This window comes from Rutilus rutilus, assembly GCF_951802725.1.
Source record: "Rutilus rutilus genome assembly, chromosome: 13".
In the NCBI taxonomy this organism is placed as follows: Eukaryota; Metazoa; Chordata; class Actinopteri; order Cypriniformes; family Leuciscidae; genus Rutilus; species Rutilus rutilus.
Genome location: NC_140218.1, coordinates 16686462 through 16747409, shown reverse-complemented (window position 1 = coordinate 16747409; position 60948 = coordinate 16686462). Strand labels below are relative to the sequence as shown.

Genomic DNA, 60948 nt, shown 5'->3' with positions numbered 1-60948 from the left:
ATTTTTTTCTTTTTTTAACTATGTTGTAAGTGTGTCCCATCAGGTCATCAAAAGTTCTAAACACACTTGCGGCCTTCATGCCCACTTGAACACTTGGGCCAAATACAGGAAATACGTCATGTAAGTAGACAAGTGGTCAAGTGCAAAGACCATGGGTGCTTCTCAAACGGAAAGCTGCATCCTAATGAGGCTGTGTACTTTTTAATCCTTTCGATGCTTTTAGGCTAGATTGCTCCTCAACATTAAATGCTAGAATAAGACGGTCTAGTAAGTGCTCATTGCTAAGTCATACATGTTCCCGTCCACACGGTCACGGCATGAAAATATTATTAAAACCTATTTTTGGAAAATGTATATTATATCTTTATGACTTTCTATTAATACAATACAGTAAATGACAACCGTCTGTGGTCTCCCATCCCAGTGGCTTATTGGCAGTTTAGTGTTAAGTGATTTATTTACACCAAAACAAAAGATGGCATAATACATTACATTTACATTTACAGTTTTTCTCAGTCGCTTTGGTGCATTTCTCACATCACTATTTACATTTGCACAACAGTTAATTCAGTTCTCAAAACAATTAGTACAAACTGCAAAACCTAGTTGATAACCTGCAAAAGCGTGTCTCTTGCTCAAAATGGAGAGCTCATTCCTCAAAAGCAAGTATTCATGTCAATGAAAGTGTCAGTGTCATCAAAATGAAAAGTCCTGACACCATTGTTTATGAACAAGATAGTCAAATGGCTTTGTCATGTTTTCATTATGACAGTTTACTCTGTAAATGTTTTCCAATGCAAAAAAGTCAGATCTTGGTGACACTACCTGAACATGCTCAAGACAGCACTATATACTATTTGCACAGCCATTTGAAAAATACAGTAAAGTTACACATTACTGTATTTAGGGAGGTAACTGAGTACAAGACACCGAATATGTATGTTTCACATTTTTACTGCATATGCTCTTTGCAATTCTAATTTGTTCACCGCATTGTGCAAAAGAAAAAACACACCCTTATTTACAACAAACATAAACTCCCTTTGGGTAGAGCTGTGCACAACTGTACACAATACTGCAGTACATATTGGAACTGAACATACAACATACATAGTACTGTAATCATTCATGCACATCCAGACGTTCCTCATCAGTGAAAGCTGAGATTCACCTGAGAGAAATTGTTCAATTTAGGAGACATTTTCAGAAAAAAAAAAAGATAATTTTTTTTTTTTTAATTTGCTTGACAGATTTTGACAACTAGTTCAACATTTTTGTATGTAATGACTCAAGCAATGAAATGAGGACTATTAGTTTTATATGGAATGACTATTCAGCATTCACAAGTATAGTTAATTTTGACTGACATGACATAAGCAAATGATAATGTTATAAAACAGCAGAGAGTTGTATGAAAGCAATTGATGCATGTCCAAAAGCATTTGCAATTGGTTGGAAGGAATGAGAAACTGCTACTATGATGTGCACAAATGATTAAATGTTGCGGAGGTTGAACTAACTGTTGTGCAAATGTAAATAGTGATGTGAGAAATGCACCAAAGCGACTGAGAAAAACTGTAATAATTAACTCAGACAAGCCGATTCATTTTCTCTCAGTTCTTTATCGTGAATTGGAATGTGTGCAAACAATTGTGGACACGAAGGATACACTTAACGGTAGGATAGGCAATTTGTTTTATAAACACTTTTGTTATACTGATTGAAACTCTCTTCACATCCTGATAGCAATCAATTATAGAAGTGGTCTAAATATTAAAACATGTACATCTTCTTTGGAAGTCACAGGACCAAAACATTTTCGTCCATTCGATCCGAATGCAATGATTCGATGTTCTACCTGCCTGTCAACATACTACATTGGGACAGGCCCAAAGTAGTCACCCCAGCCTTTTGTCCAGTGTTCCTCCCATCCTGAGGGTGGCACCAAAGTCCTTCATGCGCTCCGACTCTACACACCAAAGATCAGCGTAGTTTGATCTGGCGCTGGGGCGGGGATGAAAGGTGGTAAATATGGCGGCGGCCTTGGAAGAAGATGAAATCGACAATGATGACTATTATTCTTTGTTAAACGTCCGCAGAGAGGTATGACACACTCTTGTTAAATGAGAAGTTTAAGATAAGAGAGCCGCAAGTGAGTAGTAAAAGCAGGCGTTTCACATATCGCGCTCTTAAACAGGATCCGACAGCATGCCGTTAAGCTATGGCTCAGTCAGCAGCACTCCGTGACCCTTGTTTATCATTGGAATTTGACTGCATGGTTTCTAATAGATCTGACACATATCATACGTAAATGCCTTCTGTTCTTTTTAGACTTCAACGAGAAGCACGGGGTATAAGCGATTCTTGTTGACACTTCACAACTGTAAAAGTGAAACTGTTACCAAAGTATTGACTTCAATCACGAAAACTCAACAAATGACATTTAAACATTCATTGAACCGTTTTCTGAGATAATTTTTTCTTTGCCAACTGTTCAGGTCATTTTAATGAATAGTTGACCCAAAAGTGAAAAGTCCATCATCATTTACTCAACCTCAAGTTGTATAACTTTCCTCTGTGGATATGTTATGCAGAATCCTAGTGACTGACATTCATCTTTTGCCATACAATCAAATCAAATGGTGACTTTGACTTTTTCATTTTGTCAAACCTCAGTGGAACAGAACAGAAGTACAAAGGTTTTGAGATAATGGTCACTAGCGTGCACACAAAAGTCTCGTAAGGTTCTTGATTACCACTTCTGAACTAGTTTTTAGAGTTGATTTTTGCACCTTTTTATTGTATATTCTCCTCCAAAGAGCAACGCTGAAGTTTAGGTGTATGATGATGGATCTGAAGAATGAACGGTTTCTTTTTAATTGTATATTCAGGCCACACAGGACGAGCTCAAGGCTTCATATCGCCGCCTTTGCATGCTCTACCACCCAGACAAGCACAGAGATCCAGAGCTTAAGAGGCAGGCAGAGCAGCTTTTTAACTTGGTGCACAAAGCTCATGAAGGTACAATGTTTTTGCACACTCAGCCATTTGATGCCCCTGACAAAGCAAGACACTTTTGTTGTATTATGTGCCTGTTTTTATTATCAAAGAAGTGTTTTGTAATGTTTTAGCAGACAGCTTTTCTTTACTGTAAACATACATTTTTAATACCAACTCATGAATATTTGATGATTGTGATTTATTTGCTTCTGTAGTACTAAGCGACCCACAATCTAGAGCAATCTATGACGTATATGGCAAGAGAGGGCTGGATGTGGAAGGATGGGAGGTAAGTTGAAGACTAATAAATGCTTTAGGATTCGTTCCATAGTTCTATTACATTTCAAGCAAATCATTTTCCCATTGGACTTATGTGTCATCTTTTTTTGTGCTCACTACTACACAATAAAATGATTTCTAGGTTGTAGAGAGGAAAAGAACGCCAGCAGAGATCCGTGAAGAGTATGAGCGACTTCAAAGAGAAAGAGAGGAGAGAAGACTACAGCAAAGGACCAACCCCAAGGTTTGACCTAATGCCTTCAAAGCAGTATCCGCTGTCAACATTAATACAGGTCTCGTTGATTGTTCGCTGTCTCACTCAGGGGACAATAAGCGTGGGTATTGATGCGACAGACCTCTTTGATCACTATGAGGAGGATTATGAAGAGATCTCTGCTGGTGGCAGCGGCGGTTTACCGCACATTGAGATCAACAGGATGCACATATCTCAGTCCATAGAGGTACAGTCCTTACATGATGTTTCTTCTGATGCAAACCTTCATAGATGCATTACTGTTTAAAGGTTTGGGTCGGTACTTTTTTTAAGAATTGAGGAGTTAGATTTGATCCGAGTTTTTCCTTTGACTCACACGTGCAATATACTGTTAAGAATTAATTTTTTCATCTCAGAAATATTGCTAGACTTCACCCTATGCTATCTTCTCCTGTGACTGAAAGGCTTATCGATACTTTTGTTTTATTCTGCATTGACTACTGCAATGCACTTCTTGCTGGGGTTCCTAAAACCACACTCAACAAATTGCAATGTGTGCAAAATTCTGATGCTAGGATCTTGACTGGATACAGGAGAAATTAACACATCACTCCAATACTGGATTGGCTCCCGGTCAGGTTCCACGTTGATTTTAAAATCCTTATGCTCACATGTAAGACACTGCATGGTCTGGCCCCTCAGTATCTGTCTGCGCTTTTAACTTTACATACTCCTAATTGTCATTTGCGCTCCTCTCAAGCTGGTTTACTATTTTTTTCCTTTTTTTTTAGATCAGCTTTTTATTGATGGTTTTAACTACCGTAATTGTATTACATTCTGTTCCCTTTTTTTCCCCGTACTCTTTGTATTTTTATCTGTCTGTTTTATTGTGTAAAGTGCCTTGAGAAGGCACTTTAAAGGCGCTATAAAAAATAGTTTATTATTATATTAAATAAATAAAAATGTAAATGATCAAAAGTAACAGTAAAGATGTTTGTAATTGATCAAAAGTGACCGTAAAGACAATTATGTTACAAATGTTATATGTTATAATGTTATTTATATTTCGATCAAATCCATGCTGATCTTTTGAACTTTCTATTCATCCTGAAAAAAAGTGAAAACGGTTTCCACAGAAATGTTAAAGGGATAGTTCACCTGAAAATGGAAATTTTATCATCACTTACTCACCCTCAAGTTCGTTCTTTCTTCTGTTGAACACAAGAAATATATTTTGAAGAATGTTGTTAACCTGTTAATGGTAGCCATTGACTTCCATAATATGATTTTTTTTTTAAATACTATGGAATTTCTATGCATTTGGGTGAACTATCCCTTTCAGCAACATTTAAACACTGATAATAAAAATAAATGTTTCTTGAGCACCAAATATTAGAATGATTTCTGAAGAATCATTTGACACTAATCTTTGATGATGAAAATTCAGCTTTGCCATCACAGAAATAAAATACATTTTAAAAAGAAAACAGCTATTTAAATTGTAATGTTTCACAATATTACTGTTTTTACTGCATTTTGCAGCGAGAGTAAACACTTTTTTTTTTGTGGAAAAATCTTACCTACCCCAAACATTTGAACGGTAGAGTAGGCCATCTGTTATTACATTTTGATTAGACTGTGCAATTATTTACATGTAAATATGCTTCCAGAATAAGGATTAATGGCGTGACACTCATTTTTTTCCTGTTGAATTTGTACAAAAAATTATTATATTTATATATTCAATAGATTTAAACTTTTGATATATAAATACAAAGAGCACATTTCTTAGAGACGTGTTTTAAACAAGATTTTTCCTTCCTTTTACAAGATTTTTCCCTTTTCTTTATCATGGAAACATATATAAATATATATATGTCGTTGACCCTGATCTTGATACAGTCATAAGTTTGATATGCTGTCTATCCTTGCTTTCATAGGCCCCTCTGACCACCTCAGACACAGCCATTCTTTCTGGCTCTCTCTCCACACACAATGGCAATGGGGGAGGAAACATAAACTTAGCCTTGCGAAGAGTTACCTCGGCTAAGGGCTGGGGAGAGGTGAGGACATTCAGTTCATGTTTTACATACTAATGGACTGGATTATAATGTTTGCTGAGCATGAAACTAAACATGATTTATATCTTATAACATATTTATATGTTTAATACAGGTTGAGTTTGGGGCAGGAGACACTCATGGCCCTCTCTTCGGCCTGAAGATTTTCCGTAACTTGACTTCACGCTGGTGAGCCCATTGCATATCAGTGGTGTTTGAGCGATATGTTTAAGCGTAGAAAATTGTATGCTGTTTTTTTGTTATATGTTGCATACTATTTTGTGTATTGTGTACTGAGATATATTTGTGTTTTTTAGCTTCACAACGGCTCATTGTGGCATGCAGTTTTCATCCCGTGGTATACGGCCAGGTCTCACTACTATGCTTGCACGCCACCTAGACAAAAACACTATGGGTTATTTACAGTGGCGCTGGGGAACTCAGTCTTCCATGAACACCAGCATCGTCAGGGACACCAAAAGCAGTCATTTCACCTTTGCTGTGCAGGTCAGTTACTGTTTTGCACACACATTCCCTGATCTTTATGCCAAAGTTTTCTTTTTCCAACCACTGTTCTTAGGACTCACCACTTTTTTTTATCACCATAGCTGGGAATTCCACATACGTTTATTATGATGAGCTACCAGTACAAATTCCAGGATGATGATCAGACCAAGATCAAGGGCTCTATCAAGTATGTGTCTGTGGATTGCTGCCTTTGTCTTTTTGTGGTGTACTGTTTTTTTGTTTTGGTTTTTTTTGGCTTCATTTACACTTTTAACCAAAAATCTGGCACTTAAAGTTTAAACTGTGTAGTGGTAAAAATTTGTCTACCAAATTTTTTTTTTTTTTTTTTTTTTTTTATCATTATGCACAGTATTTTTTAATTATAATTTATTTTAATTGTGATTTTTATTATTTTATGATGAAATTAAGATTCTCCCAATATTATATTTTGGACATTATTTTAAATCAAAATTACTTTTCATAATTTTTGCTGTATTTAAAGTGTTTTATTTTTTTAAAGAATATTGTCTATACTGTGATTTTGTTATACTATTTTATTTTTTTAAGAATATTGTGCTATTATATTATAAAGTTGTTGACCATCCCTATATACGTATTTTATCTTTTTGCATCCAATTTGGATAAAGTCCTATATGTATCTTGTCTGACCTCTAAATGCTTGTATATCTGATTCTCATAATCTCTGTAATTTTTACAGAACTGATTATGATAGGCTCAAGTGAGGTAACTAAATGCATTGAATTCCCTAAATGTGAATCATAGTTGCATGCACAAATAAAAATAGCTATAAGAGGTATTTTAATTTTGTTATTTTAGAAATAATAAAATGTATCTATGTAAAATTCGCCTTTCTTTATTCGTGCAGTCTGTTTTTTTTTATTGTTTTTTTTTTTAATGTAATTATAAGATTTGGTTCAAGCTTTAGTTGAAGTTAAGTTAACATTGTATTTTTATTTGATGCTTATTATACATTTTTGATCAAATATGGCGAACACAGCAGTATTGTTGTGGACCCCCTTGGGGGTCGAAGACTGCTAGTCTTACATTAATATATAAACAAACAGGATCCGTGTATTTGGCCTTGCTGTGTAAATGCAGCCTCTGTGACTGATATCCTAGATTCTGTGTTCACTTGACCTGCAGATTATTTGTGGTTAGTCACAACTAATCAATCGTCCTCTCAAATGTCTTGATGATTCACATTTTCTGTTTCTATCCTGTTAATATAAACAGCACTTGTGTTGCAGGTCAGGGTTTTTCGGTACGGTGGTGGAATACGGCGCAGAGACTAAGATCAGTAGGCACAGTGTCCTGGGTGCTACTGTCAGTGTTGGAGTACCTCAGGGCGTCTCTCTCAAGATCAAGTAAAAGGCTTTTGATCATTTTGAAGCTGTTTCCCATTAGCAGTTTTTCAGTAGCTCTGAAATTGGTGTTTTTGTCTGTCTCAGGTTGAACCGAGCGAGTCAGACGTACTTCTTCCCAATTCACTTAACAGACCAGCTTCTACCCAGCGCCGTGTTTTATGCCACTGTCGGACCCCTTGTGTTCTACTTGGCCATCCAGCGGCTGGTTATCAGACCTTATGTTCGTGCTCAGCAGGAACAGTAAGCCTTTTTAGCTGATTACATCTTCAGAGTCGCAGTCACATTCCCCACCTATTTCATTTTGTTGTCTTTTATTGGCCAATTGACTTCCAAACACTCTTCTCTAACGTTTATCCCCTGTGAGTCTGGAAAATAATATACTGAAATCCTTTTAATGGCCATGAAACAGAGTAAAAGAGCAAATGGTGAATTAACATTGAACCTTTTGTTTAGGGAGCTTGAGAAGCAGCGGGAGAGCTCGGCATCAGACGTCGCCAAGAAGAAGCAAGAGGCAGAAGCAGCTGTGAGTTTATAATGTCTAAATACGCTGCAAATAATTTATAATGCATGGCCGTTTAAAGTGGTCATAACTTTCACGGCAGGCGCTTTGTGCTTGGAGAAACAATGAGTTAGCGTCAGGCTACCGTTCCTATCTGCACATCAGTCGCTGTGTCAGGGTGATAAATGTGTGCCTTCACTATGTGCATATACAAGCAGTCTTACTTGAAATCACTCTTTTCTCTAGGTTCTGCTGATGCAAGAGTCTGTGCGTAGAATTATCGAAGCGGAGGAGTCCAAAATGGGTATGACCGCATAACTCCCAATAACATTGGGTGTGATCAAACTATGATTTAAACTCTGTGCCAAATGAGGATTGGTGACTCAGTAGTGTTGTATTCCAGGTCTGATCATCCTCAATGCCTGGTATGGCAAGTTTGTGACAGACAACAGCCGTAAGCACGAAAGGGCAAGGGTCATTGATGTCACTGTGCCTCTACAGTGCCTGGTGAAGGACTCGAAGCTCATTCTCACAGAAGCTTCTAAGGTAAATCACAGTTATACTTGCTTTGTCGTTTGTTTTCTTCCAAAAAACGAATAATTGATGAGAGTAGCGAGTTATTAGAACAGCAATGAATTCACAATAAGGTTTCTCTAGTTTAATCAATTTTTTAGGCTTCCTGTCGCGTGATTTTGCTTTTGAAATATCAATTGGTTATACGGTACTTTTTTTTGTAGTGCTGTACTGAAAGAGGGGGGAAATAAACTGCAAGTTAATGTAAAATTATAAATAAATAAAAAAGATGCAAATGTACACGATCAAAAGTTTTAAGTCAGTAATTTGTTTTAAAGAAATATTTTTCATTCAGCAAAGCAACTGATCAAAAGTGACAGTAAAGACATTTATAATGTTACAAAAGGTTTCTATTTCAAATAAATGTTGTTATTTTGAACTTTTCATTCATCAAACAATCTTGAAAGAAAATGTAACACATGTGCACAAAACTGGACTAATGATGCTGAAAATTCTGATTTATCATCACAGGAATAAATTATATATTAAAATTATGGCTTTTAACACATACAACTAATTCAAAATTTTACACAAATAAATTGCTCAAGGACGTGAATTTGCGTCGTTAACGTAAATTACATTTTGTTTTTTTATCTCCATGTGGTCCTGTTCAGTATCACAACTTGACTTGTCTAAAATGTAAACAAGCTCTTTGCTGTTGCACTGTACACATACTATACACTGTGAATTCTGAAGTTTTTTTGTTTTCATTGGTGCTTTGGTGTGCATAAATTTAAGAATTATATGTACTCCTTATATCATTTGGTTATTAAAGTGTACTTTTTTGGAAAGACAGTTAAATTTACATTTAAAAAAGCTTGCAGAAAAATACAGTTTTTTGATAATAACCTTCCAATCTGATGGTTTAGTTGTCTGGATAAAGCAAATGGCGACAAAATGATCTTGTTAAGCATAGATAAATGGTGTATGCTTAATTTCACAATAAGTGTGCAATTAATCACACAAATATGTGCGATTTAATCACGATTAAAAAAATAATTCTATTAACAGCCCTGATTAAAATAGTAAACATTTATTTTAAATTGTAATATTTCACTTTTTTTTTAAATCTTACCTACCATAAACCTTTGAAAGGTAGTATGTTTCCTTAATATTCCATTTAATGTTGACATTTTAAAGTGTAGCTTAATGCATGTAAAATATGTTCTTTGAAAAAAATAATGGTAACACTTTACAATAAGGTTTCATTAGTTAACATTAGTTAACTACATCAGTTAGCATGAACTAAGAATGAAAAATACTTCTATAGTATTTATTCATCTTAATGTTGATTTCAACATTTACTAATACATTATTAAAATTAAAAGTTAAACATTTCTTAACATTGGTTAATGCACTGTGAACTAACAATGAACGACTTTTTATTCACTAACATTAACAAAGATTAATAAATACTGTAACAAATGTGTTGCTCATTGTTAGTTCATGTTAGTTAATGCATTAAGTAATGTTAACAAATGAAACCTTATTGTAAAGTGTTACCTAAATAATGTCAGTCTCAACATATTGGCCTCAAATGCACTTCTAATAGTGTTGTACAAAATGTTTAACAAAAAATTATACAAAAAAACAAACCTTGAGAAAGTGGAACTGCTGCACCCCTAATGTTAAGCACTGTTGCGGGTATTAATTGGTTGTTTTTGCATGAATGTCCTCAGGCTGGTTTACCAGGCTTCTACGACCCCTGTGTAGGTGAGGAAAAGAGTCTGAAGATGTTGTATCAGTTCAGAGGTGTGATGCACCAAGTTCTATGTGGTGACACAGAAGCACTCAGGATACCTAAACAATGTGAGTACGCAAAGCAAACACAACTATCTGCAATTGGTTTTAGAGCATTTCTTTTAATCCATGTAATCTTGACTTCATGATTACAAATTTTAATTGTGTTTACCAGCAGTGAAGATGAATGCTATTCCCAATTGTATTTTAAAAGCCCATGTTCTTTTCTTCCCTCTCTCTTGTAGCCCACAGGATTGATAATGAATGACAGTTAGGAACATATATCTCTTGAGCTAAAAGGGACAGCTTGGACTGGTATAGACTGATGAGAGACAGATGTTCTGGAGTAGTGCCCTGGAAACACTCTGTGCCCATTAAAGTCTTCATATACCTATTTATCCTTTATTTTGTTCTGTTTTAAATGATATTCTACATGATGTCTGTTTGCAATTTAGAACATTTAATTGGAACATTTCATTTACTGGATTTCCACTAATAAAATGATGGCCTTTCCAGAAAAAGCAAGACAAAAGATATATTTTTGTGTTGGTAGGCCTCATAACCATTTTTAAACAAAGCCCCTCTTCTTTAAATATGGATCCACAACAGTGCCTGTAATCAGCACTCACCAGAGAGAGCTATTTTACCCTCATTACATCACAGAGAAACCATTGCTGCTTGATCCGACTCACTAAATCCCACAGGAGCTGGTGTGTACCCCAGCTGTCAGCCTTCTTTCTGTGTCTGACTTTTTGTACCACTGGCTTCTAAATGAATGATCTTGCAAGTGTTTAGGAGGCAAAGCATGTTCTTAGTGAAACCCTGACTGCTTAATCATCTGCATTATTTTTCTCTTTTATCCCATTCCCTTGAGTCTAATATTTGGAGGCCCACCTCTCGCACTCCACGTCTGCCAGCAGTGTCATAGGAATTAAAGGGGCCAATACACACAGTATGCCGGTACTGTCAATGTGTGCTGGAAACAGAATGTGAATTAAATCTCAAGTAGGGCTAGTCTCCCACCTTGTGTCCAAAGACTTGAATAGCAGTGGATAAAGGAATAATAGTGGAACATCCTCTGGTTGGTTTTTAGGCTCAATCTCCCTTAATCCCTGCATTTTAGTGCCATACTTCATACAGGAAAGATCTACACCCTTATAGCAGTCTTTGGTTGATTTAAACCTTTTGTTGCCTTTTTGGTATTTGGGGTCTTTATGAAAGCAAATTAATTTCTGTCTTGATCTTTTATTTGAAAGACTGGCTGTACAACACCTCTTTGTTTCCTTTTTGAGTTCTATAATTTATATGAAATGTCCATTCTGCACACTTGCCATTTGAATGATGTTAAAAAAGACGATCTATAATTTTTTGCTGGAGTATTGGTTTTGTTCAAAGGTGTTTATTGTTATAATTTACCTAATTGCCTACCATTTGCAGCAAGTATAGACTGTCATTTTTAAAATAAATCATCAAGGAACAACAGAAAGGTGTATTGTGTTTAAATGGTGTACACAAGAATCAGATTTTTTATTTTTATTTTTTAAACTTAAATGTTTCCTCAATTTATTAGCGGGGTGATATTTGATAGAATTGAATAACTTTACAATAAGGTTATATTTAACTACATTACTTGACATGAACTAAAAATGAAAAAATACTTCTAAAGCATGTATTAATTTGTTAATTTCAACATTTACTAATACATTGTTAAAATCAGAGGCTGTATCTGTTAATATAATGGACCAGAGCTAATATGAACATGGAACAGTTAGTTAACAATATTAACTAACATTAACCCAGATTTATGAATACTGTAACAAATGTATTGCTCATTGTTTATAATTAATGGGACTTTATTGTAAAGGTTTTTTTTTTTTTTTTTGGTGTTTCACATAAGACCTATCAAAACCAAAGCACAGTAAAGTTCAGATTTAATTGGACTTGTCTGTCTAATTACTAGAAGAAGAAAAAACATCACTTTTACCCCTTTTGAAGAAACATATTTGTTGCACACAATGACCCCTTCCCATGACCAAAAGTTCGGACTTCTTCATAGTTCAAAGATGTTTGTGCAACCCGAGGACTTTATTACTGCTTGACTAGGTCTTGGAACCACTGCCACACTGTACTGGGTGCTGTGAGCGTCTTTGGAAATGTGTGTGTCTATAGCTGAGCTGTTGACGCAAAGTCATAAGTTCTCTTTGAGCGTCTTGCAGTTTAAGTTTCATTCTTTTTATCACTCTGCGTTTAGTCTGCAGCCTTCTCTGTAGCCATCTGTTGGCATCTAAAATGTCAAACAGACGGGTTTTGGTCGTGCCTGGGTCCAAAAGGGCATAGGTGTGGTCTGCGGCAGCTAAATCCTGTTTAAAAAAAAAAAAAAAAAAGAGCATTTAATGTATAACTATTGTATATACACAGAAATATAGGTGTAGGTTTTAAGATGAAAGACTCACCTTTGTGGTTTGACAGGAAACCTCTACATTATTGTGAAAGTGTTGAGCATCCTCATGCATCTCTTCAGTTTGGGCATCCTCAATGAAAGGATGGGTCCTATCAGGTGAAATGCCATCACATTTATCAGCAGCATATTTTAAAGCCCTCTTCAGCCTCTTCCTAGAATTATTTTGCTGACGGTAGACAGATGACAATGAGACAGATGAAAAGCACATTGTGTATTAGTTGTATTTAAGATAATGAGGCTGTGATCTGATTTACCTTTGCATCCTGATGTGGGACAGCAAAGAGAGTTGGCACTGCGTTCCACAACAGATTTTTACGGTTGCCCAAACCACTGAAACAGTCCGGGGTGAAATGAAGTGAACAGATAACCATGTGCTTCCTTGGCTGAAAGTCGTCACGTCCAATGTTATCTAACCATTGTCTCAGAACCGATGGTTTGCTGAAAGGGAACCTGACAAGGGATGATGGTAAAAGTCTTGCAAATTAAATTTCGGATACCTTTTTAAATGTAATGCCCTCAAATCATCTTGACAGTGAGCTATCTATCATTACCTACCTGTGGAACGTGATCTCGGAATTTTTGTTATTGTACCTATTTGTGCAATTATATGCAGAACAACTTTTCGGCATCTTTGCCCCGAACAAAGATGGCGGCTATCAAAAGCCCCGCAGTGTCTCAAAGGCTATAACACGAACATGTCCTTTGCTGTATTATTTGATATATACACTATATTACAATCAATAAAAAAGACCACTCTGAGCCAACATTTCCTTATTCACTAAAACAATCCTTGAAACGAACTGAATTATATGTATTTCAGTATATTTTCCGGTGATTCGTTTTTCAAAATAAAAGTCCAAGGGACGCAAATGCACTTTAGTAACTAATTTAACTCTTCCTTGACACATTTAATGCGTCTGGTAACATTTATGATTAAAAAAATAATAATAATTACAATCAATTATAAAGGGAAGAGTAGATTTCAAATGAAAATTTTTATATGAATGGTGTAAGACACATAATCAGAGCTGTTTAATTAAAGTTCCCCCTTTGAAAGATAATTATGTCATAGAGAAAATTATGTCATTAAAAGGAAGCATGTAAAACATGTTGTAATACAGTTTTCGCATTTAAAACATATAATTATTATTTAATTATAACGCTCGTTCAATCCACAGGACCTTGACATTTACTTTTTCTTTGCTGTATTTTACTTTAAATAACGCTTTGATACGTTTGACATCGTGTTATGTAACTTAGTAGACATCCATAGAGAAACTTTGAAGCACAAAAAAAAAAAAAAACTAATTCTAGTGTTTTCATATCTGTGTCGTGCTGCCTAATATGAATCACGTCTGATCTCGCCGCACATAACAATGGGAGTGGCCTCATCCCGTCAGATGCGTCAGATGAGCCGCGGCTGTAGGAGCGACTGAAGAAGAGGGGGATGGGGAGAATTGTTTTTGTGTTGCATTCCTGCAGTGTGTTTGACCTTTGACCTCATTGTTGTGTTCTCCTCGTCTTGCATTCCAAAGTGAGGATTTCCTGCAGTATGCCAAAAGCTACTGGGGCTCGCCTGTTCTGCGCCCTGTCTGTGTTTACCACTATTTAACCAGTGAGACGTTACCAAAAAAAAAACTCCCTGGACCTCCGCTGCTGCAACAACCTATCGCTTTACTGGCAAACCGTTTTACGGAAAGGCGTGCGAGTTTAAACGGAGCGACTACGCAAGTCCTAGGGGTGAAAAGGAATCAAAGACCCGTTTGGTGTTACAGCTAGCCTAGCACGCTAACGGGCTTGCCGTGTATCACGCACACGTTTCATATCCGCTGCAGAAATCCGCACCCGCGCGACAACATGAAGGACAAACAGAAGAGAAAGAAGGAGCGCACGTGGGCAGAGGCAGCTCGTATGGTAATATATTAATCATTTTTAAGAAAATTATAGCGGTTTTATTCCTGTGTGTAGGGTTAGGGGTGTCGTACGAGAGCCGCGAACAAAGCTGTCTCGCGCTGGGCTGGACACATTCAGGCGCCGCCGCCGCTGCTGCTATTTGTGTATCTATAGACAGTGTGTGATGTTTCATAACCCGGCTTTTACCTTTACGCTGACACGGCTCTTGACACAAGGTGCCTGTATTTACCTTGACAACATAAGCATTACATTTCTAGTGATTGTGTCTCATTTGAATGAAAGAGCCCTTGCTGGTAGCCTAGCGTATTAGCAGCTCTGCCCGTTTGACCCTTTGTTTGCAGGGCTTCTTTTAGCGAGCTGAATAAAATGCTGAAAATACTCAGTGTGAGATCTTTGTCTGTTATTAAAGACCAGTTTTAACAAATGTGTCTTAAATACTCATTTGAGCTGCTTGTTTGTTTTAAGCAGCAGCTGAGATAGTAGGCCTTATTTCTGTTTTTATACAGTTCGTAATCAATTGATATTTTTTGTTAGATTATTGGGATCTATTTTTTTAAAATTATTAGGAGCATTGGGTATTTTAATGGTTTATGTCTGTATCAGTATACATCTGTTTGCAGTTGAAAAACGATTTGTGTCTCTTATCATGTTAAGACAAAACAGCCATGCATCTGCTATTATGATAAGAGGGTTTCTCCCTTTATTCTCCACAGTGGTGGTACATGGGTGCATAAAATTAATCTGTAGTGCATATAGCCTATTATTGCATGTTAAATGTAAATTATACATAATTCAGTTCATACTTCTGGGAAGATGCTTGTATTAGCCTATATGATCTGCATCTTCATAGTTTCTTTATTGCATTTGGTGCAAATTAAATGGTAAATGTGTCTAATCTTGTTGCAAAGACTGGCATTTAAGTAAGATATATGTCGGACATCTAGACTTTCAGCTTAGTTTTTGTTATAAAGAGCTTTAGTAGAAACATAACTGTATAAGGTGAGACTGTATCAAATAATCAGTTCTCCCTTATCAGACATTATGTTAGAAAGAGTGTCACAGACCAAATACACCTGTGCAGCTGAGTTCATTAGCGTTTTTGCTTTCTTTTGATACATTTTGTGTGGTTAAAATCATTATGTCTGGCAGGTCTTTGTCTGCTTTTCTAGGTGGTCCTAACAGCTTTCACTCTTGAATTTGATCCACCCAAACAGACCAGACCGTCTTTGAATTTGGTAATATCTGCTGTTTGGCTTATGGCTAGTTTGAGATAAAGCATGAGAAAGGTTGAATGAAGCTACAGACATGATATCTGGCAAGAGTAGATCTCGAAACACAAGTGTTGTTTTTGGGTGGGGATCCCATGTGCTAGAGAACCACTGCTTGTATCAACTATTGCAATTATGTATGTCACAGTTTAGAACCTGTAATTAAATGTGAACCAATTAGGTGTGATGCCAAATCTGAATAAAAACGCATAATATCAGATGTATGTTTTACTTCCAAGGATATTGTCAACTTATACCAACAAAACAAATTTCAGGACTGATCTTTTGCAGGTATCACATGCATGGGTTGAGCTTTGGGAAGCAGGTATGGGCATGCCTGTATACCAGGTAGAGTAGTCACCTACCAGCTCGTTGTCTGTAGTAATGGGACGGGCTCTCGGGGAGATGAGGGCACAAGGGCACACTCAAAACCAAATAGACTGAATACTTTAAATCCAAGTGCTGCTTACTACCTGCATTGCAACATCATATTTTCAGTTCCATTAATTATTGGATGATCAGGTCTTTTAAATGATTCCGATGTATGAGTGATTAAAGAGCTTCAAAGAGTTTTGCCGCATTATATAATGACTTGGAAACAAAGCAGCAATGAGAAATGGCAGCTTTGGGAGACAGATGCAACCAGATACTTAGGCTCAAGGCCAATGTATATCAGATCATCTTGGTGATACACTTGTTTGCAATAGGAAATGTGAAGCAGGCCACCTATGTTAGTGTTTCTGGTTATTCGCAATGGTCTCTTCCTTAAGGGGACTGCAATGGTCTATAGTCATCTTTGGTGTGTTGAAAAGAAAATTTGGTTTTCATTAGTCTTGATGCTGGATGTGGGTGATGCTGTGGTTTGGTTTTTGTGTTTATTTTAATATGGCATCCTCTGCAAATGGATGTTTGTGGGAACAAGAGTCAAGTCACTTCAGAGCATTTTCGTGCAGCAAGATTTTTTTTTTTAACTTTAACCCCTTGTCTAGTCTGGTGTGCATTTATTCCCAGAGATCCATATGGATTGTTCGATATAAGACCTTTTTAAAAGACAACTTTCAGGTTTTTAGTCTTCGCTAGTTCTCATGACAGCATAATTTTCAATTAAAATGTCATAATTTGATGTTCCTTTGAAACGGCAGACGACTTCAGTGATTTTTATCCGCCCCTTTCTTACAATCGACTGCAAGATTGCATTCAGATGTGGCTCCATCCAATCAACAACCGATGGATAGAAGTCCTTTCCCTACATTTTTCTTTTTTTATATACTCTTCTTCACTTGGCTGTGCATCAGTACTGAAGAAGAGATCTGTCACTACTTCCATTTCATCATGACTTCAAGAATACTAAGCCACTAATTTTTAAGTGCATACATGTTAGGAATTGAGTCCGCTCTATGAATTATGGTAGTGTATAATATTACTCCATTTTTCATTCCCTATGGTACCATGAAATAGCTGGGGTGAGAGGAGTAGAAACCATGCTGGCACAGCTCAACAGAAGCAATGCATAAATGTACCGCGCCTTTCAATTGCTTTACGTACACACAAGCATTGGTGCCTTGTCAGGACTATGTTATAAATAACTAGGAAGTTTGTCTTGACATTGGCCTAGTAGTTTGAAGTTCTCACAGTTTGACGTTTTTCGTGCCTGCTTCCTTGCAGGAAGTGCACCCGGCTGGTATTTTATCATTTAATTTAGTGTGTATTTATTTTATAGCATGTGCTCTTCCATTTCCTGTTTCAATGTCCTTGGTTTTAGACTCAGCTGAACACAGTGGAAGTGGATGTAGTGCTTACCATTTTAACCACCAAGTAATCAGAAGGTTACATGCTCTTGTGGCCAGAACGGGGTGAAAATGATTTGCTCCGTATCAATGGGAAGAGGAATGTTAAAAATATGGTGTATTATGATTAATACACTCTTCCCCCATTTCACATTTTCTGTGAATAATGTTCTTCCTGAGGTTTTACACATGCCACATGATATCAGCTGTGTTCGTCTTTTTTTTTCTACTTTCATATAGGCTAAAAGCCTGTCATATACAGGAATTGTGGAAGTCTGGAATTGTGCAGAACCTGTCTAATATGGACCTAAAATAAGAAAGCTGAGTGCTTCTGTTAAAACTGGCATGGTGGTCTTAAAATAAGTATGAATTGCAATGGTACTGTAATTGGCAAGCTGAGAGTGCTGTGCTTAAACTGTTAAGCGGTTTTCACAGTAAACCCCTCACTGAAAGATTGTCTTTTTTTTTTTTTTTTTTATCCTCTTTAAATTGCTGCTACATGCCTACATCCATATATATGTACAGGTTGACGTCTTTGGCAGTCACAGTTCAACTGTTTTTGAGTCTCTCGTACCAAGTTGTGTTTTTAAAATTATTAATTGTAAAAAGTTAAAAACAATTTTAAAAACCTCTCTGGATCATTCTGTTGCACAATGCCTGGCTGTTTTTGAACATAACATTTTAAACATCCCCAAATAAATGCATTTGATTGGGGTTTGATGAACCCAAAACCCAAGCCCCATTTAATAAACTAATCATAAATTTAAAAATGTGAATTTTTCACAAGTGTAAAAAAAAATCATACTAAATTTGATAATTGTTGATTTTGATGTGCTTTTTCACCTCTTGCAGGTTCTGGAGAACTTTTCTGATGCCCCAATGACTCCCAAACAGATTCTGCATGTCATCCAAACAAAGGGGCTGAAAGAAATGAGGTCTGGTATAAAGCATTCATAAACATAAATGTACTGCGTTTCTGTTTTGAGCAGTGATATTCATGCTTGAGATTTGTTTCCATGTTAGACTGGCTTTATTGGTGTATATTTATAATTGGCTTTTTTTGTGTTTCTCTTTTTCTCTAATTATTTTCACCCCAAAATAGAAGGTAAGATTAATTTAAAGATCTATTTGTTGCATCTTCCATTTAAAACAGTTTAATCTTTCTTACTTGAGTGACACTTTAACGTTTCTACCCCTCTTTCATCCTTCCTCAGCGGCACAGCTCCACTGGCCTGCCTGGTCACCATGCTTCACTCTCAGGTCAGAGGAGACCGAGTGAAGAACAGTATTTTCTTCAAGCTGCCTGGAAGGATGAGTCTGTTTACCCTAAAGGTAGAGAATCCGTAAAACCTTGCAGCATTCTTTCTATGCTTCAAACTCTTTCACTCTGTTTTTCAGGGTTCCTATGCTTTTTGCAAAAGTATGGAATTTGAATTGAGTCATTTCCAGGTCTTGATAAGTTTGGAAAAAAGAAAACTGAGCATGGCAAAATATTTGTGTTTCCAGACAATTTCACCTATTCAGTTTTTTTAATATACAAAATTACTAATTTAATAAATAAATAAATGTATTATACAAGCAAAGTGTTTTCACGACTAAAGTTTAGCGATCCTTTAGTGACTGTCAAACACGAGTGAGTTCAAGGCACACAATTTCGTTATGCAAAACTGTTGTTCTTTACCAGAAGCGAGTCTCTTTTGAACTTCACTAAAATAATGTTTTTTTCAAATGCCACTCAAAACGGCAACAAATAAAGGAGCAAACTATTGTCTTAATCAGGCTGTACTTTGCTGTTTGGTGATCATGCAACATAAATCCACATTTATAAGCGTTTAAGGTTTCTTTTCATGTAAGTGCATGTTATCATTTCAAGAAAACCAATGAAAATAAAAATATATATATTTACAGATGACTCCACTATATACCAAATATAATGCTGTATGAACCATTTATGTTAAATATGGACCAAAAAAAACAGGTTTGGACATTTGATTATGGGAAAGTATGCAATTTTGAAATGGAAAATGTGTAGGAACTCTTGGTTTAGCAACTGGATTATGATTCTAATACCCACATAGAAAGAGCTACATGTCCTGTGTCTGTATCTACCCACTGATGCCTACAGAAAAACGCACTTCAGTGGACAAAGAGCCCGACAGCCAACGAGTCTGGAGATGGGACTGGTACTTCAACAGGATCCACCACAGCAACAGTTGAAGGAGCAGAGCAGGAAAGCTGTGACTCCACAGAGGCGGCTGCTGCTAGTGGGGAAAATGATGGTGTGTGGACTATTCATTCTTTTCTTTCACCCCCCCCCCCACCCAGAATTGATTAATTCACCCTGTTTTCCAGTAAGTGGAACAGGCTTATAAATTAAAGAAGCGTATAAAAGAGCTGAAAAGTAGAGGCCCCATCTTTTCATTTTTAAGAAAAGCTTTGATTCCAAACGGTGATGAGCATTAAATACCCTGAGCTTAAGAAGCATGTAGTGCCTGAGAGACATTGATTTCTTTTTTTGCTTTGGATGTGTGTGTTGCCATGGATACTGCGGCACATGACGCATCCAGCAGTGACCTAGATGAGAGTGGTTTAGAACATGTATTTGTGTGTGGCGTGAAAGAATACATGTGATTATTATTCCTGTAAATTACAATGCATTTCATATTTGCTCTGTTTTACATGTTTATGTGAAAAAAAAAAAAAACTTTTCATCCTTGGCAGGTGTGCTTTGATGTTTCGAAGCATGATGATTCTAGAAAACAGCTTTATTTCTTATTCTTATTCCATTTTTTAAAATGCATTTCCCATAAATTTAAATAATGCTTATGGCATCTATTCTTCTTCTGCGTAAGGCAATTACCATAAGTGTATCTTTTTCCTTTTTTTTTTTTTTTTTTTTTCAGAATATAATATTTGCATACCTATTGCAAAGTATTTGCTGAATACTACCTATCATTAATAATTATAAATGGTATGTGAAAGTTAAATATGGTTGTGTAGTACTGTATTATATTTTGCTCAGTCAGGCTCAGGGAGTAGCTACCATTTTATTAGGGTTCTTAATGTTGTTTTAAATTCACGAAAAGTCTTAAATATCTTAAATGGTATAACACAAGTCTTAATTATCATTTTAAGATGTGTTAAATTTGGGAAAAGAAATACCGAAATCACTATACAGCCTGATTATTACCCTGATTATTTTTTTTATCTGATGAGTTTCGCTTGTTTCAAAGTAAAAACTTCTTTGTGACTGGGTTTCAAATGCTCTTCCTTACAATCGCGTGCAAATGTATACCTTTTGGTACATTTTATTGTGATATAAATGCATACGAGGACTAATGTAAATGCATAATACAGCCAAATATGTTATAATACAGTCAGCTTTTGCACTACTCGCCCCCTTCCCAATGCCAAACAATCATCCAAAAACGGAAGTGTTCACCAATGCCCATGTGTTAGTGAATAACCAATAAGAAATGACAGTGAATTACTGCTCCTGCACTTGTAATCTACTGTTGATGAAAAATTAGTGCCATGTTTTTTTCTCTCTCTCTCTCTCTCTCTCTCTCTCTCTCTCTCTCTCTCTCTCTCTCTCTCTCTCTCTCTCTCTCTCTCTCTCTCTCTCTCTCTCTCTCTCTCTCTCTCTCACACATCATTAACACATGAACAAAATTAAAGTACAAATTGAGGTAAAATTATTGATGGATGTTCTGCTCGTTTCCTCCTCTTTGTTCCAGCTTCTGTGGATGAGACTTCCTCCAGTGCCTCTTGCTCCACAGAACCACAGACAAGACTCAGTCGCTCCTCGCAGGTACCTGCAGTGCCTATCTTCATCTTTACAATGAACCATCACCTTCATAACTAATTTTTACATGCAGGACCCTCCAAGCATGGATTTTCATCTATGCATCATCCTTATTGCACAGCACTCAACTCCTCCTCAGATCACTAGTTATGCCAGGAAGGCAGCTGAATACATAACGTCAGTATGTGAAAATGAGTCATTAGTGAAGTTCAGAAAGGTGACATGAGTCAGATCAAGAAAACCCCACAGATAACACTGACACTGACAACAAAGACTTTGATCCTAATCAGATCATTTGCCTGGTTGATCATTTTTAGTAAATGCCGTAAAATTGTTTGTGATTTTAAGCACTGACTCCACAGGAACTCCAGTGCTAATCAGCAGATTTTGAAACTTATGACTGCCTTCATGCTTTTTTTCCCTCTCATTTGCATAAAGTTGAACATTTTCTGCATAAAGCTGAAGTTTGATGCTCTTACCACTTGTCAATCCCACAATCCCCTGCTCAGGCCAGTCACTCAGCTCCCATAGAGAATGAACTGAAAATGCCCACTCATCTCCAGGACAGTTACACCCTGTTTTTTCCTTTTGTATTCTTTGTACCTGCATTAATTCTTTTGTTGTTTTTGTTCAAATCCTTACATTCTGACATGTTATCAGATATTACATTCCCATTTAAATTCTCCTCTGAGCATGCTGTTATTTTCCATTTCTGTGGAGGAGCTGTGTGTGTATGTGCTCATGATTATTTCTCCAATCCCTCTTACAGTCAGGGAGACAGAGGAAGAAAGCTGTGATGATGCCCCGTGTAGTGCTCACTCCTCTCAAGGTCAACGGTGAACACGTCCCATCAGGTTATAATAGCTCTTTTTCTTGTTCACTTTTTTCACCCCCCTTCTTTCTGTATCCCTCCCCCCCACACTCTGCAGTGGTTTGTATACCTGCTTCCTCTGACTGTGGATGCTCTTTATCTGAGTGGCCTGACAGTGTTTGTAATTTTACACATTGACACTCTAATCATTTATAGTGCAGTCTCCTCAAGGGCTGTTTTCCCACAGTTCCTTCCTGTTGACAGCCGCCGCCTCTTTTTCTTGGTTAACTTTGCACTAAAAACAGCATCTTTTCTTGAAGCCACTGACATTTTTGTCACTTGAACGTCAATACCCCTCAGTGTGAAAGCAGTGTTTCTGGTTTGTCCTGTCAGCCCTGCTCTGTTCCCCTTGGATATCTGCTTTGCATTTGCGCCTTAGAGATATCCATTCACCCCTCTTCCTCTTTGTCTCTGTGCCTCGGGATATCCGTCCCTTTGACTTTTTGTGTTTCACGCACATGCCTGTCACTTTGGCCTCTTTAGTGCCACTAGCCTTCATGCCTCAGCTGCCCTACCCACACTCACTCGTTCTCAGAGAGTCTCACCAGCCTCCATCCTCCCCCCACCTTTACCCTCAGGAGCAGCGGGGAGGCGCAGGGAAGGCTCTAGGGGGGGTCCAGGCCCTACTCTCCGTGCCCGCTCCGAGCTGGGCTGGAAACGCACCCAGCACTTCAAGAGCATACGTGGTCTTCGTTCAGGTACAGAGGATGAAAACCAAGGACCCCCATGTATTAATTACTTCCCCTAAGCCCCTTGCTCACAAATGTCCCCCACAACATCAATAATTAACTTCTTCCCAGGTATTACATTGAGTGAGTGAATAGCTAACAAGTTTGTGTCAATCTAATGACAATGTTCCAGTCTTTATTTCAGTCACTTTATTCCCAGTCAGTTATTTCTAACCAGCAATTAAGGCATCTGGAGGAAATAGTGAAATAAACAAATAGCCATTTTCATTTATTTTTATCATTTTCTATTTGCAGTGGATGGGTGCAAAAAAAAAAGTATTGTGTAGAATATTTTGTCCTGATGCTATTGAATGAAGAACATGCTATGTGAATCTTTTGTCATGCTGGTTTCTCAAAGTGCATAATTGTTTTGACTTCTAATAAAATTGACTTAACTGATTAAACTTTTAAAATTAAAGGTAACGATATCTGCATATATAAGTTTGGAATCCAATGTTTATTCCTTTGCTTCAGCTCATTTTATTCCTTTTACCTGAGCGTAAATGGGACAAACTCATAGAAACCTGACTAATTTCAAACCTTGTTAGTCTATATCTGAGTTCAAACTATGGTTTGTCTTTTGCAGTTTTGCCAGTGTACTTTGTTTTATTCTGTAGACTCTCAATAAGCTGGTCTTAGATCTTAGCCAAAATATGTTTGAATTTCATTGTAGACTTGTTTTGTAGTGTGCTTATGTATAGGCATAATGATTTCGGTTATTAATTGCAGCATTAGCTAATGTAATGTTCACCTGATAATAATGTAAAAGCTGTGTGGATTGATCAATGGCTCAGGTAAACTTAAAATAAGACTATTGTTATTGCTTTACTAGAGTTCTGCTATAACACCCTCTGATTATACAGATTTACTTGCACTTGATATTCATGTATCATACACTAAATATATGGGAATATAGACCAGAGTCTGCTATTAAGATATTACATAAATATGGCCCTCAATACTCAATGTAAGACTGTATTTTGCAGGTCCCATGAAAAGGAATCGAGGAGGAGTGGAGGTGGATTTTGAGACTCCAGGCTCCATCCTGGTCAACACCAACATTCGTGCTCTCATCAACACACGCACCTTTGCTGCTTTTCCCCCTCACTCCCAGCAGCAACTGCTCCAGCTTTTACCAGAGGTGGACAGACAGGTATAATTCTTAAAGAATTGTAGAATTCTTAATTTTCAATTGTTACAATTGTATAAATGTTCTTTTTTTTATTCTTCTTTTTTTACCTACATTTCATTCTTTTAATGTGTAGGTTGGCCCCGATGGCCTTGCTCGGCTAAGCAGCTCGGCCCTTAATAATGAATTTTTCACTCATGCCTCCCAGAGCTGGAAAGAGCGTCTAGCTGAGGGTGAATCTCTTACTTTTGTCCTGTAATATATGAAAAGAAATGACAGAAACCGACCAAGACAAGTCGCTCTAGGCAATTTACTATATTGGTGGATAAAGTGAAAATATTTTTACATTCTTGAAGGTGAGTTCACTCATGAGATGCAGGTCCGCTTCAGGCAAGAGATGGAAAAGGAGAAGAAAGTAGAAGCATGGAAAGAGAAGTTCTTTGAGGAGTACCATGGCCAAAGGTTCAAAAGCCTTTTTTTCCTCCTATTTTTTTATCTTAGAATTATTTTGTTAATCTGATTATTAATGTTGAATTAAAATAACTTATTCTGTTTTTTGCCTTTTTTTTTTTTTTTTTTAAGGTCTGGCTTGACAAGAGAAGAGGCGTTAAAGCTCACAATGAGCGATGCTGGAGATGTTGCCGGTGCAGTTTTAGACTCTGATTCTGCTACAGTAGCTACACCCAAGAGGCGAAGTGTTGGAAGACGACGGAGGGATGGCCGTATCAGACGGCGTTCACGGGCTGACCTCAGACGTAGAGCTCGGCGCTCACTTTGCAAAAATACAACGGCAACTTTACCTTCAGAAGAAACAACAGAGAGCACTGCAACTCCAGATGTTATACCATCAGTTGCATCACCAGTCCCAGAAGCAACAGCAGTTCAGGGAGAGGTGGTCCTCCAAACAGACATTGGACTGGAAGCTCCAGAAGAAGACCTCTCTGCAGAGGCTGTCCCCTCCCCTGTTCCTGTACCCACGCCTCCTCCAGAATCCACAAGTTCAACCTGCGATGAACCAGAAGCCTCCACAGGCCTGTTGCCTGAAGTACCTGAACCAGCTGTTGCATCTACCTCCTCTCCTTCCTCTTCCTCCTCTTCAACGTCGTCGTCATCGTCGCCTTCTTCCTCTCCCTCCTCTGCCTCAGACAGACAGACTTTTGCCGCAAGCTCAGACTCCTCTTCTTCCTCTTCCTCCTCCACTGCTGCTGTTGCCACCGATCCGCTGGATGATGGGGCTTCAGTCATTACCACTGGCACAGCAGGCACTGGCGCAAGCAGCAGGGAGAGCAGCCCCGCAGCAAGTCCTGCCACATCAAGTCCTGCAATTCAGCTCAAGGAGCAGAAGAGAAGGCCAGACGAGTCCCAGGCCTTCACTAGCTTTCCCGAGAAAAGGGCGCGGCTGGATGAGCGTCAGTCCTTTCGTAACACAGTTGACTGTGTGCACTCAGAAAAGCCACAACCTACAACAGAGGAGCCCAAGGTCCCGCCAATCCGGGTATGTTGGACATGTTATTTTTTCTTATTAGTCCATTGTAAACCTCTGTGTAGTTAAACTATATCCTGTATAAAACTGTAAACCTTATCTCGTATGCGTGTTTCTCTTCTACCCACTCCACTAGATACAGCTCTCCCGGATCAAACCGCCCTGGGTCAAGGGGCCGCCAACGTACCAAATCTGTCCCCGCATCGTGCCTCCCAACGAAGGGTCGCGGCGCTCTGGGACAGGGGCGCGCACCCTGGCGGACATCAAGGCCCGTGCACAGCAAGCCCGTGCCCAGCGAGAAGCCGCTGCTGCTGTTGCAGCCTCTGGGGATGGGGGAGGGCCTGGGGGGAGCGGCCCGGGGGGTGGTACTGGGATACCGGATCGCTCCAGCGGGAGGCGTTCGAGAGAGCACCCAGGTCCCGTTGAACCAGGAGGAGGAGGAGGAGGAAGACGAGGAGGAAGAGTTGATTTGGAGGACCAGGAATCGCCTGCGAGCTCTCATTCGTCTGGAACACAACTACAGCTGTCCAGTGTAGATTCAGCTGACAGGCCTCAAACCTCTACCCCACTGACTGAACCATCTCCCTCACTGACTGAACCATCTCCCTCCTCTGTGTCTTCAAACCCATCTTTACCACCATCAGAGTCTCCGAAAACACTCACGCTATCGCCACCTGCAACCGACAGCCCTGCTTCCCAGGACCAGGTGGAGGAGATTTGTGGAGAGGAAGAGATGACTGCCTGCCCAAGTGATAAAGCCTCGGAGCAGACCTTAGACACCCCAGTGCCTACGCCAAGTGATCCAGAGTCTTTTTGTAGTCACCAAGACCCCAGAGGTGAGGAGGCAGAGTCCAGTGAGAGTAGAACGACTACTCCTGTTTGCACCTCATCATCAAATGATGCCATTTCTTTAGTGCCCACCTCTATACCAGACTCGCTGCCAAGATTTGGTGCCCAGGGTGTGGATGTCATCAGGACCTTGGCAGCTTCTCAACCCTGGGAAGGTGAAAAGAATGGTGGTGAGCTTCACCCAGGGACAACTGGAGTTATCCAGCATGGCTCAGACTTGAAAATACCCAAAGAGACACTTGTTACAGCCCGAAATGGATGGGTAGAAAGTAGTGAAGAGCATTCCATGAGAGAGGGGATGCTACAAGAACATAGGAATGGAGAGAGTGATGCTGATGGCAAATATGAATCGGGCTCTCTACCATGTCTACCAAGTAATGCTGGCGAGGAAGACACTGGAGCACACAGTGATTCAACAGAGACAGCATCTGACTTTGAAAATGAAACTCAGGAGGATGAAACCGTGGATTGGCATGGAACCCAGATGGATATTAACGGCATGCATGCTCAGAATACAAAGTCACAGAATCATCCTGTCATTCAGACCTCAAGTCGACTCACTTCATCAATGTTGAATCCTCCTCAGCACCAGCAACCAGTCATACAGGCCCATATATCTAACCCCAACCATACCCAAACTGTCATTCAGGCTCGCTTCCCTAATGGTGTGCCAAACCAGCCAGTCATTCATTCCAACAAGCAGCATACAATTCATACCCATGCTATAAACCGTGCTCAGGAACAGATTATCACTGCGCCCTCTCAAGCCCAAGTGCAAGCTTACCTGACACAGGCAGAGAGGGACCAAAGCAGACATCTACGGCTGAATGATAATGGCAATGGTGTGAAGCTGTTTGTTTCAACAGAGGATGACACCAAACCTCTGAGCAGAGGTCCTGGAGAAGATTTTGTTTTAAATTCTGCTGGTCCTCCAGTTGGCAGAAGATTCCAAGGTTCATCTCGACCAGTTTCCTCTGTAGAGGCCAACAACCCTCTTGTCACCCAACTTCTTCAAGGCAGCCTACCCTTAGAGAAGGTCTTACCCCAGCCTCACTCAGTCAGCAAGCTGGAAATTAATCGACTTCCAGGTTCCCCTGCAGGTAACTCAGCCAGTCGTCAACCTCCAAGAAATCTGGGACCACGTTTTAGAGGCCCGTCTGAGTCAGGAGGACCTATAGAAACTGGTGTCTCTGACTTCCAACAAAAAGCCGCATCCATTCGAGTATCCCCTGGACCTGGTCGAAACTTCGGTTCTTCGCCGCCGGGTTCTGCTCCATCTCGAATGGCATGTTTGTTTGAGGAAGCCAGCCCAAGAACCACACATGTTCAGTTCAGTTCTCAACAACCAGGAGGTGCAGTGCCCTCAGGAGCAGTACCTGTCATAACATCCCTTCCATCAAACTCCTCTGCTAGAACTTCAGTGGATATGAACTCTCAGAATGCTCCAGTTTATGAATCAGCTGTCATTAAAGAGCACCCTGGACCTCTTCCTCCACGAGGTGAAAATCTGGAGAGGCCAGCTGGCTTTCAACAGCATCCTAACAATCTCTCCCAGTCTGTGTGCAGAACTGCACCTGATGCTCCCTCACCTCCACATGGTGACCTTTGTCCGTCAGAGGTTGTACCTACTGTTAAGATTAACTGGCGCCCAAGCAAACTCCAACCATCCCAGTATCAGCAACAGCTTTCTCCTATAGCTACAGTAAAGAATGAAGTCTCCTCGCGCCCTTCGTGCCAACAAGCTCTGACCAAAAACTCACCTGCTCCTATCATTGGCAATACTTCAGTTGTAATAACCAAAAAGGAGCCTCTGGACAGTTTTCATGGAGGTGGTGGAGCTATGGAAGGACTGCTAAATATGGAAATGTCTCTTGTCAGAATGGCTAAAAAGGAACAAGGCAGAAATCCATATGCCCGTCAAGCAGACACTTCTGCTTCCCCTGTCTCCTCCTCTCCTTCCTCATCTGCCTCCAGTCTCCCTTACCAGTTATATAGCAAGCTACCAAAACTGCAGCAGAGTGGGGGCAACGGAGGGTCCTCATCCAGCTTCAGTTACACAGCTAATGTGTCTGTGGTGGATGGTAGCGGCTTCTCCCGCAGTTTAGCCGATGGTGTGCTGCAGATAAGGCCACGTGTGAGCGTCAGCAGCGGTGGAGGCCAGAGCGCCACGCTTAGCATTCAGGCATTTGCGGACAGTGCTGCAGAAGAAGTGGCTCTCAAGTGTTCCTGCCGACTTAAGGCTATGATCATGTGCCAGGGCTGTGGCGCTTTCTGCCATGACGATTGCATTGGCCCCTCAAAACTGTGTGTGTCATGTCTGGTTGTCAGATAGTTTGCTGCAGCTCCTCAAAACTGAGTCGACTGGTCAGAGCAAATACTTTGATCACTCCAGACAATTCTAGCCCCTTGCCAGTGGTTGAATACCACTGGAAATCTTGGACTCTTGTGAGCAAAGAATGAGGACACTGCAGTATTTAAACGGGCCAGATTTTTTGTTGCTGGGCCAGGCAATACAGTAGGGCTGGAAGATTACTTGTAAGATAAAATTCAGTCTGTATTTTTGTTGCATATTTTTTCTATTGCTGTTATGATGGTGTTATTATTACAATAATAATGATATTGTTATTATTATTGGTATTATTACGTGAATTTACATGGCACGGTCGATTGTAAATTGTGCCTTTTTTTTCTCCAACAAAACATTTACCTCATCTACTTGACACCAGTCATCAGTTCAGTGTGAAAATGGTGGCGTTCCTTTTTGTTTTCTTCTCTTGATGCCTCTCTGTGAAGAGAGCTTTGAGAATTTTGTGTAATGTCTTGCAAAGAAATATTTTTTTAATCATTAAACAAGAAAATACATTTTTGTTATTTTGTAAGTGCTTTCACTCTTCTTTTTGTTTCCATTTTTATTTTCTTATCCAAAGTGAAGTCCAGTCTGTACTTGGCGGTTAAGCACAGTATTCAAATCTAATAAAGCTGAAAGTGAAGGTATTTTCTCTATTTGAACTTCTTTAACTGAGGGTAAGGTGGGCCAAAGTTGTGTTGGTGGTGTCAAAGAATATAATGGTATGCGTTTCCACAGCTTGTGCAGATATTTATTTTAATGTTACCCATTTAGGAAATATTTGTCTCCTGTCCTCATATAATAATGCAAAAAAAAAGGATCCACACTTTTAGAAATCTAAATGATGCATTTATTCATTTAATCTGTCTTGCATGTGAGCCCAGTGTTAAGAAGTTTAGACTTTAATTTTACATTAAATGGTTGCAGAGACTACTAGATATAGTTTATGTATCAGAATACAAACATAATGCTTTGGTTTTTGTGTTATCCAAACTAGTTTGAAAACTGATTCATACGTCAAAAGAACTTGGACCCTCTAGTCTTTGCTACATTTCGTTTACATGATGATGGATTCAAGTTCACATTCCATACTATATATATATATATTTTTTTTTTTTTTTTTTTACAAATCTGATATTTCTAAGGTGAAATGTTTTGGGTCATGATAGAGACAATATAAAAGGTAACATTAAAAATGGTGAGTGATTCAATTAGTCCATTCTACATCGCTTGACATCAGAGCATTTTATAATTAAATTTAAATATATATTTTATAACTGATTACACAACTATAGACTATACCTTTTATACTTTTAAAAAGCAAAAATGCAAACACAAGCCCTGAAAACAGTACAAACCCAGGAAAGTTTTAAATTGGCAAAACACCTTAGAAAATCAAAGTCTTGTATCTTGAAATTTCCAAAAACTTTACTACAGAGATTGTTGGACAATCACATTTTTTAAACGTGCCTTTGTATCTTCACACAATTAGACATTTGTTACAAATCCATACACCAGAATATTTAGATTTTCACTTTTCATAGTAAATCTAAGAACTGAGACTAGATGGTATACAACACACACAAAACAAGTGAGACTGCACTGGATTTTATGATTTAGTAAATTGTTAGCCAATGGTCTTGTCTTCATTTGAAAAAGTCACTCCACAAATAACATGAAATTTAGATTAATCAATTAGTTTTCACTCCGTTTCTTGTTTCCGTGTTGATGGTTAGCATCGTAGACCATGAATCCAGACTTTTAACTTTGGTGGAACCAAATGAGACTTCATTTCCCCTCACAGATAGTGAAAATTAACTTGAGAGAAAAAAAGAGTGGTGTAATTCTATGAGAAAGATCACCAGGATAATGTGAAAGTGAGTAACTAAAGAGCCATGGACTCTTAAAGTACAGTGATAGGTAGCTGTGAGTAGTCTATTACAGACTATGCGCTGAAAGCAGAGGTCTACTTCTCTCTGTAATAAAGAAGATACATCTTGAGAGGCTCTGGCAAAGGCAGGCTGAGGATCCTCTCCCTTAGGAGGTTTACTGGAGTCTCTATCACCAAAACACTGCCCTCCTTCCTCCTCCCATTCTCTTCTTTATCCTCTAGTTGCTCACAAACCCTACTGCAGTCTTCATCTTCATCCTCATTGTCTGTGGATGACTGGTTGTTGTTGTTGTCCATGGGTCCTGGAATTAAGCGACTCATGAACAAATAACTATTGGTCAGAAGAGGGGTGTCACGGTGCTCACGTTTCTGTTTAAAGTGATTTCTTCGCTTCAATCCAGTTCTCTGGGGTAGTGGCAAGGATCCAGACCCAGATCTCTTTAGAATGTGACGGATGGTGATGCGGGCCAAATCCTGAAGACTTCGCACCTCGAACATGGCAGCTGCGTTTTATTTTATTTATTTTTTTTACTGAATTTATACACATACACAATTCTTACTCTAAATACACTAACGTTCAAAATATTAGGCAACATTTTTGTTTTTAAAAGAAGTCTCTCATGCTCACCAAGGCTGCATTATTTGATTAAAAATACAGTGAAAACATTAATATTGTGAAATATTATAACAATTTAAAATAACTATTCTATGTTAATATATTTTAAAATGTAATTTATTGCTGTGGTGACAGCTAAATTACTCCAGTCATTCTTCAGTGTCACATGATCCTTCAAAAATCATGTTGAAAACAGTTTGATATTTGTGTGGAAATTGTGAAAAAAAATTCAGTATACTTTGATGAGCATTTACATTAAATATATATATTTTTTGCTGTCACTTTTGATCAATTTAATGCATCCTTGCTGAATTAAAGTATTTCTAATTGTGTACAAAAAAAATCGAATATTGTTTAAATCAGAACAATTTAAGTGTACACAAAATACAGCAGGTTACTTACGTAGGGACACTGCTCTTGGTTTGCCATTTTCCCTGTGTTTAGGGAGCACAAGTGGTGCGAAGGACACAGCAATTATCTTTCTTGTTTCCCATGTGTTATATCCTGTCCGAGTTATTTTAGTGAGCTACAACAAATGAGAAATGCATATACATGTCACACATGTATCTCCTGGATCACCTGAGACCAGATGCATCATAAGATTACATTATTCACCTTTTCTTCCAGTGGCAGTACTAAGATTCCCCCAACCTTCAACAACTTCTTCATGTAGTCTTCATGTTCCCTTTGGACCCCTGCACCACAATAAACTCTGTCATACTGCCTAGTTTCTGGAGCAATCTCCAGACAGTTGCCCACTACAAAGGAGGGCTCACAGAACTCAAACCTAGACCAAAAGATTAGACATGTCAGTCACCAATCCATCATTTTGCACGCTAGACTTTCAACAAGGGAATAAAGTTTATTTTTAATACAAAAGTGAAAAGCCAAAAGTTACAACACCTGTCAAAACTATCATTCATCTTGATGAAGAAGTCCAGCTTCTGATAAGCATATTCTATTACATCTTCATGCAATTCAACACCATGATTCACACCAAATGGCCCTAAATATATGACACAGAATGTCAGTGATCACATAACAGGTATTATATTTAGCAGAAAATGTACTTTTTGGTGGATAATCCACCCAAAAATGAAAATTTGCCATCATTTACTCACCCTCATGTTGTTTCAAACCTGTATGACTTTATTTCTTTTCTGGAACACAAAAAAAAATATTTTGAAGAATGTTAGAAACCAAACCTTTTTGCTTACCATTGACTGTTGTATGAACAAAAAATGCAATGAAAGTCAATGGGAAGCAAAACTATCTTCTTTCGTGCTACCCAGAAGAAAGAAAGTCATACAGATTTGGAACGACACGAGGATGAGTAGCCTAAATGATGACAGTATTTTCATTTTTTGGGTGGACTATCCCTTTGAATCAGCTAAAATAAGCAGAACAAAATCAAATCAATCAAATTCTCTATTAACTCACCCAGTATAAGTCCCACCATGGTGCTGAGGTAGCCTGTGCCACTGCCTAGGTTGAGAAAAGACAGGCCAGGCTGCAGGTCTAAAGCCTCCATCACCTCAGAGTAGATACAGGGTGCAGAAAGGTGGATGTTGCCGCGTCTCCAGGCCAAATCCTTGTAGGCGCTGTCGCGGAATTCTTCCAGATAGTAGTCAGCGCGATCAATGGCTCTGAAGGCATGTTCGACCAGATCAGAGCGAATGTATTGGGCTTCTTTCAGGTTGTCAATCAACTCGTCATTGTCCTCCCCAGCACTGACCGCGCCTCCCATTTCCGCTTTTTGTTTGGGGCTAAACAGACAAGAAGAAAATTAAAGACATGTAAGCATAACCGAAGAAGGAACACAAGAAACATACTTCCTGTTGATAAAAAAAAATAATGAATTGATCAACAACCACTTTCCACTGTTTCTTGCATAAGTCTATAATAGTGATTCACAACTGGTTTTGCTTGAGGACAGTGGTGACCCAGCATAGAACCACAAATGATTAACACACGAAAGTAAACAAAAATGTCCTGAAAAACAAACACTGAAATATATTAGGTAACACTATTTTGCAGTGTCCTATTCCACTTTACATGTAGTTACTGTTGTAATAACTATAAATTAATCATAATTACATGCAACTAACCCCAAACCAAACCCTTATCCTAACCCTATAGTAAGTACATGTAGTCAATTACTATTACTCAGTACTTAAATGTATAGTTACACTGTAACACGGACACCTTAGAATAAAGTGTAACCATATATTAATATTATATCAACAGAACCAGTAATATGCGAAATAATTAACATTATTCCACTACCGTTTAAAAATAAAAAATGAGTGTTTTCGAAAAAAAATTATCTTATGCTCACCAAGGCTGCATTTATTTGATCACAAAATACAGCAGCCATTACTCCAGTCTTCAGTGTTTCATTCATTCTTTAGAAATCATTCTAATATGCTGATTTGGTGCTCAAGGAACATTTCTTATTATTATCAATGTTGAAAACAGCTGTGCTGGTTATTTTAGAGACAGAAATTTCAAAAGAACAGCATTTATTTGAAATGGGAATCTTTTGTAACATTATAAATGACTTCACTGTCGCTTGTGAACAATTTAATGCACCTTAACTGAATAAAAATCTTTATTAAAAATCCCAATGACCCTAGTGTAATTTGAGTTAAATATCTCTTGAATTTTGATGTTACCATTCTGTAGCCAATAATTGACCGCATAGAACAAATTATGGTTGACCCAATGTGGTTATAGCCTATTATGGTTACGGTTAGTTAGTTATATTATTAGTTGCATTTTGCATTGTTTTTATCCCAGCTGTCAGCAAATAGAAAAGACAACAATTTGGATTGTGAATCACTGTTTTACAAGATGAAAGACTTGGCAATGGCTTTCACTATTGTTCGACAAACAAAAAACTTCCCAAATACATTTGGTAATCATTCTGAACTCTATGTTCACAAGTTTAAAAATTCTGAAACCGTTTGCTTAAGAACTGTGTTTGTGTTGCATTTCTTCAAAATAAATGAATGACATGTAATCTAATGCCACTCATATTACGTTAGGTGTCCAAATCATTTTTGAAGCCACTGTACATGGTTCGGACCCAACAAAACAGCATTTTTGTCCATTTAACGGATGAGGGCGCTGGGCAACACTGCCGGAAAGTTAAAGCTTCCCCAGAGACGCTGTGTAGAAACTGCAGATGTGAGGAACGTTGAGAGGCGGTATTAACATTAAGTGACATGGCATCTGACGCACAGAAGCCAATGGCACATGTCACTATGCGCATTGGCACATCCGGTGGCACATCCGGTCTTCATTGGCATGTGCCAGTGGATAGTGGCATGTGTCACTGACATTATTGGCATGTGCCACTGACATCGCGACACACGGACACTGACATGACACCTCACTGACACCGAGTCGCGGAACATGTCACCGTGTTGCGACACCTCCAGTAGTGACTGACAGATTAATCGAACACCTATAGCCAACTGACGTAATTGTGCCACAAAATCCTAAATAAATAGCCTAATTTTGTGATATTTAATATCAATTAAACGAATTAAAGTGCTTTAATATTTTAATAAAAACGTGTTATTTGTGTCACGTCTGTATTTGATTGGTATGTGTCACTGAATGTTTTGTGTAATTAAATCTATCATGGGTCACTAAGAATAACGCATTAACAGTCGCGTTACTGTAAACCTTTATTTTTGCGTGATGCTGCACAGACGCACGCCAGTGTCAGTATAAGTGAGTGTAACACTGGCCAGCGCAAGATTCTCATCTGTGGCTTAAATATTTCAAGTCCTTCCAAAAAGTGTAAAAAAAATGAATTATTAAAAATCATATGTTTGTTAGGCTATGTATCAAACTAAGTGCAAAAAAAGTGCTCAGTGCAACAAACGTTCGGTCGCGCAGGACCTTCCTCAGTAACCTACCTTTAATATTTAAAAAATAATTGTATGGAATTATTCAATAAATAAAATACATTTTTGTTCTACAAATTAACGATGTGCATATGGTACACAATCTACATTATACTCCGGCAGACAGCTGCAGGTGTCACTACTGGAGGTGCCACAACATAAAGAGACATGTCAGTTTTAGTGACACAGGCCAACTGGCATGTGCCAGTGGATATTGGCATGTGTCACTAAAACGTGAGATGTGCCAATGGATTGTGTTATATGCCACTTGCATAACAATTTGCTTTATGCTGTCAAAAAATATGATTTATAACATCGCTAAGTTAATGTGTAGCCTACAACATACATAATTCGATACAATTATTTTGAAATATTAAAGCCACAGATGAGAATCTTGCGCTGGCCAGTGTTACACTCACTCTACTGACACCTACTGGCGTGTCGCGTGTGTCTGTGCAGCATCACGCAAAAATAAAGGTTTACAGTAACGGACGCGACTGTTAATACGTTGTAGTGACCCATGATTGATTTATTTCGTGTCTTTCCTAGAATGGGCAGTTTGTGACTTTCCGAGATAAACAACATAAAGTAGCACTCCTATTACAAAACATTCAGTGACACATACCAATCAAATACAGACGTGACACAAATAACACGTTTATTAAAATATTAATGCACTTTAATTCGTTTAATTGATATTTTAAATATCACAAAATTAGGCTATTGCTATAGGTGTTCGATTAATCTGTCAGTCACTACTGGAGGTGTCGCAACACGGTGACATGTTCCGCGACTCGGTGTCAGTGAGGTGTCATGCAGAGCTCGAATTGAGTCAAGTCTTATGGGGGGTCCCCAAGTTTTTTTGGGCGGGGGGTTGGTTAGTCTCGCAATATACACTTTATACAAAATATACAGTATATTTGATCATAATATGCGTATATATACTATTTATTAAAAACGCTTGATAAAGAATTGTGTGTGTATATATATATATATATATATATATATATATATATATATATATATATATATATATATATATATATAATTCTTCTTTTAAATTACTTACTAAAGTAATATGGATTTAGAGGGTGAAAATTTCTAACCTCCCTAACTCAAAATTTTCTAGTGACTGATAACATCTAAATTTTTCAATTGGCCCAAGTGAAATTCTGTAAATTTAATTTTATAATTTACAGATTTTCACTTGGGCCAATTGAAAAATTTAGATGTTATCAGTCACTAGAAAATTTTGAGTTAGGGAGGTTAGAATTTTTTTACAGTGTACTTAGTATATATATATATAAACTCAGTCTCTTTTACCACAACTGAAATGGAGAACTGAACATAACTATATATAATGTGTTACATAGAAACGTAGAAAACACGTTTCGGCCCAGATCCGGCCCACATCTGGCACTTGTGGAATGCGGATCTGACCCACATGCAGCGTGGAATTATGGCACTTGGGCGGCTCACTCCTGTTTCCCAGATCTGGGCCACAAGCAGGCCATAGCAATGCCACATGTCAGCCAAGAGTAAAGAAATAAACCAGAACTGGACCTTATCTGAGCCACAAAGTCTGTGTATATTAAATATAGAGTCATTTCAGCCTTAATAAGCCTGTTAACAAGCAGAATCACTGAAGGAAAGAAGAGAACAGAAAAAGAGACGAGCAGAAACACAAGAACTACAACTGACTTCAGCCACAGCCTAAGATGAAATCAACTGAAGCGAAAAGGAGACATTAAATCTGTGAAGATCTCAGCAGAGGAGGATTAAACACCTCCACAAACAGCATCTTAGGCTGTGGCTGAAGTCAGTTGTAGATCTTGTGTTTCTGCTCGTCTCTTTTTCTGTCCTCTTCTTTCCTTCAGTGATTCTGCTTGTTAACAGGCTTATTAAGGCTGAAATGACTCTATATTTAATATCAGACTTTGTGGCTCAGATAAGGTCCGTTTATCAATGACAGCCTTTAGATTTCGATTGTAAAACTAATTAAAATATAAACTAATGTTTTAAAAATGTGTTATTTGTTAAGTGACCATGGTATAAGCGGGTTAATGCCCTGCGAGGTGTCCATTGTCAGGTATTAATGGACTTCGGCAGAGGCAACCGTCCGACGCGCATTAATACCTGACAATGGACACCTCGTCGGGCATTAACCCTTACTTATCCATCTTTATCGAGATCTCTAGCACTCCTGTAGAACCAGGAGGACTATTAATAATGAAAAATTAGTAACTTAAGCCTAAGTGTTTCCAATTTATGCAAGGAATACAAAAGCCCCGGCATGGAGTGGACAGATATAAAGTAGAAAGATATACAGAGAGAAACCCCTCAAAAAAGTAAGTAAGAAGCTTTCTCTTCCCGACTGGGAGTGGAGGTTTATTTTTCTCAATTTTTTAAAAAGCTAAAATTAGCTTCACCGGAGCGGCGCCAAACAAACAATCCTGTCAGTCAACGATGTCATGTGCACGCACAGCGCTCTTTAGATGTGGGGCGGGGCGTTTACATTTTAAAGAGACAACTAGCTATAAACAAACTTAAAATAAATTATTGTAAATAATCAATTCACGAAATGTACTGTATCCATTGCATGCATTTAATCAGATTTGTCATTATTATTTTTACTAAAATAAAAATATCTGAGGGACCCCCCTAATTCTATTTTTTACTTCTTATGGGGGGTCCCTAATACCTTATGGGGGGTCCCGGATCCCCCCAGCCCCCCCTCAATTCGAGCACTGGTGTCATGTCAGTGTCAGTGTGTCGCGATGTCAGTGGCACATGCCAATAATGTCAGTGACACATGCCACTATCCACTGGCACATGCCAATGAAGACCGGATGTGCCACCGGATGTGCCAATGCGCATAGTGACATGTGCCATTGGCTTCTGTGCGTCAGATGCCATGTCACTTAATGTTAAAACTGCTACTGGGAACGTTCCCACCAATCACCGCGCGCTCAAATGCAGCTGCGCCATTCGCTAACAAACGCATATTGTGCTGTGTTTTTGTTGAACATCCGGGTAGTTTCTCAAAATAGAGTTAAATATGAAATAACACACATATGCCCATTATTTTGCCCATTATCACGACCTGCCGTTCATTCTGCATGCGAGACTAGGTTATGCTAGTGAAAATATACTAAGAGTTTATCATTCTATTATCACGCCAGAAAAATGCTATATATAACAGCGAGCACGACTCATATAATGCGCTTACCTGCAAAAAGTAGTCAAAAATGAAGACAAAGGAAAGGAGAAATGGGGGTGAGCTGGATTTTGGGGAGAAACTCGTCACGGGAAACACCCCGACGACTTTACAGTCGACCGAGCTGAACCGTCTGACACTGAGACACGTATCTTGACTATGGTCCGGTGATGATGTCCATCCGAATTCATTCAAGTTATATAGTCTCCTGTTGTTTCTATGTCTCGGTTTCTCCCCATAGACGTTCACTGCGAGATGCGCTGGATGTAAACATTGGCCAGCTGACTCCGTGACGTCAAGCCCACAAACAGAAATATGGGCCATAGAGCACATGGGTCCTGCACTACATTATTTTATGACATATTCATAAACACAGTAGTCTTTGGTCTTGATAAGGATTGGAGAAACCAGGATTATTTGACAATTTTTAATTCTCAGCAGTTTTATTTTCTCTTTCATTTCTGGCCACACATAGCCAATTATATGTAATGCCTTTGCCTATATAATAGCATTTACACCGTCATTGCACAGGAGAAAAGATTGTCGACCAGTAGCAGGGCATGTTGTCACACCATATGGGGTAAGTTGTCACAAAGGAGCCTGCCATTAAACAGCAACATACAGTAAAATAAACGAATAACATTTAAAAGACGTTACAACTAGCTCTGGTAACTTGTAAAAGTTGGCCATTTTAAATGAACGAAGCTGCACACATTCAAAATGTTGTTGTTGTTTAAGCGTTTTAAGTTAATATTTCCCTTGAATATCATCAATATTTTTTTAATATTGGGCTAAATATTAATCTTGTCAAAATACAAAGACATAATTTATGTTTGCAAGTTAGATTTTTTATGTAGCCATAATCAGCTGAAGAGAAATCGTGACTGAATCACTATCTATCCAGCAGATGTCAGCCAAGTATCCTACTGAGAGAGTGTTTGGTTTGTCTTTCATGTTTGGTCTGATAAATGTCAGATAATTCAAAGTTAATGGGACTGATCAGTATCTTACAAAATATCATTGTCGGACCAAAGGCAAACACAAGCCTGGTTATAATAAATCATGAGAAACGATCAGTGTTAAATATGACATACTCTCTGTTGTAGGTGATAGAATTCCCATTTATTTTATCAACAACATGGGCAAAGACTATCCATATGCAGCAACCACTAACACAGAGACATTTACAAAATAAATATGCAACAAGATCTCCATTCAATTTGTTCTTAAATACTAAATAAATAACAATAAATACATCATATCTGTTCAACCCACTTCACTCTGGAGGGTGTCAAAATACTTTTATGGAAAACAGAACTCATTAAATAAATGAGAATATTAAAAAACAATATAAAAAATTTTAGGTAGAAAATATTTGCACTTAAAAAAGAGATTATAAATCTCTGTCTTTAAAATAAATAGGAAGGTTTATAAAACAATTTGCTGTCGATATTCTTAAAATATTGCCTCTTTCACAGCTCAGAGGGCAACGTCTCTCCTCTTAATAACTGCTAAAAGCTGTGTATAGAATTTTGCTTTGTAAAATAAATTAAGTCCATAAATAGACACTGATTAATAAATAAACAAAATAAACCTTAACATGAATAAATAATAAATTAAACTTACATTTCAAGGACCCAATTTAAATAGCCATAATAATAATAATAATTACAATAATAACATGACAATGGTACTACAAACTATTCATGGAAGTGCAATATCTATGTTCTCAAATACGATAAATATTACTGAATGGAACAGGAGCCCATTTACACCAAATATGAGACAACATTATCATACAGGGATCAAATGTAGCAGTGCTGCATACTAATCTTATTATGTCGAGGGAGGTCATTAATCGTGAATTCACCTTCGGACGTTACACATAAAGCACTCTGTTACACATACACACATAGACTCACCCCCACAGACACACGACAATCTCACGACTTATTGTTCACGGCAACCTCCATGCACTGAGGGAAGTAAGAAAGGCAGATCAGTGTCGGTGAGAGTTGCTCTAGAAAACAGTAACAAATGGTTTGCTCCAAAAAATACCCCAAAAGAAGAAGAGCCATCTTGGTTTAAGAGGCAAAGGATCTTGTATCTCATCAAAGTTGCTAAGCAGCATAATTTGGAATTTGGTCCTTTTCTCTTGACTTCCACGGGTCTAGTGACGTTCCTCGTTTTCAGAGGGCGCCGCATACAAAACCTGAATGTCCTTAAACAGTATTTTTATGTTGTTGGTCTGGTTATTCAACCCACAGTGTGTCTTACAGCTGCCGCTCCTCTGCTCACACCTCAATGCCTTTGACGGCCTGGTTGATCGACTCGAGTAGGGCTCGGTTCTCTGGGTTCTGATAGCACTCCTTATCGGTGAACATGTGGGTCAGCGTATCCACGTATGTGTCAAAATTCTGCTCAGTGATGGGCTCTTGCTGTGGTAAACAAAAGATTGTGGTTTGTTAAAAGCAAGCTAGAAAAAAGGAAGGAAACGTATAATGTACACTTGTGTTTGATGGGCATAGTCATAAAAGGTAATAGATAGCAAGTGGACTGACCATCTGCGGTAGACGGATGTTGGCAAGGCTGCGGATAAGAGTCTGGCTCAGGCCTGACAGTTCCATGAACAGAGCTTCATTCTTCTCCTCTATGAGCTTATTCTCTTCCTCCATGCTCTTGAGGTTCTTCTCCATGGATGAGATCTAAGAATAGAAATGCATGGATAAACAGCAGCTATTTGATGTATTGTAAATATTATCATTATACTGCGCTCTCAAAGAATGCATCTTATGGAAAGAAGTCCCCAAAAATCCTACTTTCAATTATGGAATTTTCAGTGATGAACAACAAGAGGATTTATCCTTAAAAGTTCTCAAAAATGCTTGTCTGTCTAGCCTTTACATGTGGTTATCAGTGAATGGCCAAATGCTATATGCTCAGATTACATTAAAACCGTATTAATAAAGACATTTGTCTTTATTAGAGTTTCTGGGACATGTAGTTTGGGGTCAGTAAGATTTTTTATTTGGAAAGAAATTAATATTTTGTTCAGCAAGGATGTAATAACTGATTAAAAGATTTTACTTCTTTTTTTACAAAAAATGATATTTTAAATGCTGTTCTTTTGAACTTTCTATTCATCACAAATCTATCACGTTTCAACAAAAATATCACACACTGAGATATGAAGTAATTTAAATTAAATAAAAATGGAAAAAGTTACGTTTTAATATATATTACAATAGAAAACAGTAAAATAGAATAGTAGTGTATGTATTTGCTAAATGTAGACCTGTGTATGGAGGTTGGCCATATCTGCTTCCATTTCAGAGTTTGACTCATTCAGCTCATTGATCTCTTTGTTCAGCTGTTTGATGTCTTCATCATTGTCAAGAACTGAAGGGATAGAAAAGCAATGCATATCCTTAATAAAGAGTGCAAAATGAACATACTGGGGACGAAATAAGAGAAGCAGATGATATTTGATCTTACCATCACTTGCCCTGAATTTCTTGCTGATGTAGTCATCTCCTGGGAACCTGGCTCTCTTCTTGTTAGCTGAAGCTCTAGGGCAACCTGATAGACTGGAAACACATCATGATCATGAGATATGAAACTAGACTCATCGTCTTGATTACATCGTCCTTCAATAACCACGGGAAGTCAAAAATAGGCATATCTAATATTTCAAAACATATTAGTATGCCATTTACAAACGGTTAAATTGTTTTAGTTATATTTCTATTATAGAAAAATATATAATCTCTGTATGGAAACATTCACTCAGCTTGTCCTATATATGAACTAATACTGGTTATTTAATATTATATGCTAATATTGATCTGTAAATTTCACTAGGCCTCATCTGTACCTGCGATGAGTGAGAAAGCTGCCGTTGGCATGCCCTGATCCATCACATCCTGGCGTGGGGCAGGTCGGGCCCTCAGCCTTGAAGGCCTTCCAGGAGAATGGTGTGCCATTTAACATGCCCTCCTTCTGGCGGCGTGCTGCCAGCGGGCACCCATAGGCACTGCGGTGGGTGGCGTATTTCCCACTGATATGCCCCAGACTGTCGCAACCTGGCACTGGGCACCTATAGAGAGGTAAGCGATTAACTGGCAGTCAGTTTTGGCTTTCTCAAATAATACAGGCTGTGCTCAGCAAATCCACTGGTTTAGTACAACAAACTAAGTTGGGATTTTTTCATAAAAAAAAAAAAAAAAACATACCTTAGGAGCTCTGAATCTTCCTTGTCATCCTTTGTTGGAGTGATTTTGATTCCTCCCTTCTTGGCACGTGGACATCCAGACAGACTGCAACAGAGAAAATGTAAATGTTATTATGTTTCTACATGTGCAGTTTGATATTTTCAAAGCGTGACAATTTAATACAAAAGTGCATCTTGTAATATTGTTAATTAACACACCTTCTATGGGAAGCATAGTTTCCAGTGATGTGTCCTGATCCATCACAACCTGGAGTAGGACATCTGGAGGTCGCCAAGAGAAAGTGAAATACATTAGCATAAACAGCACTGCTTTAGATAGATGCAATTCAAATATCAGACATACAATCACACTGGAAATCTAAATGAACATTTGGGCTTCAGCCTGAATGCTAAATATGTCTCAGTTGGTTTGATGTGTCTCTAGGACCAGTCCAAGAAAATTCTGTTTTTGACCACTGAAAATGTAAAGTTATTGCTGGTTCAAAGAGTGCAAGAATAGCCAGCGAAGGGGACAGTAAACAGTGTGTGGCAGAAACAGAAGTGTTTAGTAGAGTCAAAAAAAGCAGTAATCAGTAAAGTATGGTGAAGATTCATTAGAGGAAAAATTAGAGCACAGACATACTTGAGTTCAGCACTGTGGGCAGCCATGAGGGTCCGAAGACTTTTATCAGCAAGGGGACAACCAGAGAGACTGAAGAGCAGTAGAAAAACACCAGAATAGAGAATAGAGAATAGAGGGAAGAAGATTTCATTGAAGACTGAAGATAAACGTATATTCTGTGGTATAATATCATTTAATATTGCTCTGTAATCTATGTCTGTATTACAAATGGTTTCTTTGGTAAAATACATAAATGTAAATTAACCTAAATAATCTACAAAGAGACCTTGAGTAAATCTTGGCTAATATGGAAAAACTAGTATTTGTGATCAAATAAAACCCATAGTACATGCTAAATGCATTAAAGAGACATATGGTATTTGTTTGCAGTCACTAACACAGGTTAATGCTATAGAGAGCAGGAGCTGTGAGGGTTCAGCAAAGAGAAAAATAGATAAAGAAAAAAGAAAACACGAATGCGGCTGGTCAGACTAGAAATACTGTGCCATAGCTTCTGGCATACCTGCGGTGAGATGCATAGTTCCCAGTTATATGTCCACTACCATCACAACCTGGGGTGGGACATCTGGACAGAGGTGAAGAGAGCATTAAATCTCTGTAGCATCATTCCAGTTAAGAGATTTATTAAAAAACTTTTTTTTAGCTTTGCAGATGTAGATGTGTGTTGTGTGTGTGTGTGTGTGTGTGTGTGTGTGTGTGTGCACGTGTGTGTGTGTGTGTGTGTTGCAGCAGACACTTACAGCAAGACCTCTTTCTTGCAGTCCTTGGGCTGGAATTTGACCTTGAAGCTGGAGGTTGTGACCTCACCAGGGTACTTCCTGTCTTCCATGCTTTCCTGAGTGGCATCATCATCATCATCTCCATCAGAGGAGGCATATGAGTGTGTGCTGTACTCCACCTGAGTACAGTGGCACATCAAAACAGAAAACAGCTGAATTCATAGAATGTGTAAAGACTTATAAAACTGTAAAATGGTAAAATTCGACTAAAAAAAAAATATATATATATATATATATTACAAAATGTTCAGATTCATGTCAGATTCAACTATAAAGTGAGAATGTGTGAATATATTTTATTCAAACTGATAGACATTTACCTCCTCTGGTTCCTCCTCTTTCTGTCGGTTTGACTTGGTGTAATCCAGAGGCCCCTCCCACTCCTCTTGTTTGTAGGTGTGGCTGGAGTGGGGTGAAGTGACGCCATGATGTTGAGAAGATGATGACGAGGATGAAGATGGGTCTGGTGACCTGACTCCTTCCATCTTGGGTTTCTTCATGCTGAGGTCCAGAGTGCCATTCTCATCCACCTCAATGTCCATGTCCTAGATTGTAGACATTTTTTTATTTGAATATAGTGTATATAATGCGGATGTTAAGAAACCCAAATTTCCTCTAGATTGAATGACAGATACAGATAGAGAGGAAGAAACTCACTTTGCTGGTCTGATCTGGCTGTTGAGTGCTGAGGTTTTCGGGTCTCTCCCAACAGCGAGTGGACAGGTTGAGAATGGCAGTGGCAGCCATGTGTGCGGCTTCGGCATCATGGGTATAATCGTACCCACTAGAGGTGGAAGAGGAGCTGCTTTTGGTGTAGCCCCCAGACAGGCTGTGGCTTGGGGATGAGGCTTTAGGGAATGGTTTGGCTGTTAATTATAATAATATGCTTTTCAATATGCTATCAATAGTTCATTATCTGTTGATATCTATTGTATAGGTTTCTTAATCATTATTTTAAAAGGAATGAGGCAGGTGCTTACGTTTGAAGGCTTTAGGTGAGGTTTCGCTGGTGGGCATCTTGGGGGCAAGTAGGCGCTTGCCAAATACCTGTACATCGAAGCTTGCATAGTCAAAGGACACCTTGGAATACTTCTCTAGCTCCTTGGCCAGGTTGGCCCGAGGAGTGGCCGGCATGGCATTGGGCCTGTAGCTACCGTACTGAGGGATCTCTAGCTGTTTCACAAAACACATCGGCCTGTAGAGAAAAGACTGTTTAGCCACAGTTTACCCATTAAGCTCTTTTGTCTGTAAAAGAGGAGGAAAACACTCACCTTAGAACTCTGTCAGAGTTGGAGCCTCCGGTGACTGGATCACTGACAGAGGTCTGCGGCTGTGACTGCTTTTCAAGGCTTTTTTGTTTCCCTGCAGCAGCAATAGGACAGCCAGAGAGACTAAAAGTGTAAAATGTAAGAAAAACACATGGTTTGTGGAGAACATTTGAAACTGAGGCCTCAAAAGGTTAAAATAGTTAAGGTGCAGTACCTGCGATGTGTGTTGCGGTTGCTGTTCACATGTCCCTGTCCGGTGCATCCAGGTGTTGGACACTTCAGTACGTTCTCATGCATTGCCAAGACTAATGTCAAAAAAGACACATTAGTATACAGTGAATATATACATACATACATATATATGTATATATATATACATATATATATAGATATAGATATAGATATACTACCATTTAAATGTTTTTTTTAAAGTGACTTCTATTAAGCAAGGACACATTAAATTAATCATAAATGACAGTAAAGATATTTATAATGTTACAAAAAACGTTCTCATTAAATAAATGCTGATTGTTTGAAATTTCTATTCATCAAAGAATCCTGAAAAAAATGTATCATGGTTTCCACAAAAATATTAAGCAGCACAACTTTTGATAATAATGAATGTTTCTTGAGCACTATATCAGCATATTAAAATATTTTCTTGAGGATCATGTGACTGAAGGCTTGAGTAATGGCTGCTGGAAATCCAACTTTGCCATTACAGGAATCAATTACATTTTAAAATGTATTTAAATAGAAAACAGTTGTTACACATTAGTAGTTTACAATGCAATAAATGCAGCCTTGGTAAGTATAAAATACTTCTATCAAAAACATTTAAACATATTTCTAGTGCAAGACAATCCTTACTCTCTGGAGGGATTCTGTCCTTGTGTGGGCACCCAGAAAGGCTGCGGTGGTGTGGGTATAATCCAGTCACATGACCTGTCCCATCACATCCTGGAGTAGGGCACTTTATTTCCTTCTTCTCTGATCTAGAACCTTCTGTGTCCAAGAGTGAAGAGACCAAAACAAATGAAACTCCACACCCACACCCACACACACTGTAACTGCATGTTATCTAAAATTAATCAAGGTCATAGAGGGTTACAATTAAAGTAGGCTGAAATAAGTATTTCCTGTCACCTTTGCCATAGTATGCTCTACGAGCTGTGATGTCCATGGCCTTACTCATCCTCTCCTCCGGGCTGTAGTAGTGCTGCTGCTCAGGAGAGCAGCTCTCTTCAGAACTGTGTCCGTTTTGTTCAGCTTTCAGTGCAATGGCCTGTTCCAGAAGTCCCAGGTTCCCCCGTGTCATGTCGTACGTCTCTGAGTCATCTGTGACCTCTGACCTCTGTGACATGCTGTCTAACTCGTCATCGTCTACTTCATCTGCCTCCTCTTCTTCTCCGTCATCTTCCTCTTCCTCATCTTCATCTTCCTCTCCCTCTGAACCCAGCTCGATGACTACAGTGGGTGAGTCTTTATCTGAAGCGTCATCTCTCTCGTCATCCTCCTCCTCCTCATCTTCACCAACAGGGTGGTCTAGATTTATGTTGCTGTGTGTTATCACATCTAATTCCTGAGCTGAAGCAGCGGGGACAGGGGCGATTAGGGAGGAAGGCTCTACCTGGGATTGTTCCTCCTCCTCATCTCCTTCCTCATCATCATCATCTTCACTGTCCTTCTCTGTCTCCACAGTCTCTTTGGTCTGGATTTTGCCAAAGTCTCCACTGAAGTACTGGTGGTCCGAGTTGTTCTTCTGGCTCAGACATTGTGTTTCCTCTTCCCCCTCTTCCTCGTCGTCATCCTCCTCTTCTTCCTCAACTGTTGTCACAGGCTCGTCTGTCTCTTTCAGTTGCTGGGTCACTCGCTCCTCTTCCGTAATCTCTTCTGCTTCCTCCTCTATCTCTTCTTCTCGAGCTTGAATCTCTTCGGCGACCTGTAGCTCCTCCTCTGTCTCGGGTTCCATGGTGATTTGTTGGATGGGCGTGACCTCAATATTGGCTTCCTCCTTCTCAATTTCGATCTCTGGCACTGGACTTGATGTTTCTCGGACAGGCGTCTTTTTCTCTTCAGAATCCATTTGTGAACTTTCTTCTAAGGGAATGACAAAAAGGACAATTATAAACTAAAGGAATTTTGATGCTGCTTGACCAGTTTGGTTAAAATTGTTGAACTAATAAGCTTAAATACATAAAGACTAGGTTTGTACATGCACAACATGTTAGATAACCATGAATATAATTCAAAATTCAGTAATTAATAGTTCATTTACCCACCTGTCATTGCTTCTGATGTAGGTGTCTTTTCTTTCGCCTCCATCTCTTTATCGACAGTGTCCTCTTCTGACTCCACTTCCTCATCTTTTGCTTCTGTTTCACTGTTTGTGTCACTGTCTGCATTGAACCCATCGTCCATGGCCAGTTTTAAGGGGTTAGGTTTCTTTTTTGGGGCTGGCTGATTCTCCTCGGCCTCCTGGAGTTTTCTTTTCTTAGCCAATGGGCAGCCCAATGCACTGGAAAAGAAGAAAAGCTTCGGTAAAAACTCAGATTCTCCACTTATTTTGGTTTTTTGGTATTGGCAGTTATAAGAGACAGAATTCTTACTACTAACCTTCTGTGTCGTGCATACTTTCCGCTGACATGGCCTAGGCCGTCGCATCCTGGTGTAGGGCAGCTGCAAAACAAGAGTTTCCATTAGCTGTATTCGTTTTACTAAACTGTGGTCTTTCTAAACATGATGAGTAACACTACATAAGCATAAAAGCTCATTATCTCACCTGTACTCTTGTCCAACAAGCTCAAGAGGAACTGATATAAGGAGAGAGATAAAAGCTCTGTCAGTCAATAAATTCACTGAAATGGACAAAAACAGATATTTTTTTCGATTTTTTAAGAGGCGCTTACCTCTGATTCCCTTTGAGCGTGTCCTTGTCCGCTTCTCATCTGCGTCTTGGCTCATCTGAAACACAAAGGCATGGGTGGTTACAAGATTATTATGTGTGAAGAATTTATTATGTCGTACACTCTCCATTTCTCTAATGTGTCTCTAAAATCATACAAAATGCATAATTACACTGTCCTCTGGCTTTCAAATGACATATTTGACATCTATACCTTTCAGGTTGTGATTTTTATCCTCAGATCTGAGCGATTCAGAGCTCAATCAATAATACACATCCAATAAGTTCTTTCAATTGCACATCCCTACCAATTTGGTGGAAGTAAAGTGAAATATAAGAAAGAAATGGGGCCCTCCAGTGTGAGAAAGATGTCAGAGCTTCAGAAAGGGAAATACGATGAAATAAAGCTACTCTGACAGACAGACACACATACACGCACACACACATAATGTCTCACTTTGAGTCTCCTACTCCTCTTGTTCTCACAGCTGCTAACTCTGTCCCCTCGTGTCCACCTCTGGCTCAGCAGCTGCCCTCTGTACTCATTCTCTGTAGGATAGAATAGATAAGACAACAATTTCAGTTTGACATATCCAAATATTTTACATAATGAAATGAGCAAAAAAACAAAAACATTAAGCAAGTCTTGACAGTGGATTCCCATCAGTGAAACATAATAAAGTAGCCTAATACTTTTTATATAAGGGATATTTTATAAATAATAGGCTATTAGTTTGAAATATGCAACTAAAACGTCAAGAAAACACATATTTTTGCTTTTTGAGCAGCTGAGCTTCTAAGATCAGAAAGTAAACAAATCTTTGCCTGTAATGCCGCAACGTAATTTTCCATGGGATGATCATCAAAGATGAACACCCCTAATCCAGAAGCAAACATTGAATATCCCCTAGAGGACACATGCACTTTGGCCACTGAAAGGGCTTTCAGCAGTCCATCATGGTCTGACAGAATCTGCGTGCCTTCATGGCTCTGGTGTTGATTATTCATCCCGGGTGACGAGAGATGCGGCCGTGACCCAGCTGTTTTTATCGGGGCGTCATTACACGTGGTCTGATTACGTTTTAAGCAGCACCTGGTGCTCATCCACGTCACACACTTAACAGGGGAGGGAATTCCCTTGAGAACCGCAACAATTGTGGCACTTGCCACATATGATGCAATACACAATTCAAACTCAAGGAAACAGGTTAAATCGATTTTAGTGCAGTTGCTGAAAACTTTCAGATAAACACAAAAGGGGAAGAACATACAAATACTTCTGAAAATGAATTTATAACTATATTTGGAGTCAAATTATATAATTTGTTGATGTTCCTCAAAATATTGCTTTCATTTTTTATTTTACAGTTTGGAACTTCCAAAGACATTAATGTGGAAAATGTACATGCTGCCATGTTATTTATAGACATCAATTCTGAGTTTTTATACATTAGTAGTTTCAGTGATCCCTTTAAAATAAAATAAAAATCTCAAACATTAGGCCCAATCTCTCAAATGATGGAGAGGATACAAAAACATTGTTCAACTCCCATATAATAGGCCCATGCGTCTCTGAAATGGACCAATGGGAGGCCATGTTAGCCACAAATTGCTCATACGTTTTAGCATAGACTAATATTAGTGTTTCTTTTGTCGCATCAGGCCCTTGGCTTCGAAAAAGCACCATGATGATGCTGCGCATAACCTCTTCTAACACACCACGCCTTTCAATTATTATCAGCCAAACCCTCCGCCTTTTTAACACTGTCACTTTCATCGAGGAGAAACAATATTAAGCAGAACATGTTTACAAGACCGGTATCCACTTGACTGTATTATCAAAGCAATAACGGTTAAAGTCCAACCTACAGAGGTCCTAAAGCAAGCATAAGCGATGAATAAACAGTCATTTAAATGTAAAACTCAAAGAAAAGGCGACAATCTAATGAATTAATAGTGTATTATGTAGGCCTAGCCTGAAGTAAACAGATGGTTCGCTCGCATTGTTTTGTTTGTCGTAAATAACGCACGCATACAAGACAAAACATATGCTGCTTGTGCTTAAGGGTTTCTAATGTCTACTTGTCCACTCCCATAAAATACATTGCATTTATAGGCTACATGTAGGCTATCTCTGACTTAGTATGAATAAACAAACTTCCAATGAATAGCCTACTCCGCTTGAATTTAAACTTCCCCGTTTCCGATTCGCAGGTAAATATTGTTAAAAAACAAGCACAACACTTACATTGTAGGCTAATATGACAGCATGAATTTTGTGTTATAGATACGTTAGAGGCCCTTTTAAATTCTTGGGTTTCTTGAAAATAAACCCGCTATGTAACTTGCAATACAATTATTCGCAAAACATTGTAGAATCGTCCTTTTACATAACATAACTGTGACTTCTTGTACGCAAGACAAAATGTTCTGAAAATGTAAAAACGGTGGAATGGCACTTCTTCTTTAAGAGATTACAGTCCGACGTCCATTTGGCTTCAATAGTAACGGAAATCCAAACCAGCAAACCTTTCCAAACACTGAATTTTTCATCCACATCAGCAACCGAATTAGTAAACAAACAAACAAAAATACCATAAGCAAACGACGTTTTTTTCAAGGAGATGCGAGCGGCCTCTTGCTCTTTGTAGGCTGTGTGTGTGTTAACTTCAGTGTTGTACACCTCCCCTTCAGAATGAGTCTCGCGCCGCTACCGTTAAAATCCTCTAATAATTCGCTCAGGACCGGTCGGAAACCTCTTCATGTTGTAAGCAAGTGGCATATATCCATTAATCGACAGGTAATGGGAGCACAAATGCTTCCAAAATCATTTCTCCACACGCTTTGTCGAACGATACTGACTTACCTTTCGTTCACAGGCCCATTGTCCACCCCTCCTCTATCTACCCTGCGCCGTGACATCATCATCATAGTAAATCATGTACAACACAAGATGGAGAGTGGGCCGCTACTGACCCCCCACCCACTCTATATGAAACATTCACGCGCAAAAGGAAAGTCGTTTGACATTTCACCTTCAACCTAAACTAATTTGAGTTATTTTTGAAAGAATCTCCACATTTAGACGCATGAGTTCAGCTGAAAGTTCAGCACCGAGAACAGCGCTGCTTCAGTACCATGGACAAGAGCGCTATCCGCGGCAGGTGCCTATAGTCTGAAGAAAAAGCTGTTTTCAGTAACGATTAATGCACAGAATTTTACATGAAAATAAGTTACGCAACATAGGTCAAATAATTTAAACATCAAATGGGTTTTGTATGGCTTTTGTACGATTGTCATATTGCACTACATTCAGTAGCCTAGGCTATTAACACATATCACGGGTGATTGGAGAGAGTATCATTTTTAAAACTAAAAAAACACAAGTCTTCAATGTGGATCTATTTTTTTCTGGCGTAATGACACAGTCGCCTTGCTTCAAAAGCGTTGAACTACTTTTCTTTAATGCTTTTCCAGAAGCCTATAACAACGTGACCTAGTTTTGTGGAATATGATCGAATTAACTTCATCTGTCCAACTTGAACTGTTAAATTATTGTGATCTCTTCAGAGGTTGCTCCACTATAAAGAAAAGTCAAATAAACATGCAGATTTCAGTTTTAATTGATGGCTTAACTTTGTTAAAGTAAAATCAAAGAGTTGTAAAAGTTATTTTAAATGTTTAAAAATCAATTTTCTTTATCTCTAATGAAAATCAGACAATAAGTTCATTGCACTTTTTGGGACACAATTTCTTTACTGATTACTGAGCCTTACTAATTTCTGAAAACTCAAAAAAAAAAAAAAAATAATAATTCTAACAAAGATGTTAAACCAAACACAGTGAAATTGGTCAATTGGATTAATGGTAAAATATTAATGTCAGCCTATTAATAGCCTAGCCTACTAATATGTTATTATTATTATTATTATTATTATTATTAGAGGTTATTAACACATGTGGAAAGAGGAGAAACTTAACGAAAAAAAATGCATTCGCTCTAAAATAGAGTGAAGGAGAAGGGGGACTCTTTACCAAACTTCAACAACAACAAAAAGTTTCGTAGCCTATCATGTATAAAGTTAGCAGAAGCCTTTGAGAGTTTGCATATTTAATAAGGCCGAAGTACTTCGGTTACCAGCTGGAACTTTGCTTACCCCTCATCCTAAAGTTTCATACAGATGGATAGCCCAGCATACAATTAAAGCCACAGTCTGTTCCCACTGGCCAGACACTGTGTATAAATATTACATAGGATGCCAGCTGAGCGAATGAGAAGCACAACCCCCCGGAATCCCCCAAAAAGCCAGATGGACTGATCCCTCCCAAATACAAAAGTTTTAATACGCCAGAAGTCAGACAGCCTCTGAGTTTAAAGCGCAACTCCCTCTGAGAGACAAAAGTTGCCTTTGTTTAAAAACTGTCTGGTCAGGGATTTCGTTTCGCATTTTTTTAAAGATACAAAAATCCGGGATCTAGGTCAATACTATATGTTCGTCAACAGAAGATTATTTTGAAAGAGTTCAAACGTAATCCATGTCTATTCAGTCAAGATTTTACTTAAAATGAAAGTAAACAAAGAAGGGGGAAATGTGCCCGTCGGTGCAGATTTAAATTCTCATAGCAGATTACACAAAAAAACATACAAACGTATCATTCGAGTTTTTATCACAATATTGAACTTACTGTGAATTATTGTTAACAAAAAGTTATAAGCAAACCCAAATACACAGGCTATCAACAAAACCACCGCGAACCAGACTATGACTAAGTTTGAAAATACTTGATTAAAAAGAGAAGTCCATCACTCACCGAGAAAAGATTTACACAACTTCATCCTTGCGGTGATTTCTTTGCCTTCGACACCGCAAAACTAGTCAACTTCATTAGAGAAAGTTACTTTAAACAAAACTTACAGACAGATGTGGGCGGTCTTATTTCGTGTAAGTTTGCGTCTACCAATCAGCGGCGGTCGGGAAGAGTTTGTTCCTCTCGACGAGCCAATGAGGGCGCGCCTCACTGCCTGTGTCCCACACAATGACCTCTGAAAATGAAAACAAAAGCTCGTCTTGTACGCCTCGAGTCATGTGTCAGAATTTTTTTAAATGAAAATCTCTCGGTAAAACTTTTTTCTGAGTGAGATGAATTTTCTCAGAAAATACATAAACACATTTAAACAGGGTATCATCTGAAGCTATTTTTCTTTCTTTAGTAGCCTATAAAGACAAATTTTGTTTCATTGTCTGCCACGAGCCTATTTTTTTACTACGTGTCTCAAACTGGTCAGCTATGATATTTCTAGTTTTTAAACATGCAGATGAAAAGCCTTTGTGGATGTTCAGATTAAACATCATTAACATTGTCCTAAATTATAAACAAGAAAGGACATTTTATATTACTTTAAAATAGTTTATGGCTTATGTAGCCTATTTTACACATAAAGTTTTACAACTTATATTCTAACATCAGATTTCATCACTGTGATTTCTGGTTGTTTAAACTAAACACCTATGAACAATAACTCAATTTAAAAATGATTATAATTTATTTTTGTAGTGCACCTTTCATGACTTCAAGGTCGCTTTACAAAGTGAAAAAAAGAATCACATTTTTAAAAGTATAAAATAAAGATTTTCTTATATATTTAAAAAAAATATTTAGAGTTTTTTTTAACATAAAAATATTGAATGTAAATGTATCTGAGTCTATAAATCAGTTAATCAATCAATGAAACCTCATGCCCTCAGATCTTTCTCATTCTTTCCCAAACTCAATCTGGTGCACCTCTCTTCTCCCCCACCCTTTCCCCTGTCAGCCCAGTGAGAAGGCATATGTGCTGGGTTACTGCTGGAGCCCACGTAGGCCTCTTTACGTGATCTGAAGTCTTACCCCCCTATGACAGATGGGCCTGCTGATAATGATGCTGAGACCCCCCCCCCCCCCCCCTCCCCCCCCCCCAAATTGCTGTTGCCATGGTGAGTAAGGAGGGGGACCATGAGACGTGTGGAGGAGGCCAGGGGTGCTTATTAATGCATTTACACTTAGTGGACACCAGGCCTGTAGAAAGTGTGAAAAGCTTTCAGAGCTTTATTTGAAAAGACTCGTATGAACATATGAGCACTTGGAGCCTGTCAGCAGTGGCTTTTATGCGTTTAACTGCAGACTGCACAATGTTAGTGAATATTGATGATAGGACATTTTATGGTGTGTGCTTTGAATCTGTTACTTTGAGAGAGTGTTGATTAATTATTTACACTCTTTTTCTCATACATAATGGTTGATGATATCTGTTTATTATTATATGACATTTAAAAAAAAAACTTTGCTGGCTTTTGTAATCAGCTTCATGTTGAATGAAATCAGAGGGCTAATCTAGTAGTTGTGTGTGGAAAATGTCTACGGGGAGGGAAGACTGAAACCCACTCTCTCTCCTTCATACACAAGCACACGGCCCCATTACAATGACAATGGCTGACCACACTTTAGGGCGGAGCTTAGAGTGTGATTTCCAGGCCACTGAGCAAGGCTCCCTAAATGAGCTTTGTGTGTGTGTGTGTGTGTGTGTGTGTATGTGTGTGTGCGTGTGGTGAAGGGCTTTTTGGCACAGCTGTCACCCTGGAGGGTGATATCAGGCAAGCCCAGCTAGTCTCCTTTTTTTAAGAATCTTGTGAGAAAAAAATGGGGGAAGGGATTGAGAGAAGAAACAACTAAAGTTTAGATGAGATAACAGCAAACCAAATTATGACTGAATAATAAGTGATATTATTATTCACAGTGAACAACATGAATAAACAAAACAAACAGCAATTTAAGCATTTAACTGTGTTTATTTTTGGGTGTACATTTACAAAACTTTTGCAAGGTGTCTTTTATTATGCATTAAAGATCTTATCCATCTATTTTTCTATCTACCAATCAACATAGTTTACAATAAAGTTTTTAAAGTTTAAAAAGGAAAGGTTTTTTTTTTCAACTTTTGTAAATTATGCCTAAATATTTGGATTCAGGTCATAAAGCTCTTATTTTGCAGTTTTCTTTTTCGTTTTTTTTTTTTTGCATACTGAATATTGCATATTGTATATAATGAAGAAAAACAACTGATTTCAAATAAATTCAGCAAAAAAGAAAAGAAAAACTTGTTTACACGGCACAGACAAAATATGAAACTATGCTTTTCTTGTCTTGACATGTGAAATGTAAGCTTCTATCGTAAGTCTGTTTTGACTGGTCGCGCAATATTGTTGTATTGTGAAAAGACAAAGGCCTTTGATTGCTTGTGGACTAAAACCTCAAAACTTCAATAAGAACTTTCACTTTCAGCAAACTTTGCTCACTACTAACACGTCAAAGACAACAGCTTGCATTTTGTGGTCAGTTCTTTGACACAACAGATATGCTGCTAATCTCTGGGAAAATCAGCTTAGCAGCTGTCCTAAAGTATAGGTTTTCTTGTCTTAGTGAGAGAATAAGACAAAAAGTAGCTGAAAGAACAGGAGACAAGCTCTTTTCACACCATCCCTCCTGCACTCTCTCTCTCTTTTTCTCTCACACTACTGAGACAATCTCCCCTCATCCAGAGACTCTGCTCCACCTGTTCCTGCATGTGCCCCACAATTCCCCTCACTAATTATTCACGTTCTGGACACAAAAGTCTAGATTGGTGATCTTGACTCACATAATGATGGATACCCTCATAGCTGAGCGTAAAGTCCCGTAAAGTTGCTCTATTTAAATGTTGTCTAAGCCATTATGTAATTCTGTGTCATCAGGCCCTTAAATTTAATGATCCAAGTGGTGCTAATGGTATTTTGAGAGGGTCTGCTCAATTAGTGATCCAATACAAATGGCCCTCACACTTTCTCACTAAAATATCCATGGTAATTAAGATGCCACCTGTGCCCAGTGATCGAAACACAGTAGCCATGGCACTAAGAAGTATGCTTGGAAATTATGGGCTAGTCAGCAACTCCCTCCCTCCCTTCCTCCCTCCCTTCCTCCCTTCCTCCCTTCCTCCCTTCCTCCCTTCCTCCCTCCCTTTCAGGCCCAAAGTGGGGCTGACTAGACATCTGTATGCAAATAATCTAAATAGTATAGAAAGTACATACATGGGAAAGGGGGGGTGAGACTGATTTCCCCAGCACTACAAAGACTAAATTGGTGGATATTGTGAGCATGCACAGCTGACTGGCTGGTTTGGAAATTCCTATTCAAATATCCATACTCAGTCGCCATCTGCAACTTTTCAGATAATAGTGGTTCATAGTAATCACTGGGTAGGCTTATCACAACAGGTTAAGAAGCAATTATACATTTACATTTAGCAATCATATTATATAAAATATTGGGGGCATTTACATGTATTCTATTATTACCTTTTTCTTCCCTTTCTTGATATATATATTTTTTATAATTCATTTTTATATATTTATATATTTTTTTATGTATTTTTTTTTATATTTTCCTCTAAATTCCACATTTATTGTAATCTATGAAAGCATGTTAAATGCAAGTGCAACGTTTTGCATCTTCTTTAGTCTTTTAATGCACTTCTCTTTTAACCAAATGCACTCTCTACATCTCTACCATTCAAATGTTTGGGATCGGTAAGCTTTTTTGTTTTTGAAAGAACATTTCCTTCAGAAATCTTTCTAATATGCGGATTTGGTGCTCAAGAAACATTTTGTATTATTATAAATGTTGAAAACGGTTCTGCTGCTTCATATTTCATAAACCGTGAAACTCTACAATTTAAAAGTTTAGAGTAAGTAAGATAAAAAAAAAAAAAAAACTGTTAACTGTTGTTAACATTATAAATATCTTACTGTCAATTTTTATTAATTTTAATGCTTGTTTGCTGAATGAAAATTCTTACTGACCCCAAACTTTGAATGCATTGTGGGGGGAAGATGCCCCCCTTAATAAAAATGTGGATTTACTTTTAAACTGTAACATATTCAGATATAAGTTTAGCATGTGCAGGATGATGATGCATCAGCCAGTGTGTTATTATAGAAAATAATTAGAAACATTTCACTGTAAAAAAATTCTAACCTCCCTAACTCAAAATTTTCTAGTGACTGATAACATCTACATTTTTCAATTGGCCCAAGTGAAATTCTGTAAATTATAAAATTAAATTTACAGAATTTCACTTGGGCCAATTGAAAAATTTTGATGTTATCAGTCACTAGAAAATTTTGAGTTAGGGAGGTTAGAAGTTGCTTTAGTAAACTTTTACAGAAACTTTTGATATAATTCTTATTAACATTTATATATTTTAAGTTCTGTTGATATAAAATACTAAACAAACTATTGTATTTAAAATGTTATATTGACAATTGAGTTGATAATTGAATAACCGACGACAGACAAAGCTGCATTCTAGATTCAAGGTATTGAATCTGGTAAGGCTTCTGAAAGGTATGATTTACAGGCATATGAATATTTACGTATTTAATTACTTATATTTTAATTTAAGATATGTCATAATAGCACCACTATGAATGCAAATTTAATAATTTCACTCAACTAACCACTGTAAAAAAATTCTAACCCTCCCAAATCAAAAATTTCAAGTGACCGATAACATCTAAATTTTTCAATTAGCCCAAGGGAAATTCTGTAAATTATAAAATTAAATTTACAGATTTTCACTTGGGCCAATTGAAATTTACAGAATTTCACTTGGGCCAATTGAAAAATTTAGATGTTATCGGTCACTTGAAATTTTTGATTTGGGAGGGTTAGAAATTTTTTACAGATAGGTTTTAATGAAAACAAAGATGTCTGAAATGTACATCTAATTCATAGAAATACTGAATAATAAACCTAATAGTTAATACCTAATAATAATAACACTAACAACATGCCACTTGCTTCCTTCTGTGCCAATTCTGCAGGCGGGGGGAGGGGGGCTTGGGGGGGTGGGGGGTGGGGTCATCTTTCCCCAAGTATAATTTTAAGATACTGTAACTTTTACAAATTCTAGTAAAATTCTAATTTATTTTACAAATTTCCACATATCCCTCATTAACAAATAGACGCAGAAAACTTTGATATTCAACATAAGACAAAGATCAACATAAGTCATAGATCACTATTTTTCAGAGACACAAAATTAGATCACTTTACCTCAAAACTGTTTTGACTGCAAATCCCACAAATGTTGATATTTAAATGAAATGACAAAATTAAAAATAGCATAGTCATTCATCTAAAGTGCTGAGATGAGATTTTGTGCCATCTATGGTCAGGAGAAAAAATGAAGAATGGGGGGAAGGTCATCTTGCCCCAGGGGGCATCTTACCTCAACCTACCTTCCACAAGGAGCTAAGGACCTTTTTTTAACACAACTTATCAGAAACAAACTTTAATAGTAAATGTCCCAAACTGAACACCAGAAAATCTGAAAAGACCTGTCAGCGCATCAGGAAAGTAAATGCTTCCGGGTTGCGTTACGATTGGACGCAGTGAATCGGAGTCACTTTGGGATAACCACACCGGTCAATGCTTGACCTTTGGCCCACAGAAATGCTTGATACACAGGGGCCGTGACCTTTGTTGATCGCTTTATTTCAGAGAGCAGGTGCTGTAGGAGAGATGACCCTAGAGATTGCCAGGGCAGGGTCACTGAGGGTCAGCTCTTATTTACTAGTTGTGACATGGCACACGTGCCACCTTCCCAAGAGAGCGAGAAATCAAGCCAGTACTGTTGGCAATTCTCCTCACGCTCTGTAAAGTACTGCACTGTAAAAAAACAATCAGGTTGAGCCTAAGCTCATTCTCCTACGATAATGCGCTTCCCTATGTCCCTGCGCAGGACATGCACAGAAACACCCTGAACTGACGAGATAAGAACCCCTGATGGCTGAAATCTGGCTCTGCTCACTCTGGGCAGAGAATGAGAGGTGCAGATCTGCAGAGGAGACCACCCGAGGTAAACTCATTAAGAGTCCAATAAAAACCTTCTGTCGGGACGGCAGGACTCCCACAGATACTCCAGTGACAATACCATCAACAACAAGAGTAAAGAAAAGAGAAACCCACAGACAAAAGAGCCCTCTAATTAGCAGAGCACTTCCAAGTGACATATGCTCCTGGAATCAGGAGTAAGGGATAAGGGAAAAGTAGGAAAAGAAGAGAGTGAAGAGGAACTGCCTCGGGCGTGTAGACAGCAGGGCCTGTGAATGACTCCAGTGCCATAAAGGCAGCACAAAAGCACCCGAAAGCCTATCAACTGTACCGCCACACTGAGATAAGCAACGCGTCGGCCTGTGGTCATTCTTTCTTTTGTCTGCTCAATGGATGCCGGGATGACAGTCGTAACGGACTCAATAGGGAGGAGCGGTGATAATGTGTGCTTTGTTTTTACGTTGACATTCCTCATGATTAAATGAAAGAAGATTAAATATTGAATACTGAATAATGCTGATGAATAATTCTCAGTGTATTTGAGGGAAACTCTCTGTCCTCTAGTGCTCTGTGACATCAGATAACCTCTCTTGACACAATCCCCGGGGAATCTTTGATGCGTGGATGACATTTCATCACAACATGCATTGACAGAACCGCAGAGTCAGACATAAGTTACTGTGGTTCACACATCCACACACATATAATGATCAAATAAATCCATGTAAATATTGTACAGTTCACTGTAACCAAGATAGAACCAAATATAATGAGAAGATTTTTTTGTATTGTGTTAAATAAATTACACTGGATGTGTGTGATTAAAAAAAAACTATTTGCCGAGTTAATCATTTTACATCGCATGTAGGCTACTAATTACACCTGACCAGATTGTTGCCAAGCAACATGGAAATTACATGCCTGAACTGTATCGTGTAGATATTATGAATTTAGCCTATATATGAGATATATACGTGTCTTGCGAAAGTATTTGTACCCCTTCATTATTTCCACATTTTGTTTTGTTGCAGCCTTATGCTAAGTGGCTTTAAATTACTCTTTTCCCCCACATCAATCTACACTCCTCACCCCACAATGACAAAGAAGAAAACAGATGTGACAATTTTGTGCAAATTTATTAAAAAGGAAAAACTTTGTATTTGTACCCTTAACTCAGGACAAAGCATCTTTACAGCCTCATAGTCTTTCTGGGTGTGGTGCGACAAGCATTGCACATCTGCATTTGTCGATTTCCTGCCATTCTTCTGTGCAGATCCTCTCAAGCTCTGTCAGGTTGAATGGGGACCATCGGTGGGCAGACATTTTCAGGTTTCTCCAGAGATGTTCGATTGGGTTCAAGCCCAGGCTCTGGCTGGCACACTCAAGGTCATTCATTCAGAGTTGTCCATAAGCCACTTTTGCATCGTCTTTCTGCCCAGTCCGAGGTTCTGAATGCACTGGATCAGGTTTTCATTAAGGATATCTCTATATCTCTATACCTCTGTGCTTTACCATTGGGACGGTATTGTGCAGGTGATGAGCAGTGCCTGGTTTCCTCCAGACATGACGCTTGGAACTGGTTCATCAGACCAGAGAATCTTGCTTCTCACAGTCTGAGAGAGTCCTTTAGGTGATGTTTTACGAATTACGTTTTCATGTGTCTTGAGAAGCTTGAGTCTGGACACTCTGCTA

General features: G+C 38.4%; 5 protein-coding genes across 7 annotated transcripts; 2 read left to right on the top strand and 3 right to left on the bottom strand.

The window, feature by feature from the left end:
- The first annotated feature begins 1971 nt into the window (after nucleotides 1–1971).
- dnajc11a (DnaJ (Hsp40) homolog, subfamily C, member 11a) lies at nucleotides 1972–11743 on the top strand. Its single transcript, XM_084428328.1, has 16 exons — nucleotides 1972–2103; nucleotides 2892–3021; nucleotides 3216–3289; nucleotides 3422–3523; nucleotides 3603–3740; nucleotides 5434–5556; nucleotides 5669–5742; nucleotides 5871–6060; nucleotides 6162–6247; nucleotides 7329–7445; nucleotides 7530–7685; nucleotides 7899–7968; nucleotides 8191–8248; nucleotides 8348–8490; nucleotides 10197–10326; nucleotides 10503–11743. Exons 1-16 carry the CDS (start codon nucleotides 2032–2034, stop codon nucleotides 10523–10525), a joined length of 1686 nt encoding a protein of 561 aa, XP_084284454.1. The 5' UTR covers nucleotides 1972–2031; the 3' UTR covers nucleotides 10526–11743.
- A 56-nt stretch (nucleotides 11744–11799) lies between these two features.
- thap3 (THAP domain containing, apoptosis associated protein 3) lies at nucleotides 11800–13647 on the bottom strand. Its single transcript, XM_084428333.1, has 4 exons — nucleotides 13274–13647; nucleotides 12973–13168; nucleotides 12711–12884; nucleotides 11800–12617 (listed from the first exon to the last, which is right to left on the bottom strand). Exons 1-4 carry the CDS (start codon nucleotides 13345–13347, stop codon nucleotides 12357–12359), a joined length of 705 nt encoding a protein of 234 aa, XP_084284459.1. The 5' UTR covers nucleotides 13348–13647; the 3' UTR covers nucleotides 11800–12356.
- Nucleotides 13648–13935: 288 nt separating this feature from the next.
- Nucleotides 13936–29546, top strand: asxl1 (ASXL transcriptional regulator 1). The gene is given in 13 exon segments (XM_084428327.1): nucleotides 13936–14632; nucleotides 18540–18623; nucleotides 18626–18627; nucleotides 18902–19019; nucleotides 19813–19966; nucleotides 21425–21498; nucleotides 22262–22346; nucleotides 22942–23061; nucleotides 24078–24244; nucleotides 24357–24453; nucleotides 24577–24682; nucleotides 24803–25715; nucleotides 25840–29546. Coding segments are annotated over 13 exon segments (5022 nt in total). The 5' UTR covers nucleotides 13936–14575; the 3' UTR covers nucleotides 28885–29546.
- A 180-nt stretch (nucleotides 29547–29726) lies between these two features.
- On the bottom strand, nucleotides 29727–38829 carry pcmtd2a (protein-L-isoaspartate (D-aspartate) O-methyltransferase domain containing 2a). 2 transcript variants are annotated; one of them, XM_084428331.1, is made up of 6 exons: nucleotides 38553–38829; nucleotides 32847–33172; nucleotides 32310–32412; nucleotides 32022–32193; nucleotides 31809–31932; nucleotides 29727–31293 (listed from the first exon to the last, which is right to left on the bottom strand). In XM_084428331.1, exons 2-6 carry the CDS (start codon nucleotides 33151–33153, stop codon nucleotides 30866–30868), a joined length of 1134 nt encoding a protein of 377 aa, XP_084284457.1. In that variant the 5' UTR covers nucleotides 33154–33172; nucleotides 38553–38829; the 3' UTR covers nucleotides 29727–30865. The 2 variants fall into 2 exon arrangements, with proteins under 2 accessions (XP_084284457.1, XP_084284458.1); XM_084428332.1 differs by having other exon boundaries at nucleotides 29727–31092.
- Nucleotides 38830–39645: 816 nt separating this feature from the next.
- myt1a (myelin transcription factor 1a) lies at nucleotides 39646–53307 on the bottom strand. 2 transcript variants are annotated; one of them, XM_084427179.1, is made up of 23 exons: nucleotides 53158–53307; nucleotides 48803–48894; nucleotides 48350–48404; nucleotides 48223–48253; nucleotides 48057–48119; nucleotides 47723–47958; nucleotides 46587–47540; nucleotides 46311–46445; nucleotides 45655–45745; nucleotides 45444–45563; nucleotides 45153–45367; nucleotides 44830–45038; nucleotides 44493–44717; nucleotides 44134–44291; nucleotides 43896–43958; nucleotides 43394–43462; nucleotides 42970–43032; nucleotides 42773–42856; nucleotides 42415–42636; nucleotides 42036–42127; nucleotides 41836–41939; nucleotides 41102–41245; nucleotides 39646–40978 (listed from the first exon to the last, which is right to left on the bottom strand). In XM_084427179.1, the coding sequence occupies exons 1-23, from the start codon at nucleotides 53180–53182 to the stop codon at nucleotides 40835–40837; spliced, it is 3594 nt and encodes a 1197-aa protein (XP_084283305.1). In that variant the 5' UTR covers nucleotides 53183–53307; the 3' UTR covers nucleotides 39646–40834. The 2 variants fall into 2 exon arrangements, with proteins under 2 accessions (XP_084283305.1, XP_084283306.1); XM_084427180.1 differs by having other exon boundaries at nucleotides 44830–45020.
- Between the last annotated feature and the right edge of the window lie 7641 nt (nucleotides 53308–60948).

Excerpts from the sequence above, each read along its gene's own strand:
- thap3 (XM_084428333.1), bottom strand. The coding sequence starts at position 13,347 with ATGCCGAAAAGTTGTTCTGCATATAATTGCACAAATAGGTACAATAAC. Across the intron at positions 12,885-12,972 it reads TCCCACATCAGGATGCAAAG|CAAAATAATTCTAGGAAGAG; the intron begins GTAAATCAGATC and ends GTCTACCGTCAG. Across the intron at positions 12,618-12,710 it reads TTTCCTGTCAAACCACAAAG|GATTTAGCTGCCGCAGACCA; the intron begins GTGAGTCTTTCA and ends TTTTTTAAACAG.
- myt1a (XM_084427179.1), bottom strand. The coding sequence starts at position 53,182 with ATGAAGTTGTGTAAATCTTTTCTCG. Across the intron at positions 45,746-46,310 it reads GGACAGAATCCCTCCAGAGA|TCTTGGCAATGCATGAGAAC; the intron begins GTAAGGATTGTC and ends TTTTGACATTAG. Across the intron at positions 41,246-41,835 it reads TGGCCAACCTCCATACACAG|ATCTCATCCATGGAGAAGAA; the intron begins GTCTACATTTAG and ends TTCTATTCTTAG.
- dnajc11a (XM_084428328.1), top strand. The coding sequence starts at position 2,032 with ATGGCGGCGGCCTTGGAAGAAGATGAAATCGACAATGATGACTATTAT. Across the intron at positions 5,557-5,668 it reads CGGCTAAGGGCTGGGGAGAG|GTTGAGTTTGGGGCAGGAGA; the intron begins GTGAGGACATTC and ends TGTTTAATACAG. Across the intron at positions 7,969-8,190 it reads AGCAAGAGGCAGAAGCAGCT|GTTCTGCTGATGCAAGAGTC; the intron begins GTGAGTTTATAA and ends TCTTTTCTCTAG.
- pcmtd2a (XM_084428331.1), bottom strand. The coding sequence starts at position 33,153 with ATGGGAGGCGCGGTCAGTGCTGGGGAGGACAATGACGAGTTGATTGAC. Across the intron at positions 32,413-32,846 it reads CATGGTGGGACTTATACTGG|GGCCATTTGGTGTGAATCAT; the intron begins GTGAGTTAATAG and ends TCATATATTTAG. Across the intron at positions 31,294-31,808 it reads ACCAAGAGCAGTGTCCCTAC|CTGCCATGTTCGAGGTGCGA; the intron begins GTAAGTAACCTG and ends AATAAAACGCAG.